The sequence below is a fragment of the Muntiacus reevesi genome, chromosome 7 (assembly GCF_963930625.1).
Source record: "Muntiacus reevesi chromosome 7, mMunRee1.1, whole genome shotgun sequence".
In the NCBI taxonomy this organism is placed as follows: Eukaryota; Metazoa; Chordata; class Mammalia; order Artiodactyla; family Cervidae; genus Muntiacus; species Muntiacus reevesi.
The window spans coordinates 34,888,718-34,959,473 of record NC_089255.1 but is presented as its reverse complement, the minus strand read 5'-3'; the positions used below and the strand labels follow the sequence as shown (position 1 = coordinate 34,959,473).

Here is a 70,756-nt window from a genome sequence, read left to right as displayed (position 1 = left end):
TTGAAGTTTAATTTATATAAAACAAAACATACAAAATTTAAAGTACAATTGTATGATTTTTGATTAATATATATACTCATATAACCTTCACCTTAATCAAAATATAGAACATTTCCATCACTCCAGAATCTTCCTTCTGCCCTTCTCCGTCTTTACCATCCAAAGAAAACACTGTTCTGATTTCTCAGACCATAAATCCACTTTGTTTTTTCGAGAAACTTCCTATAAGTGGAATCATAGAGTCTTGCTTACTTAGTATAACCCTTCTGAAATTCGCTCATGCTGAAGCATGTGTCAGGAGTTGTTCCTTTTATTGCTGAGTGGTATTCTGTTTTATGAATACATTACAATGTGTTTTCAGTTTCCTTGTCCATGGACATTCGAGTTGTTTCTAGTCTTTGGCTATTGTGAATTAAGCTGCTATGAATATTTGTAGACAAGCGTTTCAGTGAATTCAGATTTTAGTTTCTCTTGAGCAAATACTTAGGAGTCAAATAGAGTGTATATTTAACTTTATAGGAAACTACCGAATAGTTTTCTAAAGGCTGTAAAGTTTGGTATTACTATAAAAAAAGAGGAAACTGAGGCCCAACCAGATTTATCAATTGTCCCGGAATAGCTTGCCCAAGCATATGTGTTCTAGAGTTTCTCCCTTGGGGAATGAATTGAAGAAAAGGAACGCTGAGGCTGCGAGGAAACAGAATGCTAAACCCTGGGGATCCAGCCCAAAGCACAGTCTCTCTGCCCTGGTGGAGGGGCCGTGTGCAGTCAGGGGCAGTGCTGTCCAGGCTGGGCTCTGGGGGTCCAGTCTGGGGGGTGTCAGATGACACCTTCCTCACCGCGCTTCTCAGCCCCGCTGGCCTGCACTGCTTGGCCAGACTCCCCCGCCAGGAAGCAGCGGGCAGGCAGGGCAGTAAACTGCTATTTACACCAGCTCTCTCAGTTCTTGGGAAGCATGGGCTGGAATGCTTTGCCCAGGACAATTCTCTGTGGATCCTGTGGGTGGGACCCGGATCCCAGGAGGCCCCTTAGCTAGTGGCGGGAGCCTTTCAAACTTGGTTTGCCCCTGCCGCTGCCAACCCCAGCAGTCAGCACAGCATGCTCTGGACTCTTCATGTCTTTTTCTCTTTGTTCCACTAAGTGATTTTTCAGGAAGCAGCTCACATGGAGAAGTGAGATCACATTTACATTGTAACAATCAAACATCTCAGCTGAATTATCTTCTGGCTGGAAAGACACCAACTTGCAGATTCTAACAATAGAGTTGTCGACATTGAAACAGGAGTGGAGGAAATAGACTTTTTATTATAGTGAGAAAATAAGATTTTTAAATGTTGGCATTTGATACAGACAGCCATTTGAACCAGAAAAATACCATCCAACATACAATAGGTAATTGACTGACTAGAAAGCAAACACATTTTCATCAGTGAGATGGAGACTGCCATTTTTTAAACCTGAAGATACACTCTTAGGAGGCCTAATTTACCTGGCAACTTCCTACTTGTCCTTTTGCTCTAATATTTTGATTTACTTGAAAGGAAGAAACGGAGACACACAACAGATGTTCATGACGAAAAGAAATGAAAGCCAGGGATCTAGTCAACTAGCACGTTTCCTCAGATCCTGAAAGGATACCTCGGTTAAATACTGTAGACACTCAAGAAGAGGTGAGGACCATTAGTCACAATGGAGAGACAAGACTTGAGCGGAAGAAGTCAGTGAGCCATACAAGACCATCTGTATCATATAGTTATGTCACTAGTCATGAAAATTCACATTTTCCTTAGACCACCATCATCCCACCAAAGCTGAATTAAAAGTTCACTGAGATCTTTTACGTCTAAAAATTTAACTTCTTGAATAGATAATACATTAACAAGGCTAAAACATCAGAAGATATCTGAAGCATTTTCACAAAAGTCTCCCTTCTGTGGCTTCTCTTAGTCTTCAGTTCCCATCCATTCTCCTCCACTGTTATTAGTCTGAGTTTCTTTACATGCCAATAAGCATTCAGGAATAATCTCTCTTTTACACAGTGTAGCATGCTGTTCACACTGGTCTACATCTGACTTTTTCCTCTTAATATATAACTTGAGGATCTTTCTGTATCTGCTCACAGAGAGCTTCCTCATTAAAATTTTTTCCCCAAAATATGATAGTGTTGAGCCATAAATTGATTATCCAGTCCTCTTATCTATGAACATTTAGGTTGTTTCCAATACTTTTGCTATTACAAATAATAATGGAATGAATGCATAGTGACAGTATACATGTCACTGTATGCATAAATGATATCTTTCAGGTAGACTTCTAGAAATAGAATTGCTGGGTGGGAAGGTAAGTGCATTTTCAGTTTTGAGAGATACTGTCAAGCTGCTCTCTGCAGATGTTGTCCCATATTATCCTCCTAATTTTCCCCAGGCCCTTGCCTACAGAGTGTGTTATTGTAAGTTGAAAACCCTTAGTGAAATATGTTTTCAGTGTAGTTTTAATTTACACTTATTTTATGAATGAGGTTGAACATCTTTTCATATATTTAAGGCCCATTGTGTTTCTTTTCTCTGGGTGGTCTTTTATATTCTTTGCTCATTTTTTTTTTTTTTCTTTGCTCATTTTTATACTGGGTTATTAGTGGATTTTTCTTTTTGTTTTTATTTCTGAGTTCTTTATATAATAGGAAAATTAGCTTCTACTTATACAAGTTGCAAATATTTCCTCAAAGTTTACATTGTCTTTTGACTTTGTTTATAGTATTTTTGCCATGTGGGAATATTTTCTTTTTAATGTTGCTAAATAGATCAGTCTTTTTGGTATGTATGGCTGTTGGAATTTACTCATAGTTAAAAATATTTTCCCACTTTGAGAGAGGAACTTATTAAAACAGCTCAACATATTACATTTTTATGATTATTTACAACAAGACATTTACTGCATAAATTGATCTCCTCCCTTGCCACACATTAGTACATTAGATAAGCATGATATGAACAAAAGTGACTACTCTTTTTAAAAAATGTTTGTTTTTATTTATTTACTTACTTTATTTATTTGACTGTGCCACGTCTTGGTTGCAGCATGTGGGATCTAGTTCTCTGATTGGGGATTGAACCCCAGGCACCGTGCATTGGGAGCATGGAGCCTTAGTCACTGGACCACCAGGAAAGTCCTGTGACTACTCTTTTAAACAGAAAAATGTCCATATCCAGATATTTTTAGGCATTTAAATTTATTATATTCTAGTCATATATAGAACAGAAAACCTTAACTGTCACATTCAAAGCTAGATAGCAGGTAGCAGGTTCAAAACTAAAGACATGAAAGTGAAAGTGAAAGTCACTCAGTCGTGTCCGACTTTTTGTGACCCCATGGACTATACAGTCCATGGATTTCTCCAGGCCAGAATACTGGAATGGGTAGCCTTTCCCTTCTCCAGGGGATCTTCCCAACCCAGGGGTCAAACCCAGATGGATTCTTTACCAACTAGCTATCAGGGAAGCCCAAAGATCTCAATTGATTTTATTTTATTTCTTTTAACTTTTGATGTTTTATTTTTTTTCCCAATTATTTTTATTAGTTGGAGGCTAATTACTTTACAATATTGTAGTGGTGTTTGCCATACATTGACATGAATCAGCCATGGATTTACATGTGTTCCCCATCCTGAACCCCCCTCCCACCTCCCTCCCCATCCCATCCCTCTGGGTCCTCCCAGTGCACCAGCCCCGAGCACTTGTCTCATGCATCCAACCTGGACTGGTGATCTGTTTCACACTTGATAATATACATGTTTCGATGCTGTTCTCTGAGATCATCCCACCCTCACCTTTTCCCATAGAGTCCAAAAGTCTGTTCTATGCATCTATGTCTCTTTTTCTGTCTTGCATATAGGGTTATCATTACCATCTTTCTAAATTTCAAATATATGCGTTAGTATACTGTACTGGTGTTTTTCTTTCTGGCTTACTTCACTCTGTATAATGGGCTCCAGTTTCATCCACCTCATTAGAACTGATTCAAATGAATTCTTTCTAATGGCTGAGTAATATTCCATGGTGTATATGTACCACAGCTTGCTTATCCATTCGTCTGCTGATGGGCATCTAGGTTGCTTCCATGTCCTGGCTATTATAAAAAGTGCTGCAATGAACACTGGGGTGCACGTGTCTCTTTCAGATCTGGTTTCCTCAGAGTGTATGCCCAGCAGTGGGATTGCTGGGTCATATGGCAGTTTGTTTCCAGTGAAAAGATCTCAATTTAGAGTATAGTGCCCCCCTCAAAAAATTAAATTAAAGCACAAATAAGGAAATTCCCTTGAAGAAGGCAGTGGCACCCCACTCAAGTACTCTTGCCTGGAAAATCCCATGGACAGAAGAGCCTGGTGGGCTGCAGTCCATGGGGTCGCTAAGAGTCGGACACAACTGAGCGACTTCACTTTCACTTTTCACTTTCATGCATTGGAGAAGGAAACGGCACCCCACTCCAGTGTCTGGCCTGGAGAATCCCAGGGACAGGGGAGCCTGGTGGGCTGCTGTCTATGGGGTCGCACAGAGTCAGACACGACTGAAGCGGCGTAGCAGCAGCAGCAGCAAGGGAATTGGTCCAATGGTTAGGACTCTGCATTCTCATTGCTGAGGGCCCAAATTCAATCTCTGGTCAGGGAATTAAGATCACAAAAGCCACACAGCGTGGCAAGGAAAAAAAAAAACTAAAAAAAATTTAAATGGGTTACATTTTCACATCAAAGGGAGAATTTCCATGAAGGGGATTGATGCCTATAATATATATATAGGTATTAAACATTTCAGAACTGAATACTCAGGTAAGGCAGTCATAACAAACTCTGGATCCACGTTAATCCATCAAAAATCAATACATATTTAGCAGATGCCTGCTGTGCCATCGCACTGCTAGGCACTGTGGGGAATATAAAGAAGTTGAGGGGTCATTGTTCATGTTTACTCTTCAACATTTCACATTATTTTTCACATATTTATGTGATCATTTAGGTATTAAGGTATATTTCTAAGGTATTTAGCTGGCAAGTCATCCAGAAACTTTGGCCAAGAGAGAGCAAATATGAGTAACCATGAGATTTTTGTTACTAAAATTAAAAAAAGAAGACAGTTGACATTTCACTTCTTCACAAACTTGAAGGGCATGAGAATGAGACCAACTGCAGCCTCCCTTCAATTGATTTATCTTGCGCTTTCTCTGCAACTGTTTCCACAGTGCTCCACAGTGAAGAGAGGTAAAGTTTGGTCATCTTGCCACTCTACGCCTAACTCTTTCCATCTTAGGAATACAGTTTTATGATCATTGCCTTTGGTGCACTAGTATATTAATAGTATCCCTATAAAATGTAAAATGTAAATGTAAAATGGTTCTGCAGTCTTTTGTTATTTCTATTATTTTATGCCATGCATTTTAAGTGACATCTAATGTGTTTGGGGGACAGTGATAATACATAAAGGTTGTGAAGTCTGAAAATACATCTAGATTATTTTGCATGCATTTTTGCAGCCTTATGGAAGTAAGTACCATTTAGAAGATAGCAGAGATTGGGTACTTCCCTGGTGGTCCAGTGGCTAAGAGTCAGCCTTGTAATGCAGGGGACAAGGCTTGGATCTCCAGTTGGGGAACTAAGACCCCACATGCTGTGGAGGACCTAAGTCTGTGCACAGCAACTCTGAAGCCCACGTGCCGCAACTGAAGAGCCCATGAGCCATGACGAAGATCTCAGACGACGCAGCAAATATCCCATGTGCCGCAACTACGACCTGATACAGCCAGATAAATAAATTAAAAGATAGGGAGCTGTAGGCCTGACTTCAAGATCCTCTTTCATAGTGTAATATATTTCTAGGAAGGGCCTTCCCATCCTGGATCTGTATTTCCAGCTCCCCTTATGGGAGGGACCGTGTGCTGAATTTGCATTGGTGGAATATGAACAGAAGCTGTTGTATACCACTTTCAGGTCAGGTTTAAGAAATGTGGGTGCCATCTCCAAGTTCTCTCTTTGCTGATTGGCTGCAGAGAGTGACAAGGCCCTGGGAGGTGGCAGAGCCATGGGAGCGGAGGAATCCCCTGGATCTGAATCACCAAAGGGAAGACAGATACCCACTGAGCAGGAACAGTAACACCAGGTTGTTATATGAGGAAGAAATACACTTCTGTTGTCTTTAAATCTCTGAGATCTTGGGATTTATGTGTTATAGCAGGTAGTGTTACCTTAAGTTAAAAAAAAAAAACAACCTTTCATTATGTTTCATCTTTTTGTAATATAATTCCAGTATGGAATGTAGCTCACTCCTCTGTTTCAGCTATGTAAGCTTGGTCCCTCTGTCCTTATGGAGGTTATAATTTAGTGAACTGTTCTGTCTTTAGCCACGTTCTCATTTAGTGACCTGAATGAACAATAGAGCATCTAGAAAAAAACTTGCAGACAAAGCTGAAAGGGGTAGCATGATGTTCTTTGAGACACTCAAGATCCAGAATTTATCTGAATTGGTCAAAAGGAACAAGATGAAATTTAGGCATGCATTAAAATGATACACTTTCATAGACAGTGGTTTGAAACAATTGTAATGATTCAGACTTTATTATGAATTGGGATAGGCAGTGTTTGATTAGTAATGGAAGAAAAAAGGAATGTGTAAGGAAAAAGTCATTCTTATGCTCTGAGCGATGCAGTTTACTCTCCAGTTATCTGAATAAAAAATCTGAGGCAGAAGGTGTCAAATTGTCATCTATATACTTTAAGTGTATATGGCTCAGACAGAGAGAGCTCCCTTCACTTGGAAAACCTTGCTTACTTGAAAACAACAATAAAGCACACATCAGAAAGACTGGATTTAAAAGATTAAAATCTACAGTTTTAAAAATTCATTGTGGTGGTAGTTCAGTCTCTAAGTCATGTCCGACTCTGAGAGATGCGTCTGTCAGGCTCCTCTGTCCATGGGATTCTCCAGGCAAGAATACTGGAGTGGGTTGCTATTTCCTTCTCCAGGGGATATTCTTGATCTAGGAATCAAACCTAGGTCTCCTGCATTGCAGGCAGATTCTTTACCAAATGAGCTAACAGTCCATGGAATTCTCCAGGCCAGAATACTGGAGTGGGTAGCCTTTCCCTTCTCCAGGGGATCATCCCAACCCAGGAATCGAACCCAGGTCTCCCATATTGCAAGCAGATTCTTTACCAGCTGAGCCACAAGGGAAGCCCAAAAGTTCATTAGAACTCATGTTTACAGAAAAAAGGGGAACTCATTCTATGTCAGACTCTGTCTATCCAGGTGCTGACCTCAGCGGGGAAATAAGAGTTCTGTGTGAAATTACCATAACAATAATCACTCATCTTTATAGTACTCTAGAGCAGTTCTGTCTACTGGAAATGTAAAGTGAGTCACATATGTACTTTTAATTTTTTAGCAGCCACATTAAAAAGAAAAAAGAAGCAGGTGAAATTAATTTTAGTAATAGACATTCTTTAATGTCTCATGGTCATCTCAACAGATATTCCATATGCAAAGTTATTAATGAGATATTTTATTCTTTTTTCATACCAAGTATTCAAAATCCAGTGTATATGTTACACTAGCAGCCCATCTCAGTTCACCAGACACATTCCAAGTATTAGTAGCCCCACGTGGCTAGGGGTTGCTGCATGAGCACCGTTCGAAAGAGTTCATTGTCTCATTTAATCTTCATAGAAACCCTCTGCCAAAGGTATTATTATTCACATTTTACAGATTTAAAACTTTCACAGAAATTAAGTAATTACTCCAAGACACCCAGACATAATGGAAGAGTGAGGGTTGGAACCCACTTCCTGATGGGCAACGTATCTTGGGTTAAGTGGGCCAACATGGAGTCGGATGGACTGGCTTCAGATCCTGGCTCTGACATTTGCTCAGCTGTGTGACTTCAGGCACATTTTTTTCACTCTGACATTTCATTTCATTAGCTGAAACCTGGTGATAACAAGAACACTTACAGGCTATTGTGGGATTAAATAAGATGATGCCTGCAAAATGCTCAACGCAGCACCCGCCCATGGCAAGGGCTCCATGGAAGTTCATGGTTATCACCTTGAAAACAAGCCCAGTGCTCCTCTCTCCTTCCCACACTGCTTCCAGGAGCCTCAACTTCCATTCACCGAGGGTTGATTCTCAATGTGTGACTTCTACCAGGAACCAAGGTACTAGATGCTGGTTCTGACTCTACTACCAGTCTCATCCCAATACATCACAGCTGCTTTGCTGTCATTTTTGCTGTTGTCATCTTCCGACAGCACAGGGTGAGATGGCTTAATAAACCCAGCAATGTTGGAAGCCAGTCATACAGTCTCATTCTGAGACCCCTCCAAAAACCCCCTCATGACTGCAGGGATTGCAGGAGTACCTGTCACTTGAGTAGGGACTGTCCCATCCCTTCTTCATGCCATTTGCAATCTGCAAAGCTGAAGGCAGGAGGTAGAATATCCCCAAGCAGATGCTGGGGTGTTCACACAGTCTCCTCCCCGCTTGGCACTGGTATCCCCACTTATCTGCGGTGTTGTAAAATGACCCCTTCCCCCAGAGCCAGGTTTAACTGCCCACAAGCCAGTAACAGTGTTTTTTTACCACCCTGAACGAAATACCTTAATAAAATATGAGGTTGGAGTATTGAACTCACAAGTAGTAATACTGTGGTGCTCACACATGAAATGCATGCTGGTTAGTGGCTGCCCTCCAAAGTGTTTTCTTGGTCATCAACGGGAATGGCTTTACTGAACACAGGCTCTCAAAAGATTGACACATAATGAAGTGAATCATAGTTCATTCACCCATTCAACAGATATTCACTGAGCCCCTACCATGGACCAGGTGTTGTGCAGGGTGCTGGGGAAGCTATGGTGGGCAGAAAAGAATTGCTGCCTTCAATGACCTTATCTTTAGAGGGGGATGTAGACAGAAATCAAATATAGAGTAACCAACTGTAGTAAGAGCTACAGATGAGAGGGAGCAAACCACAGAGAGATCTGATCTGGTCTGCAGGTCAGAGGAGGCTGCCCTGAGAAAGTAAGGTCTGAGCTGAGGAGGCTTAGAGTAAGTGAGGGCCTGGAGGGATAGAGGAGGTGTCTTGGCAGAAGGGAAAGTGTAGCAAGGATTATGCTGGGGTCATCTCAGGTCTAGGATAACAGACTGGGTATCAAGACTCTCTATTAAACAAAGGTCCACTGTGTGTCCTACAGAAATAGCAAAGGGATTTTGGGATTCAAGGTTGGGCTCTGGAGTTTCCAAAATCAACTCTCCAAGGGAATTCCTGGCAGTTCAACAGCTGGACTCAGCACTTCCACTATAGAGGATCCCATTCGATCCCTGATCAGGGAACTAAGATCCCGCAAGCTGTTTATGGTGGCCACGCAAAAAAAAAAAAAAAAAAAAAAAAAATTCAACTCTCCTAAATAAGGAAGAGAAAAATGCTGTCCCAAACTTCTGAGAGAAGCAAGCTGGATGGGCAGGTAGGTAAGGGTTGGGGTACTTGGACACCATCCGGGGGCAGTGACTGGTGTCCTGCTCACAAGTCAGATCTTTCAGGTTTGTCCAGACTTGAGAAAACTGAACTTGGTAACAATGGAGGAACCATCTTCCCACCCTTGCATTGATGGCTGCAAGAGTTGAATGTTACGAGGGGCAGGGAGGTGGCTCTGGTCTCTTTTGTCAACAAGTGGCTGGAGCAATAAGGAAATAGCAGATACAGAATGTGGTAGGGGTGGCAAAGGCAAGGACAGCAAGGGCATCTTCCACTGAGTGTGAGGGAGTGGAGAGGGTGGATTGGGGTGCTGTGGTCTCAACCAGTGACTTCAATGTACTGGGGGCTTGTCACTAGAGACTACTGCATTTTTTAATGCCCATGTCTGGCCACCAGGTTGTCAGGTTGTGAGAATATAAAGCTCAAAAAACTGTCCAGATTTGGGACTTCCGTGGTGGCCCAGTGGTTGGGACTCCACAGTTCCACTGCAGAGTGACCAGGTTCAAGCCCTGATCTGGGAACTAAGATCCCACAAGCCATGCTTCATGGCCCGCCACCCTCCGCCCCTGCCGTCAAAAGAATGTCTAGACTTGGGAGCTGTGTCCCTCTTCTCCCCCCTTCTCTCTTCCTCTTCTCTTCCTTTCCCTTCCCTTCTCTTTTCTTCCTCCTCCTTCTTTTTCTTGGGGAAAAACCATGAGTTTTGGACACATCGAGTTGCAAGTGATTTTGTAACATCCAAATGATGTTAATTAGCGCCTGGACAGGTAACTAGTTTGCAACTTAGAGGGGGAGACCTGGGTTAGAGATCTGTGTGTGAGCTCATCGACATACATAGTACTTGAAACACTGGGCATGAATGCAAGATTGGGGGAGAAAGCAAGAGAGAAAGGGGTCCAGGAAAGACCTTGAAGAGCCTCAACATGCAACAGCTGAATGAAAATGAGTCCACAAGACAGGCAGAGCAGTAGGGTCAGACAGTGAGGAGAGACACACATAGAGGACGTTGTCCAGAAAGCTAAGGGAGGGTGTAGGAAAGAGAGTGTGTCTCCCCAGGGTTGAATGTTCCTAGGAAGTAAAAAATGGAGCCTGAAGATGACCACTGGATCTAGTGGGTCATAGGTCATTTTTGATCTTGGCGGAAGATGTTTCTATGGAGTGATAGGGGCTAGAGGTTGGAAGTAAATAGTAAGTTGGGAAATAGAGACAACAGATATAAACAACTCTTTCCAGAAGCTTGATTATTCTGTTAGAGCTTGCAAATGTGAACTTGAATCCTGTACATTAGGACTCACTAAAGCGAGTATCATATTTCAGTGGAAAGAGAGCCCTCCTTGGTCAATGGGAAATCCACATACTAACAGCACTAGTGCCCTCCTTAATGAATATGTGGAGCATGGATTCTGGTGGGATTGCTCCATATATCGTGGCATCAAGACAAATGTTTTCATTTGGGGTATGCACCTGTAAACCTCAACAGCATGATCTGTACATGCAGATGGTTTTGTAAACAATTACGGATGGGGGGAGGTGTTTTTAGCCCACTGATCTACTAGGAACAGGAAGTGACAGGAAAAGAGACTAATCACAGTGATGGATGTGTGCATCAGAATTCCTGACTCACAGCGTGCATCAGCACCGGGTCTTACCACCATGCCTATGACACTTCAAACAGCATCAAGGCCATCTTAAAGCCAAGGCGGGGGAGAGGGGGTCTGCTATGGAAACGCAGGCATGTGGCATTCATTCAACTCTGACGAATGTGAACTATGAGGGCAAGCGAGAATGTGGGACCAGATTTTTGGAAACTGAAACATTTACTAGAATGCACAGCTTTGATGCCTAAAGTCAAAGGCAGAAGATTATTTCAGTCATTTTGGATCACAATACTTCAGACATTTTGACTCATTTGAAGACACTGACAAGACTCACTTGGTTCAAAATCAGCATTTTTTTTTTTTTTTTTATCTGTGTACATATGCCTCAAAACTCCTAACTCTAAATTCTGATACCCAAAGGCTCTGATTTAGAGGCAGATACTTGTTTTTATATTTTATCCTTTTTACCTGGAAAGAAGCAGATCCTGGAAAGTTGAAATACATGTCAGGAAAAGAGAGAATGTTTGAAACTTTCAAATCGGTGTTCATTAAGGCAAGTATCTTGACAGCACATCATATTGACAGCAGACATACCATACAGTGAGAACACTGCTACTCACTTAAAAACGGCTTCGGGCACACTTGAAACGTACTTATTCATAGAGCTTGCATAAATTAAAGGGAAGGGTTTTCAAAAACAGTTATCTGACGGTGACAGTTATCTATGTTCAGACATCTGGTGCTTGTCTCTCAAGCCTGAGCTCCTCGTTGGGTTTAAGAAAGATGCCAACACTGCCAAAATATCTCTTTTGCGCCACAATTCACTTTAATAAATACTGCTGTCTCCAAGTCTTCGGAGGAGGAGAATGAGGCAGGTGGGTGGAGGACTGTGTGGGCAGTGTCAGAGGACCCCCGCGGTCTCCTTATAACCAGGGAGAGGAGACAACCTCTTGCCTGGGGTGATTTTAGAGTGCCTGGAAAGGACCCTCAGGAAGGTGGGTGGGAATAATGATGAATTACAACCATAAAACTCCCCCACTGTGTAAGTTGGGAATCCCTCTAACAGGAGCTAGAGATAAAATGTAGATGCATATGGCTCTACAGGAGATAATTCAGAGATTTTAACTCTCCCTCAGGTGGAAATGATGCTTCCAGAAAACCGGTTGATCCTGAAGGAAGGAGCGTGGGAGAAAGACCAGGCAAGAGGGCAAGGGCTGCTTCAGGGACTGAGGTGTGAAGGAAGGCTTTGGTTCAGAACTGGGTCTGACTGGTAAAGAATCAGTCTGCAGTATGGGAGACCTGGGTTCGACCCTTGGGTTGGGAAGAGCCCCTGGAGAAGGAAAAGGCTACCCGCTCTAGTATTCTGGCCTGGAGAATTCCATGGACTGTGTAGTACATGGGTGGGCAAAGAGTCGGACACGACTGAGGGAACTTCACTTCGGGTCTGACTGGGAGGAGGGCACGGAGAGAGAGAAAGTGTGAGAGATGGGAGTGGGTTCTTTGTACTCTTGGGAGCAGGATGGTGGGCTTGTCAGAGAGCGGGCATTTCAAAAAGATACCACCCTTTGGCTGCCTTCTCTGCAAGCCTCAGGCACTTGGTTCACAAGGATGCCTCCAGTGTCTTTTCATCCATCTTGACAACTGCCACGTTGGCACAGGACCTTAAAATTTGCTGCAAGACACGGTTTTCGGATATGTTCAGAAGAATCAATCCTGTCCATCACCTTCACTTTCTGAGAAAATCAAAGTGATAGTTGGTGGGTACCAAACCAGATTTAGGGGAAAGACCCTGCTGAATCTCTAACTGAATCTCTAACTGAATCTCTAGTTTAATAATATGGTTTTAGCATTTGCACATATATTCTTAAACAACATCTGGATCTTAAGAGTTTGTATGTGTCTGGGTATACACAAACTTACCACGATTAGCTTAAGACTTTTATTTAAAACAAAAACAAAAACAAAAACCCACTTTTTTGGTGTGTGAGAGACAATATAACCTAGTGTTTAAGGGAGTAGGTCCTGGAGCCAGATAGCCAGAGTTTAAATTCCAGTTCACCTGTTTGCTAGCTGTGTGACCCTGAGAAAATTACTAAACCTCTCTGTGCCTTACTTTCCTTATCTGTAAATTAGACATGACAATTATACCTGCTTCCTAGGGTTGTTATGAAGATGAAGTGAAATCACACTTGGTAAGTCAGGCCAATATCTAGCATGTAGTAGCACCCAATAAATGTCAGCCACTTCTGTTGGTGGTTTAAGGTTTTGTTTCCTATCCTGCCAGTTCCCTAAGCCACAGTTCAAGACGTTCCTCTGTACTTCTTCTGTACTTCTGCAAATCGGCAGCTGGTTATTTCAGGTTTTGTGTTGTTAGTGGCTGCTGTTGCTGAGGGCCTAGATTCTTTAATTCATTGGGGATTGCAAAATGGTGATATTCTATCACTTATTTTTTTATTTATTAATTAGGGTACTTTATCTTAAAAATGCTTCCCTTCATCTACTACTTGGTTGTTGTTTAGTTGCTAAGTTGTGTCTGACTTTTGCAACCCCATGGACTATACCCCATCTGGCTCCTCTGTCTACGGGATTTTCCAGGCAAGACTACTGGAGTGGGTTGCCATTTCCTTCTCCAGCGAGGCCCTTACTGCTTGGTTACCAAGTGGTAAAACTCAATAGAAAGGCAAAATAAATGCTTGATTCTTTTTAACTTACTAGTTTTTAAAGATAAGGGCTATCATTTTCTGAAGATGACTTTTAAAATAGCAGTACAAACTCAAATTTGGACATAGCTGATTGTTTCAATTGGTTACAATGATCTTTTCTGAAGTTACAGTTGTCCCATCTTTGGCTGTGGGAATCTTTCCAAGCTGGCTCCTGTTCCATCTTTGACTGTGGGAGTCTTTCTAAGTTGACTATCATGACAAGTCTTTGATCACTCCCTTGCTATCCAATAAAACATGATGTCCAGGCTGGTCTTTTATATCTCCTATTCCAGAACTGGAACCAACCGTTTCTCCAACAAACTCTATTTTGTTGTTGTTTTTATTTTTAGTAGAAAATGACGTTTCAAGACTACAGTCTGGGTACTATAGATATTTATTGCCCCTGGATGGGTCATTGTTCCTAGGCCTCTTCAGCAGATAGAGCTAGGTTGGATAGATCAAGTGATAGATCAATAGATAAATATAAACTATCTCATGAGTCCCTACTGATACTTCCCATTCAGACTCAGGACTAAAATATTTTCTGTTTGTTTGTTTTTATTTTGGCTGCAGCTTGCAGGGTCTCAGTTCCCTGACCAGGGATTGAATCTGGGCCAAGCAATGAAAGCCAAGAATCCTAACCACTAGGCAGCCAGAGAACTTCCCTGCTTTTTGTGTTTTTAATCTTAGGGAGTTTTATTAGTCATGTATACTTCAGTAAGAATTAGCTAGTGAAGGTGAAAGTCTCTCAGTCGTGTCCAACTCTTTGCAATCCTATGGACTAAACAGTCCATGGTATTCTCCAGGTCAGAATACCGGAGTGGATAGCCTTTCCCTTCTTCAAGGGATCTTCCCAACCCAGAGATTGAACCCAGGTCTCCCACACTGCAGGCAGATTCTTTACCAGCTGAGCCACAAGGGAAGACCAAAAATACTGGAGTGGGTAGCCTATCCCTTTGTCAGGGGATCTTCCCAACCCAAGAATCGAACTGGGGTCTCCTGCATTGCAGGCAGATTCTTTACCAACTGAGCTATCAGGGAAGCCCCAAGAATTAGCTAGACACTGAAAGATGAGAATAACTTCTCAAGCAAGCTTATGCAGAAAAGGAAAATTTAGTATAAGGATACACAGAGCTCAAAGACGCAAATGCAGCCAGGCCTTGGGAAGGTGGTGGAACCAGGGACAAGAAAGCTATCAGAGATCAGGGCAACCCTTCTCTATGGGAAGCTTCTTGCTTTTCTTTCATCTGATCTACTTTCTCCACTTCATCATCCACGTGCTTGGTAAAAGGTGTCCAAACACTTCCAGACAGTGAGCATTTTCCTGTGTTACAAACATGGGTATTGGGGGTGGAGACTGGGGATGGAAAAGGAAGGGCCATCCCCAGGCAAGAGGGAATCTCAGTCACATGGAGTCCATGTCATGAGGGGTATGAGAGCATAAAGGCTGTGGGCACAAGGGAAGGTGGCTGTAGCTTGTGAAAGAATGCAGGACTACTGGGTTTTCACTTAACCTTTTCTGTATCACATCTTTATCTTATTCTTCTGCTCCAAGAAGCCCAGTTCTCAAGGACACAGGGCAGGATAAAATTAGAATATCACATAATTAATAACCTACTTTATCCCACTTCACACACACAATAGTCTCAAAGTAACATTAATACTACCACTATCAATGTAATTACTGAGAACAGTTAAAACTGGGTTTTTACATATGTTCTCTGCATTGCCCCATTGTAATTGTTGTCTATAGCTACACTGGGGCTTCCCTGGTGGCTCAGTGGTAGAGAATCCACCTGCCAACACAGGAGACGTAGGTTTGATCCCCGGGTCAAGAAGATCCCCCTGAGAAGGAAATGGCTACCCACTCCAGTATTCTTGCCTGGGAAATCCCATGCACAGAGGAGCCTGGGGGCCTACAGTCTGTGAGGTCGCAAAGAGTCTGACACAACTTACCAGCTAAACAACATAGCTACATTATTCAAGTAGATGGCCTTCATGCCCTGTATTTTCTGTTTTACCTCTCACTCTGTTTTAGTTGGACATAACTGAAGCAACTTAGCATGCACACTACAGTCTTAGTTCTATGAGTAACCCTGCATTTAATGTTCACACCAGTCCTTATGTTGATGTTTTTCTAGTCATTTTGATTATCTTAATTGTGAATTAAAAAAAATTTTTTGTTGCACCATATAGCTTGTGAGATATTAGTTCCCTGACCAGGGATCAAAACCGCAACTTTGGCAATGAAAGTGTGGAGTCCTAACCACTGGACCACCAGGAAATTCTCATAACCAGTTTCCTTAACTGTGACTTTTTAAAAAAATTCTTTATTGAATTTGTTACAGTATTACTGCTGTTTTATGTTCTGGTTTTCTGACCATGAGGCATGTGGGATCCTAGCTCCCCAACCAGGGACCGAACCTTCACCCCCTGCTTTGGAAGATGAAGTCTCAACCACTGGACCACCAGGGAAGTCCCCAGTTGTGACGTTTTAAGAATATCCATCAAAATTATATTAGTAGCGTTCTCCAAAGAAACAAAACCAATAGAGTATTGTGCATGTGTGTGCATGTTTATGTGCGTGTATGTGTATTTATTATAAGGAATTAATCCAGGCAATTATGAAAGCTGAAAAGCCCTAAGATCTGCAGTTAGCAAGCTGGAGACCTAGGAGAGCTGATGGTATTAGTTCCAGTCCAAAGTCAGCAGGCTCATTTCTCAAGAAAAATCAATGTTTCTCTTCAAGTTTGAAGGTGGGAAAAAAACCAATGTCCCAGCTATTCCCAGGAGGGTCAGCCGTTTTTTCATTCAGACCTTCAACTGATTGGATGTGGCCCACCCACATTAGGGACCACAATCTGCTTTAATCAGTCTACTGATTTAACTGTTAATCTCAAGTCTGACCAAATATCTGTGGTCCATGTAAGTTGATATACAAAATTACCCATCACAGAAGCAGAGGACAGGAATACTTTTTGCTACCTCTAACATCAACAAGAAGTCATTCATTCTGCTGGCTCATTCACAAGGCCAGACCTAGTAATGGTGCCGGTATTATATGAAAGGCTGCAATTTTAAAGAGCATTACATGTATTATCCCATCTCCAAACAAACCACAACCCATGTATCCAGAAACTGAGGCTTTGAGAAGTAAAGCAATTTATCCAATGTCATAGAGGTAAGTAATGAAGTGGGGATTTGAATAAAGATCTCCTTGATTTCCAACACTTTGCTCTTAACCACTATTCTAGATATCCTGGAGAAAACACAGGCTTATGAGGATAGAAGGTGACGCTTTCTATCCTGTGGTACACAGTTCAACTAAGTGATAATTACATGTGCTCCAAGCCTCACAATCTCTTTATGTATACTTTGAAGGAAAAAAAACAGATTTAAAATAGTAGATAAGTGAGAAACAAATAAACCTCTTCATCACCAATTTTTTTTTTTAGCCATGCTGTGCAGCTTGTGGGACCTTAGTTTCCCTACCAAGGATTGAACCCAGGCCCTTGGCACTGAAAGTGCCAAGTCCTAACCGCTGGACCACCAGGGAGTTCCCCATGACCAATTTTTAGATTTGCTTACTGTAATGTAAAACTTCAGGAAGCTCATTTCTCCATTTCTAGAGTCCACAAATAGTGCTTTGTGGGTTATGAAAGCTAAGATACTTAGAATTAAAAGAGAAAAATAATTTGGGGACAAAATATACATATAAAACAGCACACATAAAATATATGTACAGTTCAAAGAGTAATAAAATAAACACTCATGGATCCATCTTTCTACGTGAATTGTTTCTACTAATTTCTACTACTTTTGGAAATTAGAAGAAATTAGAAGTAGATGGAAACATTTTGTACATGTGCTTATCTATGAAAGTGAAAGTGAAGTCGCTCAGTTGTGTCTGACTCTTTGCGACCCTATGAACTGTAGATCCCCAGGCTCCTCTGTCTATGGGATTTTTCAGGCAAGAATACTGGAGTGGGTTGCCATTTCCTTCTCCAGGGATTGAACTTGGGATTCACACATTGCAGGCACACTACCATCTGAGCCGCCAGGGAATCTATAGGAGACAGTCAAAAGTGCAAAGCTGATTTAAGAGCTGGTTTGAGCCTCTTAGAGTCTTGTCTTTTCCAAAATAGATTCAGAGGAACCCCAGATCTGTGAAAAAAGGGATTCTATAGTCAAATAAGTTTGGAAAAACAGTGCATATTCCATCTCCCCCTTCCACTCAAATCTGGAAGGGACATATTGACATATCAGGAATGTTTTAAATGTGCAGGAATCTTTTAAATTCTTGTAATTCTTTTAAAATCTTGTAAATTCTGAGAAACTTTGGATTTCCCCCAACATATTTGACCATCAAAAACTTTCACATGTCCTGTTTTAACCTGAGTGCAACTTATCTTCCTCTGGGGAAATGCCAGCACAGGCACCTGCTGATGACCAGGGCATAAATGGAAGCTTTCCTGACCAGTGACACTGATGGAGCACAGTCTGAATGATCAAACCTCTGGATTCCTGAGAAAAGTGGAGATTCAGGAGGTTGGGGGGAGTAGGGACAGTCAGAGGAGTCTCGTCAAGGAGGTGGGCAGAGGTGAGAGCCAACACAAAATTAGAAGTTTGCTTTGCTGGTCCAAGGCAATACCACCTTCAGCTGTGCAACTTGGGTGGTGGGTTCCAGGAGGAAACCATGAAAAATAAAGCATAAGGGCCTGTTACTTGGTTTGTGTTTTAACCAGTTGGAGTCTCTTAGTTCAGGCTACTGTAACAGAAAGCCACAGACTGGAGGCTTAAACAACAAACTTTCATTGCTCACAGTTCTTGAGGTCAGGAAGTCCATGTCCTGGCAGATTTGGTGACTGCTGAGGGCTCTTTTCCTTGCTTGCAGATGGCCACCTTCTCACTGTGTGGTCACATGAAGAGAGAGAAAACTCCAGTCTCCCCCTCTTCTTGGAAGGACACTAGTCACATCATAGGGGCTTCATCCTAATGAACTCATCTAAACCTAACTACCTCCCAAAGGCCCCACTTCCAAATACTATTACATTGGGGATTAGGGCTTCTACATATGAATTTTGAAGGGGCATAAATATTCAGTCCACAGAAGTTTCATTAACAATGACTGCCTGAATAACTATTGTACAAAATATTGTTGTCCTATTATGTTTAGGAATACAAGCTGCTAAGCAAAATGTGTCAAAGCATTGTGAAGCTGCCCCCAATCAGCATCTGAACATGGACCCTTTTCTTACACCGTCTACAAAAATTAACTCAAATTGGATTAAAGATCTAAATGTAAGACCTGAAACTATAAAATGACTTGGAAGAAAACATAGAGGAAACCTTCATGATATTGGAATGGGGAACGATTTCTTGAATATGGTATCAAAAGTACAGGCAACAAAAGCGAAAGCAAAAATAGACAAATGGGACTACACCAAACTTAAAAACTTCTGTGCAGCCAAGGATGCAATCAGGAGAGTAAAAGGCAACATACAAAATGTGAGAAAATATTTACAAAGCACATATCTGATTAGGGATTAATATCTAGAATATATAAATAATTCATACAACTCAGTAACAACAACAAAAACACCCACAAAAGACCCAGTTTTAAAATGAGGAAAGGACTTTAACAGATATTTCTCCAAAGAAGATGTAAAAATGACCAAGAAAACATAAAAAGGTACCCAACATCACTAATCATCAGAGAAAGCAAATAAAAATCACAATGAGATATCACCTCACACCCTTTAGGATGGTCACTATCAAAAAGAAAAGGCAAGCAAACAAACAGAAAATAGCAAGCGTTGGCAAGGACCTGGAGATATTAGAACATTTGCATACTATTGATGGGATTGTAAAATGGTGTAGCTGCACTAGGAAACAGTATGGAGTTTCCTCAAAAGAATAAAAATAGAACTACCACCTGATTCAGCAATCCCACTTCTAGGTGTATATCCAAAATAATTTAATATCATCTTGAAGAGCTATTTGCACACCCATATCCAGTGCAAATTTGCATGCATCAACAGATGCTGCTGCTGCTGCTCAGTCGCTTCAGTCGTGTCCCACTCTGTGAGATCCCATAGACAGCAGCCCACCAGGTTCCCCCGTCCCTGGGATTCTCCAGGCAAGAACACTGGAGTGGGGTGCCATTTCCTTCTCCAATGCAAGAAAGTGAAAAGTGAAAGTGAAGTCGCTCAGTCATGTCCAACTCTTCGCGACCCCATGGACTGCAGCCTACCAGGCTCCTCTGTCCATGGGATTTTCCAGGCAAGAGTACTGGAGTGGGTTGCCATTGCATTCTCCAGCATCAACAGATGAATGGATATATATACAATGGAATTCTATTCCATTTAAAAAAGAAGGAAGTCCTGTCATTTGCCAAAACACAGAAGAACCTTGAGGATATTATGTTATGTAAATAAGCCAAACACAAAACACAAATGCTACATGATTCTACTTATATGAGGTATCTAACATAGTCAGATTCATAGAAACAGAAAGTAGAATGGTGGTTATCAGGGGTTGGGGGGAGGGAAACTGGGAGTAGTTTAATGAGCAGATTTCAGTCATGCAAGATGAAAAGGCCGTAGAGATCACGGTACAGCAATGTGCACTTAGTTGACACTATCATATCGTACACCTAAAAATTAAGAGGGCAAGTTTATGTTACGTGTCTGTTACCACACGCCAACAAAACGCCTTGTCCAGTAACCTCCTCAGATTCTGCTTTGAGTGATGTTCCTCAAGCAGTACCTTCCAGTCAGAGCCTGGGAGACTTATTTTCCAAGTTCCTTCTAGAAAAGAAATATAAAACTGTCTTTTCCGGGTACTTCAAGAGCTAGAATGATGGAAGAGAAACCATCCTGACCTCAAGGAGTCAGGCAGGACAGTTCAGGGAGCTGTATTTGCAAGTGAGGACATGACAGCCCAGAGTAACCCTGGTGGGGTGGGGAGGAGGTGATGCCAGAGAAAGCTGCCCTGAGGAGGGGCGGAGCTGGGGCCAAGAGCCACTCTGCAGGCTGGTGTGCAGCCTGGAGACAGAGGAAGCCCACCAGGGCCACCGGAAAAGCCCCCATAGCAGCGGAAGGGCACCGGGAGCAACTCGGACTGTCAGAGAGGGAACCTTAGTTCTGGGAATGGCACTGCCAGAATGAATGGGACTCGGAATCCAACAAGGGCTACGTACTATTTCAAAAAGCCAACACTGGTCAATTGCTCGATATTTAATCCTCAAGAGGGTCAAAGTTAGTCACCATTTTTTTATTCCTTTGAGGCAGACTTTAAAGTTGAACTCATACTTTTTTAGGTTTTCAAGTTTTTAGGTCCTACTATAGAATATATATATATATATACTTTTATATATTTATATATTTCTACTTATATATATACTTTTTTCTGTAGCACACACACACATATATATATAATAATGTATATTGTTGTTTAGTCGCTAAGTTGTGTCCAACTCTTGCATCTCCAAGGACTGTTCCCTGACAGGCTCCTCTGAGATGTGATCCTCCAGGCAAGAACAGTGGAGTGGGTTGTCATTTCCTCCTCCAGGGGGATTGAACCAGTGTCTCCTGCTTGGCAGGTGGGTTCTTTATACCTGAGCCACCTGGGAAGCCCAATTTTATATATATATATATATATATGTGTGTGTGTGTGTGTGTGTGTGTGTGTGTGTGTATAATTTTAAAACTATGGAACTTTAGAAAACATAACTTAAATGCCTTGCAAAGTAAATTAGGAAAGAAGGGATATTTCACATATACCATATGCTTAGCCTGGCCTGTGTCCTTGACTTCATGACATAAGGCATCTCCCACGCTCTCCCTGCCCCCTCCCCGCGCCGCCCCCCCCCCCCCCCACCACCACAGTGATTACTGCTTACCTCACGAGGAAGCCATATCATGGGAAAGTCAAAACAATCCAAAGCATTCCCCGGAATAAATGCACCTTTACACTTCAGTCCTCACAATGTAGTCATTTTGGACGAATCAAGGAATCACACATTTGACATTTCCAGAAATTACTAGGCAAGTTGCTGTTTAATCCTGTATCTGAGGAGCCTTTGAAATCGAGTCACCCTAATGCTTGAGACCCTAACTCAGTTATGCTTCAAAAGAAAAAGTGTTCAGTTAGAGAGGGAAATGTGAAGAGTTACCAGTAAGTGCCAGGGCCCAGCATTTCGCACTCTTGAGGAACATACACCCCATTAAAAGAGAAAAAAAATTGCCCAGCTCTCTGGCATCCACTTGTTACTCAAGTAAGTATAAAATTAAGCAGATTTATGGGAATATTTATTATACTACTGTAAAAAACAAAACAAAACAAAATTACAGGTTCAAAGAAAATCACAGCTAAAAACCATTCAAACTAAAATCATTCATTTTATGTGATAAACGATGTTGTTGCTGCACTGAATTCTGTCCACCCGACTATGGTGCCAACTGCAAAGATGCAGGTTCTCTGAGTTCAGCTTGCTTGCTTTCATCAATTTCCACACCATTTTTTTGTACTATCATCACCACCTCTGTTGTAAATGCAAACTTGGAAGCTGAGATGACACAGAAGCACTGGATTATAAGGTAGTGCTTCAAACCATCAGGAATATTATATGATAATTTGCTTAGGTCACCATCAAAGAACATTCAAAATTATAAGACTCCCCAGAATACGTCTTTAGGTCATAGTCTGACAAAAATTTCCAAAGCCCAAACCTGAGGTAACTTTTCTGTGCCACAGGTCCCTTTGGTGGTCTGGTGAAGCTTCAGAATTGCACGTTGGATAAAAAAATCATAGGATTGCAAAGAAAACCAATTATATTGAAATTTAGCTATCAATATATTAAAAAATGAAATTATGGTATTAATACATGCTTCTTTACGAATATATTATTCACAGGATCTAGTGGCAGGTCTGATAACATAATTTCTAAGTAGTAATGAGTATAATTGATAGTTTGTGATATCTTCAATGATGGTAAAGTGATATTAAAAATATCTGTGATGTCTCTAAATGTCAAAGTCACCAATTTTATTAATATTTCATAAAAGTATGAATTTATAATATCTCATATATTTCAGAAGAGGTTAGAGAAAATAAAGATACAACTTTCCCCAAGATTACCAACTTCTTGAAATCTGTCCTCAGACCTCTAAGGGGTCCCAAGGACCCTAGACAAAAACCCTTGGTCTAAATCTTACCCAAATAAAATGGTTAAAATTATATACATGTATACAAGATTAAAGGCAAGCTTGGATGATTAAGGAGCTGCCCTGGCCCGGACCCAAACCCAGCACTCCTGGCCAGCAGATCACTGAGCCCTGTGGCAACACACCATGAAGAGCTGAACTCTCCTGGCATGAGAAGGCTCTTACTTCCATCTTCTCCTTTACCTTTTCTCTTCAAAGATTCACTGCAGGATGAGGTGTGTGGTATGTAGGCTCCTCCCTGGGAGGAGCGCTACATGTTACAGTGCACTTGTATGGATCCCAAGTCAGGAAGAAAGGCCCTAAAGAGATTCTGCTCATTTCTTATGAGGGAGGGGGTAAAACTTCAGGGACCTCCTGGTTGTTAGGCAACGGGTCATGAGGAAGTGGGGGCCAGAAGACCTCCAGAGCAAGAGACACCCAGTCCGTCACCTGATTGTCCTCTCTACCCACCCTCTGGCTGGGAAGGGCTGAAATGCCCTAGGATTGCTAGGCAACAGGATGGAATTCTCTGATGATGGTACCCAGAAATCTGTTACACCCTTGGTAGTCTGGCATGTGGTTTGTGTGTATGATGTGACTCATCCCTTCCCTGGAGGTCTAGAAAGGGGCAGAAAAAAATCAAATTTCTAAAAAACTCAAAGGGGAATTTGGGGTTCCAGCAAGGCTGACAATGAAGGCTAGGCTTCACCGTAGTATGTTGAAGGCACCCCTTCCCTCATCCCTTTGGGGTGTCCTTCTCCTTCCCACACTATTTTGACATCCTATCAAAATCAGCTCTCCATTCATGGTCAAGGTGCTAAAAGTGACTAGTAAACAAATCCATTGTAAGAATCCAAGTGATAAGACTTCCCAGCTGCTTCCAACAGTGTGGAGAACAAGCGCAGACTGAGAAACAAGCTCTCTGCATCAACCCCGGGTCAGCCTCTCAGTAACTGTGTGACAGCCCTCTCTGACCCTCAGCCTCCATTTCTGTAACATAAAGAGGCAAAATCCATCAGAGAGTCACCAGGAGCATCAGACCTGCCCATCTGAATCTAACCAGGAGGAGCCTATCTGAAAATCTAAATTGAGAGACATTCTGAGAACAACTGATTTGAATGCTCCAAAATGTCAACAGCGTGAAAGACCAAAAAGGCGGGGGGTGGGGTGGGGGAGTGGGAGACTGTTTTAGATGAAAGCATACTAAGAAGTCATGACATGACTAAATACAGGGTGTGAGCCTTGATTTAAGAAATAAAAAGTCAAAACACGTTATCCAGTCTAATGGGAAAATTTGAATACGGATTTAATACTGTTGTATAAATGTAAAATGACCCAGGTTTGACTGTAGTATGGAGTTACCTAGCAGAATGTCCTTTTCCTCAGGAGATACATGCTGAAATACTTTGAGAGTGAAGCATTACAATGTCTGTAATCCATCCTGAAATGGTTCAGGAAAACATACACAGAGAGATAAAATAAATGTGGCAAAATGTGAACTGATGAATCTAGGTCTATGGGAGTTAACTGTATTATTTTTACAGCTTTTATGTAGGTTTGTACATTTTCAAAATGAAGAAGAGGTGTACAGACAACTCTTCACACAGGGCCTGGCACAAGGAAGTAATTAATGAATTGTAATTGACCTTTGCACCTGCAAAGGGATGTTTCCATAAACCGAAAGAATGACCACAGAAAATGGAATGACAGGCTCTCGCGCTGGATGGTGGTGGGATTCGGAGTGCCGGGGCCTCCCCGCTGTGCCAGCCCCCAAGGGGTGAGGACAGTGTCCCTGATACAGGCGAGAGCTCCTTCTCTCACCTCTGGGAGGAGGATGTCCCAGCCAGCCCAACCCAGGCCATTGGCCATGTTCACAGCCTGGCCTTGAGACTTCTCCTCTAGACAGGATAAGAGATTAGACCTGGAAACAACACTCTTAATCCCAGGCTTGATGGTTGCGGCCCCCTAGATGTGGAGTGGATGATACTTTTGTGAGAGTGAAAAACGGGTGCTCTTCTCTGGGAGATCCAGCCTGCGTCCAGGCACCAGCCATGTAATTGCACACAGCAGCCCTTATTAATCCCTTCTATAAAACCCTGAATATTCATTGAAAGGACTGATGCTGAAGCTGAAGCTCCAACACTTCAGCCACCTGATGCAAAGAGCCTACTCGTTGGAAAAGACCCCGATGCTAGGAAAGATTGAGGGCAGGAGGAGAAGGCAGTGACAGAGGATGAGATGGTTTTCCTTCTGACAGTCAGTGGACAAAATGTCCACTGAGTCAGTGGACATTGAGAAAACTCCAGGAGATGGTAAAGGACAGGGAAGCCTGGCGTGCTGCAGTTCATGGAGTCGCAAAGAATCAGACACGACTAAACGACTGAATAATGACAATGTAATGTTAGCTTTCATTTATTGAATGCCAGGCATGTTCTGTGACTTATTTTGAAACCTCACAACAACTCTTCAGGACAGATATCATTTTGCTCATTTCACTTGTTGGGGAAACAGTTCAGAGGCTGGTTTGATTGACTTAGCTAGTGAGTGTCTGAGCAAGAGAGCAAGCATCTGAAGCCAGGACTGCCTGACTCCTGAGCTCTCACCCCATGAATGGCCACTCGCCAGCCTTCTGTTGGTACAGAGTTTTATGCCGTGTCAAACTCCTTTCCTGGTGTGGTCTGCAAGTCCCCATAACTCCACAAAGTAGAGAAGATGACAAGTGAGGAAAGTGAGCCTGAGAGAAGGACTTACTCCAGATCATCAGAGGCGTGTGGCCAAGTGTGGACTGGAATTCAGGAATCGGGTCACTCTGTGTCCTTAATACCCTAACTGTGCTCGTGCATGCTCCGTCATGTCTGACACTTTGCAACCCCATGGACTGTAGCTTGCCAGTCTCCTCTGTCCATGCAATTCCCTAGGCAAGAACACTGGAGTGGGTTGCCATTTCCAGCTCCAGGGGTACTCCAAGGGACTCCCTCCCTATTAACCCCTGGAGACTCCTACCCACCTCTTCTGGAAGCTTGGCTGGATTAGGAACAAATGAACAGGGCCCGCTTTCACCTCTGCTTTAGAGAAGCCATTCGACTGTTGAAAGTTCCTCCCTTTGGGGAATTCACATGGTCACACTTCAACTCCCAGGCTTCTCTCAGTTTTACTTTTCATGACATCTGTCTCTCATCTATTTTCCTGCCAATCCTGCTGGCACTACTTTCCGTCCTGCATCTCAGCAAGCCTAGGGCCTAATCCTGGGCTGCTTTCTCCGCCTCACAAGGCTCTGCCTTTGTTTCCTTAGTGGAATCTCTCTCCTTCCTTCTAGTCCTCTCCTTTTAAGAAGCAATATGCTAGCCACCAGGTAGATGTTCACTGTGATTCCTGATTTCTCTTCCTACAGAAGTTCTTCCTCCTCTTTTCTCCTTGCTGCTGTTTATCCATCCATCCATCCACACACCCATCCATCCATTCATCCCGCCATCCATCCAATTACTTATTCATTTAGCCCTTCATCCTTTCATTCAGAATGTGTACACACACACACCTATCCATTCATCCATCTATCCATTCATCCGTTTATTCATGTATTCATCCACCTATTCTGCTGACCTCCCACTTATTCAGCCTTTATTGAGCACCTACTACGTGCTACAAATACGAAGAGAAACAAAGTCTGGCTCTTGCCTTTGAGAAACTCCCAGGCTATAGGGCAGGGGCAGACAAGTAACACCATGGGTAGAAAGCTCTCCTAGAAGTATGTACTAGGGACCATGGAGCTTCAGAGGAGGAAGGGGCTAATTGGTCAGTAGTTGAGAAAAGCTTCAAGGACAGCCAGGTATCTGAGCTTTGACTCTGAGTCTTCTTTGCTCTATCCTTCCTCTGCGCCCATCGTTCCCCCTGTCCTCCATCCATTCATTCTGTTATCTGTGAGCTTGGGCTGAGGGCAGTCTCAGTGGACAAAAAGCAAAGACTCCTCCCCAGAAGTTTCACAAGGGCTGGGTTTTCCCTCCTGGCTTTCTTGCTTTAGTTAGGCCAGCCTTCTTTTTCATCTATCAGAAGAGCTCTCTTTTTATCACTGGACACTTGCACACACTTGCACTCAGGCAGCAGGAGTTACTCCCCACCTTCAGAGAATCAGCCTATCACTGCTGCTTTCCCGGCAGTTTCTGGGAAAAAGGTTCCTTATGGCTTTTCACTAGGCAGGTGGTGGGAGGGGGACGTTGTGTGTGTGTGTGTGTGTGTGTGTGTGTGTGTGTGTGTGTGTGTGTGTGTGTGTGTGTGTGTGTGTATGATGGAGGCATGTCTGCATTTCCAGGGATCAGTTGACCCCCACTTTGGCTTAACTCCTCATCCGGAAAGCTTTGCCCCGTCCCCCTCAACTAGCCAGACCAGCGTTCTTGGGCCTGCCTCCAGCGCACTCCTCCAGGCAGCCTGCGGACCTCGGCTTCACTGTGCTCGGGCCCAGCCTGAAACTCGACTCCCATGGACTCTTCTGCTCTGATGGTCCCTCTGACCACAGCGCTTGGACTCTTGGGACTCTGCTAGGGCTCTGGTGGGGGTTTCAGATGCAGCTCAGCTCTCCAGGACTGAGGACAGAGAACTGGTCCAGTGGAGGCTTCATGACTTCCTGCCCCCTAGGCTGCTGTGAGATGGATGGGTCCCTCCATCTGCAAATCGTCCCTGAGGTGGTGGCCCAGCAGATCTGGTGGCAGGCACTGCAGGGCCAGTGGAAGAAGTAACATAACAGGCACCTCTTTCCTAAGCTCCTCAAGCCCCTCATGTGTTTCTGTCTCCCAAGCCCAGCCCAAAGGCTGAGGGCGGCAAAGTTTTCCTGCTGGAGGGTTGAGGAGCAGAAGACCAGGCCCAAACTTGGTCCTCCTGATCTCCCCATAAGGGCACCATCAGGACTAACACTGTGATTCTCTTTGTTTCCATGGGGACTCCTCTGCAGAAGGGTCCGGGCCCAGGAAGTACAAACAGCTCGGTAGGGGAGTCTACAGAGTACCTGGTACTCCTGGGCATGCAGGTCCCTAGAAACTCTCTTTAGGGGAATTTTGCCTCCCTCTCAGGCTGTCCTGTGGCTTAAGTCCATCTGGATGAGCCTACTGGGAGAAAGTCTAGACTGTATGCCCTGGGGATCCGGGGTTCCATCACCCAGACTCAATCTCTGGGTGATTCTGCTCTCAGCTGAAAGGGTGAGCCTATAAGACATGGAAGCTAAGCAAATATAATCATCAATATCCACCCAATCAATGACAATGATGCAGAACAAAGATAACTAAAACTTGCAGTGAGTTGGATAAATTTCAGAGAAAACATCATGAAAATTACAGTACGGGCACTTGGGAACAGTGATAGCACACATCTTCCAACACCCAAACGAAGAGCAGGGGCAGTAGTCCTGCTATAAAGCCAAGGAATGACCACGGGGAATAGTTTAGTTCAAGATGCCCCAGACACCTAGAGGCTCTTACTAGGCCAGCAACTGTTTTCTATTTGTGAAAAAGGTCGTTATGTCAACAGAACCTATGGAGACCAGTGCCCATAGACTGGAGTAACCAGGTCTGTGCGGCAGCCGTGGAAGTGCCCGACTCACATCTCCTTTCAAGAGAACCTGCTGTGAGAAGAGGAATTGACTGATAGGTCCCAGCTGCTGCACCTTTCAATCAGCTATGATATTCATGTCCCCCCATTTCTGCTCAGTGGAGGGCTCTTCCAAAAAGCAGTCTTGGCCTGGGACTCCCCACTAGCTTTGCTGAGACTTTCTTAGAGGGGCACTGTAATCTGAGACTCTTCCCACCCAATTTTTCCTTCCTGCTCTCCTTTCTCAAGGGTCAGGAGACACTGTCTGACTATTTCTGCTCCTGTTCCTGTGCCCTTCCCCCTTCACAGCTGTTTTCTCCTATTAATCTCTTGCACATCTAATTCTGTCTTGGTATCTGCTTCTCAGAAGACCCAAACTGAAAGTCTATTATATTCACAGTCTGGATCTACTGGAAAGTAGATTCTCAGGGTGGACAATTCTGGAGAATTTTATAATAGCTGGAGAGGCCTGCAAACAGAATTCCTTGGGGAGTGTTGGAAGGAACTTTGGAGGAAAAGGGCTCAAAAATGAGAGAAAAAGAACACGATGCTTTGCAGCAAACGTAATGAGTTGGGGAACTTGCGATGCATGTTCATCTATGGAGGACCAAACACTTGATGGAGCTGGGTTTTCATCTCAGCCCCACCACCTCTTTGGGTAAGTCGTTTAGTCCTACTTTCTTCATATGTAAAATGAGAACACTTTTACTTACCTTGTAGGGTTGTTGTAAGAAGGGAGAGGATGATGAGTTAAAGTACTCCACTGAGCGGCTGGCACAGGTACTCTCAGTTCAGAGTAGCCATTGTGAATTCTTATTTCCCTTTAGGAAGAGAAAGGATGTCTTTCCTCTTGTTTGAGGCCAGGTAGGGACTGGTTCAATAAATAAATAAAAGCACTGGATTCACCCTGGGAGGGGGCGGGCCAGCAGGCTTGCTCTCCTTTTGGCCCCTGGGAAAGGTGAGGGCTCTGTATCCACCCAGGGGGAGGGTCAGTGGCTCCACTTGGACTTGGGTGTTTCCTGCAGAGGGTCTGTGTTATGGGTGGGACAGAGGTGGGAAGCAGAGGGGAAAGGACCTTAGAATTTAAGGTGACATGGTTTCTAGGCAGTAGCTTCAGATGGATGAAAGATGGATCAGAACTGGATCCTGGAGGTGAAGCCAGGACCCAGACCCAGAAGGCCAGGCCCCTTTGGGTTCCTCCTCTTTCCTTTGTTCATAACCCTCAGCTGAGAGAAGTTAAGCTGCCAGCCTCATGCTCCTGTGCCCAAGAGGACTCAGTGGTAGGGATGCAGTGAGTTTTAAAGGGGGCTTTGTCTTCAGAGTCACCAGGAAGTGGTGGAGGGCTTGGTTCCACGTGGGGATGAGGGTGGACCCAGTGAAAGGGGGAATCCTGAGTAGACACAGCCCAGGTGTCTAGTCCTGAGAATGCCCTCGGCCCAACCCTGACAACCCACAGCTCACCACATACCCCCAGCTCTGGCATGGGTCCCCAGTATAAGGCAAGCCCCACAAGGACTAGCCGCACCCATACAACTCTGCCACCTCCGTGGCAGCTTCTTTGAAGTCCATTTTTCTGAAAGGAAAGGTAGATCAGGGGCTGATTCTAGGGAGAAAAAGGACAGAAGGTGGCAGTTCATCTAAGCAGGCCCTCTTTTACCTCAAACCCTCCTCCCCACACCACAAGGTTTCTGGTTCTGGCTGTCAGGATGCTCTGTGGCCTGGCACCCTTCTCTACCTAGTAGAGAGTAGCCAATAAGCTAACCACATCAAGGATGGCATCTCATCCAGGGCAAGGACTGGCAAATGTCAGCTGGGCTGAATTGGGTTCTCTGCAAATGAAGGAATGAAAGAACTACAGAGGTAGAATGTGTGTGAATGCCCCTAAATCCACCCACATCCCCACCCCCAACCCTCCTTCATCTTCCTTAACCTTTCCATTCTCTCTTCTCTCTACACCCTCTCTCCCTTTGTCACTCTGCACACCCATGCCCCTAAAATTTGGGAGGTCCCTGGGAGGGACTTCACTCAGGATACTTAACTCTCTCTGTGCCAGGTTCTGCATCTGTAGAACAGGCTAAAACCTGTAGCATCTAGCTGTTGTGGGGTTGAAAGGAGATGAGGCAAACACTGCAGCTGGGCTCTATGCTGCAGGGCCTTGGGAGGGAGACTAAGGAGCTGCCTTGGATCTGGGACTGCAGTTCCCAGCCAAGGAGGAAGAGACTGGGGACAGAGTGGGGATGAGGGTGGGAGTAGGGGTGGGAGGTCCTGAAGGGCCGGAAGCTCAGAGATCTGACCGGGTGGCAGAGGAAGTGAAGGGCCAAAGGGCCCTGCCCAGAGGCAGCTCTGATCTCCAGTGCTGAGTGGACACAGTGTCCTGGGTTCTCCCTGTCCCCATAGGCCTCCGAGGGATCAGGTGTTCAATTAGCATTTCAGAGAACATCTATCGAACCAGGTGCTGGGTTGGGCCCTTTGACTCATTTTGTCTTCGTTACTCCTCACAGTGATCTATGTGTGAGATCTACGTAAGATAAGCATCATTATTCCCATGATACAGAGGAGCATATGCAGGGTCAGAGACAGGGTTGGACGGCTGGTGAGGAGCAGAGCTGGGACTCAATCAGTCTAGATGACTCCAAGCACAGTACTCTCTGTCCTGCATCAAGATGTCCACCTTGGTTCTGCCAGGCCATCTACCTCCTGCTGGTCCCTTGGGTTAGGTTCTGGAAATGTCACGTGAACAGGACAGATTCAGTCTCTCCTTCATGCAATTCACATTCTCGGTGGGAGAGACTGACAAGTAACTGGGCAGATATGGTGAGCGTGGTAGGTGCTATCTGAGGTAGAACCTCCAGGAGCTGAGGATCCCACACAGGGGATCAGTTAAGGCCTCCTGCTGAGTCATGGCAAAGAAACATGAGTGCCCAAAGAAGCCCCTTCCCCCAAATGTGGTTAGTCTACTTCTCCAAAGTCAGGCCAATAGCAAGGCCAGGTAAAAGTGACATCTGCAAGGAGGCCCTTCCCATCTCCCTCCCTCCCTCCCTCCCTCAGGCATCACCTCTCACCACAGCCCTAGGTCCCTGAAGTACCGCAGTTCCCATGGAGGATGTATGAACTAGGACTAGAGCCAGCTCTGACCATGAATCTCTCCTAGGGGCTCGACAGGCCCTGCCTCCTGTTCTCCATCCCCTGGTGGGTCTGGGGGTCTCTGGAGAGCAGAAGGTGAATGAGTCACACTGAGGCCCGTCTTCTACTACCCTGATCATACTCCTCCCACATTGCTCACAACTTCCTCTGAATCTAAGTCAGCAAAAGCTGGCCCCTCCACTCAACCTCCTTGCCTTCCTTATAAGTCTCAATGCCAGGAATAACCTCCCCCAGCTCATGCAATGATCCCTCTTTTCAACTGAGGGCCTCCTCAGTCAAGAAGTATGCCTGCCTAAGAGAAGGAATATCTTTACTTACCTTCAGGGAATAATCGTGTAGATGTGCTCTAGGCCTGGGGCCTTTCTTAATGGTGGCGCCCCAGAAGCTGAGTCAGTGATTGGTATGGCTTATAGGAAGCTCTCAAAGGTTCCGTGGTATGACGACGGCCCACTGCACAAGCTCTAGCGAGTGACAACTTTCTCTACTGCAAGCTCCCTCCCCTGTCCTGGGGAGAGGGACATCAGGGGGACTTGGTGGACACACAGGAGCTCAGAGGGAGAATCAGAGATACTGACCTTGTACACAAAATGGCTTTATTAAAAAATTCAGCTATTAGGAAAACAAAGCCTTCTCAGAGGTTCTATCAAAAAGTACAAATTTTAAATAAATGCATCAGAAAAGTGGCAGCCAGATACACCAGCCACAGTCACAACCCTGGGGGATGGGAGAAAGTGCCCAGAGTCCCAAGAAGAGGCTGGGCACAGGGGTCTTTGGATGCTGCAGAGCCAGGTACTGGAGCTACCAGGCAGGGGCCCTTTCAGTTTACCTTTCCTTGGAAAAAATGGAAAGAACCTGGCAAGTATAGGAAATTCTAAGTCTGAAGCAGAACGATACAGAAGTCATTTATAAGGCACAACTGACTCCAGCCCTAAGGCACATGAAGTGGATGAATGGGAGATCAGAGCCATATGGCCCCCAGTTCCAGTCATGCTCCTGGTTGGCACCACCTCTGGGTTTGGCTACAGGTTAAATTAAGGTTGATCACTTGATCAGTAAAATCCCTGCAGGCAGGGCCATGGAGCTGGTCTTGAGAAGAGATGTATTGCTTCACTAGAAAAACTGGTATCTTGCCCTGGCAGGGCAAGAAGGATCACACTGGCTCCCAAGAAACGCCCCTATGGAGAGCACCAGGTCACCCGTCCAACCTTGTCGTCTGAGCCACTGTGGGCACCCGTCCTGGACAAGAAACTTCCAAGGGCAGTCCTTTCCAGCTAGGCATTTAGACAAAGAGAAACGCTGGAGCCAAGGTTTCACTGTATGGCAACACAGACGCTGGCATTGTCAAAAGCAGTCCCCAACAACTGCTGGCCCACACCCATGGTCACTGGTGACAGGCCTCCCTGGTGACATTAGGCAGTGGGTAGGCGAAGAGGGAGAAGTCCAGGATGTACTTGGGCAGGACGTCCTGCAGCAGGGCGCGTGGGGCACTGCACAGGTGGTAGTGCAGGCTTTCGGGGCTGGCTGGCCTGTACCAGGCCTGGCGGGCTGGGAATCGGACATGGGGCGGTGCCCGCACCCACTCCAGCACCTGATTGGCATCTGCCTCCAGCCGCTCATAGGAGCCCACAAAGTCATAGCGCACCGCGCAAGGCTGGCACAGGTGGTACACGGGCATCCAATGCTCGTTCATGCGCTCGGGGTCCTCATCAGCCAGGTATCTCAGGAACTCAGGGAAGGTGACATCGTCCCCCGCAGGGCTGGGCCCGGCTCCAGCCCTGTACCTCCTCACGATCTCCACGCCGTAGCGCTGCTGGTACTCTGGGATCTGGCCGAACTTGTTGCGGTAAGCAGAAAGAAGGCGCTCCAAGGGGTCCCGCACAAACAGGAACTTGAAGTAGTGCTGGAGGCGGTAGCGAATCTCCTCAGGCCGCAGGTCGGCCAGGAACACCAGGTCGCTGCGGTGGTCCATCTTGAGGCGGACGTCCACGTTGTCCAGGACGCCCGCCAGCACCTTCAGAACCCGCTTCCAGTTGGAGCAGGCCACCTTCGGCACGTAGCAGTAGAGGAAGCGGTAGCGGTCACTCACGAGGATGTGGCGCAGCAGGGTGCGCCGCTGCCCCACCGGCAAGTCCCAGGGGTCCCGGGGCATGCCCGGTTGTCCGCACACTGCCCGCAAGGTGCGGTTCCGGACGTCCTGCCTCACCTGCAGGTCCGAGTCGCCCGCATCCAGGGACAGCCTCCCAGGCCTGGGGACCGTCCCGCGCCCGACCGCGTCCTCGCGGTTGGGAGGGTGCAGGGGAAGGGGCTTCATCTCGGCCAGGATGCCCCGCTCGATCATGAGCAGCAGCCCGCTGGAAGCCACGATCACCGCGAACATCAGCATGGACGGCAGCAGCAGGGGCGGCCCGCCCAGCCCAGCCCGGGCCCTGCCCAGGGGCGCCCGCCTCAGCGCCCGGCCCAGGGGCTCGGCGCCATTTGGGGCCGCCAGCGGGGTCAGCGGGCGGGGGAACATCGTGCTCCCGGGGCGGGGGCCTGCGTGGGCCCTGCTGATCCGAGGGCTCTCCGGGAGGCGGGCTCGGGCTGGGGGCGGGCCCGAGGGCTTGGACCCGCGGAGCCCGGAAGGGATCGGGGAGAGCAGCGCTGGCTGGAGGCCCCCGGCGCGCGCAGGGTGGCCCACTCCCGGGATGCGGCGCCGAAGCGGTCGGCGGGCAGCGGGCAGCGCGCGGGCGCGGCGAGGGACCTGGGCCGGATGTCCCGCCCGGCCGCTCTCCTCCCCCTGCCCCGCGGTGACACAGGCGCGGGGGCGGGCCCAGGCCAGGGGCGGGGAGAGGGGCGGGCCCCCCTGCAGTGAGCGGGCTGGGAGGGCGCGTGCGGACCCCTACCCTGGAAAGGGCGCCTGAGCCAGGGTCGCTCTGGTCCTCCAGCCTTCCGGCACAAAAGCTGCCGAGGCCCCAAAGGCAGAAAAGACCGAGGCTGCGGTTCCGTCTCCCGCTCAGAGCGTGCTCAGGAAGCTGGACGGGCAGAACCTGCACTCAATGCCCGGCCGCCACACCCTCTGACCCGGCCGAGCCCTTACTCCAACAGGTCTGGAGGGAAGGGGCCGCTGCACCCTTCTCCCCGCCGAGTCCCAAATTTCTGGAGGTCCCAGTGTGCTCCCCTATCTGCTGTGTCCTGGCTACTCCAATAAAAAGCAACTAGACTGTCAGGCAGTGACAATGGATCAGTTCTATGGTGACCCTTAAGATTTAAAACAGCACCTAGTCGTTACAGTGTTTATCCATTGGGTAATGCTTAGATGTCTTGAATTGGAATCTTCTCCCCTGACTTCCCTCCTCCAGGCCTGAAGAGCTGGGACACTCTCTGGTGAGGGGCCGGTGACAGTTGGTACCTCATGACTACTGGTGTGATCATCACACATTTGAAGGGTGAGGAGCTGGGGCCACTTAGTAGCAACTTCCTTGCCTGCAGCCAAACTGTGTGCTCAACCCCACCAGGCTAGCCATGTAGACTAGAGGCAGAGACAGGGAAAGACTTGGATGTCAGTGGACAGTTTTTACTGATCTGAACTGTATCCACACTTCACTCTTACAAGTGGGCAGCCAATGAGGCTCTGAAACCGAGTAGTGTCCACAGTTGCTGGGGCAGGTGTCATCAGTTTTGTGTTCATTATCTCTAGCTGTCACAGCCACACTGCGCATACCCACTGAGCAGCTCAAGAAACAAGACAGGCTCAGGGAAGCTGAGACTCTACATGATTGGTCTGATTCTAAAACCTAAATTCCCAATCACAGTCCTTCTGAGATTAATGGAGCACAAATGTGGAGGGAGAAAGCAGCTGACCCCAGAACACATTGTACTGAGGGGGCAATGGCAAAGAAGATGCCAGAGGCTCTGAGTTTAGTGGGTGATGAGAGGAATTCAGAGGATGAGGAGTCCTCAGGAATGGGAAGCCTAGAGGGCTTCAGCTCCTCAAAGCAAACTCCCTACTCCCAGTCTGAATGCTAGAGTGCATCTCAGGATGCACCACTCACTGATTTAGAAGTTAGCTATCAGGGTTCACTCCTCACTAAACTGCTCCTTGTTTCCAAGAGCACTGAAGGTAGATTTCTGGTAGTGGGAATATTTCTACTGAAATCTTTAACAAAAAAAAGAAAAGAAAACAATAAGTACATCTTTTATGGGCTTTCCATGTAGCTCACTGGTAAAGAATCCACTTGCCAATGCAGGAGACGCAGGTTCGACCCCTGGGTTGGGAAGATCCACTGGAGAAGGAAATGGCAACCCACTCCGGTAGCCTTGTCTAGGAAATCCCATGGACAGAGGAACCTGGCGGGCCACAGTCTATGTGATCGCAAAAGTCACGACTAAAGTGACTGAACATCTTTTATACCAGGAGAGGAAAAAACAACTTTGAGAAAGTTTTTGCTAAACGGGTCACATGTGTTCATTTCTCTGAGCAGTTTTCTGTTAGCAGTGACAGTGAGGCAGTCTGAATACAGGAATAGCCACTTACTCTAAAGGAGTCCCTAGACAAAATACTTGTCTCCACACCAGTTTCCTGTCTGTAAAATGATAGGATACGCCCATCTCACGGGACTCTTGTGGGTAGCATACTGTGGTCAGTGCTACAGTATGTCCACGGTGGTGTTCGTGTCACCAATAACCTCTATGGAAATGCACCTAACCAGACGTGCTTACAAAATGCAGGAGATGGCTGAGCAGCATTAACTGCCTCCTAGGAACACCCCCCAGCCTTAGAAGTTGTCCCACCTTGGACACAGTCAACACATGCTATGGGGCAAGGGCTGGATTGACTGAACCAATGGTCCAGGAGGTTTGAGTCCTTGCCTCACGATGTGGCCTTCAATTCCTCACGAGTGACAGCTGCAAGAGGCCAAGGCCCTCAAACAGTTTCTGCTGACCAGTTCTCCAGGGGCATGACCGAAGGTGATGAGGTAGTGTCTTCACCATGCAACCACTTGGAGGCGAGTTCCCAGGTCACCAGCCAGGTGAGAACTGGCGACCCATGGATTTCCCTCAGCCCAGGCAGCTGGCTCCAGCTACCACGATGTGAAGAAGTCAACTCCAAGCTGCCATTCCCTGTGTCCTCTCCTCCTGCTGCTCTCCACACCCCCTCCTTTCCTCTGCTCTTGGCTTACTGGCCTCAGTGAGCCCCTGCACTGCAATGGTTAAGAAGGAGCCCCCCAAATAAAGAGGAGTGAGCCGCTCTGTGTGAGCCCACACACAAAAAGATGACAGGACACGCAGAAAATGGTCCTTTTCTAAATCAATACAATTTCTCAAATTTATTTTTTTCTTAAAGAAGTACTTCTAATCTCTGTCAAAAGGGAGGTGAGGAAAGGTCCTCCCTCCCTTGTAAACACTGAAATACAGATCTGAGAAACCAGGGTCGACACACACAAAAAGTGCATTTTACAAAATATCAACTAAAATATATTTTACATGAATTATGCTTCCACTGAAATTCTACCAGCTGCATTTTCAGGTTCGAAAAAATATTTCCACATCTAAGAGATTTCAAAAGCATTTAAGTTCCGGGCAGTGGACCTCACCTCCCTGGAGGAGGCCTGATCTCCTCCTGTTGGGTGAGGCTGGGCTCCTTAGCAGCCCCGACTCTGCCACCCTCTCTTACTGCCCCACCCTCCTGGACTGATGTCTTCCTCCAAACAGCTTATTCAGTAAGAGGCGACCCAAGTTTCTTCCCTTGGGGTTTGAGATTGGGCTTCCCATGTGTGAATTTACCTCTGAATGGTCCAGGCCTCACCTGAGACCAGTGACTAAAACAGGAGGAGCCTTCTGCTCAGGGACAGGGCAGGGCTGGGGGATTGCTGGGCGTGCCCTCAGGGTTTGCCTCCACCTCCTGCCCAACTGTCCTCACCCAGTGCCACCTCCTCAGCCTGTGGGGTCCATGTCTGCCCCTCTCTAGGGGAGGAGGACCCAGTGCTGCCCTCCTTGGCTCCTGTCCCCAAGGTGGTGCCCTGCAGAATTGCTGAGCATGCGCCTAGCGCCAGGCCCAAGCCACGCACCCTCTCCCCGTCAGGCTCCTCTTTGGTACAAATAGGAAAGAACTAGGCTGCTCCAGCCCCCACAGAGTGCCCCAGGGCCAGGGCCTAGTCCTGGCAAGGACAGCAGGGGAGTGAGCCTCCTAATCTACTCTGGGGAGCAGCATGAGGTGAGAACAGGGCCCCTTGGCAACAGGAACAAACTAAAAATGCAGGTCCTTAGCTTCTAGAGTGACTGGCTGCAGCTCAGCAGGTCTGTGGACTGATACAGTGTTGATTCTCGCTGGGATGTAAATTAGTGCAATCTACAAAAGACTAGGGAAAGGGGTGTAGGGGGCAAGGGGAGCCACAGCACTCCTTTGGTTTGATTTCAGGTGGGTGTGGCTTGAAGAGTCATGTGTGAAGTTCTGCAAGAGGTTTCCTAGAACCTCCAAGTGTAAGGCAAGAGGAGAAGTCTTCAATAAATCAGGTAGCAATTTTCCTTGCCCCCTGCCCCCACCCCTGCCCAGCTCCCTTCTGCTCTCCCAGACATGACAAAGCCCGCGTTAATCAGTTAACTTCTGGGAAGCCAGACCTGCTGGGTGGCCTTCACCAGGAGGTGGACAGGAAGCTGACTCCCACGAGGGGGCCACACCCATGACTGTGAGGGCTGGTAACTTGTCCCAGCACCAAGGGCTACTGCAAGGGCAAAGGAGGAATGCCAGAGAAAGGCCCCAAGTCCAGGAAGAAAAAGTCAACGCTCTGGGAGCCAGGCGCTGGCTCTCCAGGCCTCAAAGGAATGGGCTCGGAGCTGTGCTAGAATCTGGGAGAGCCTGGTCCCAGGCTAATGGGGAGGCAGCGGGTCACAGTGGGTGAGGTAAAGCTGGCTCCCATGCCCCCTTGAAGGGCCCAGGGGAGGATAAAGAAGGGCATGGTTCCTGAAGGACCTTCCCCCAGTCCCTTCAGGGCCCATGCCCCTCAGGCTTGGACCAGCCTCAGGGAAGACTGCCTCTTTAGGAGCCTCTACCCATGGACCCCAGAGAGGCAAACTGGGCCAAGCTGAGGGTTCTGATGCTTTTCTTATACCCTGGCCTCCCCTTCCCTCCCATGGGGCCCAATCCCACAGGGGCCCCTGCCCTCCCCCACAAGAGAACCACAGGCCAGCCACCTCGAGCTCCTGTGGCCCCTTAACCAAGTGCTGTGCTTCAAGCAGTGCCCCCTGCCCTGAGCCCCATTTGCCTGTGGGCAGCCCCAGCATGGGTGTGAGGAGGCTACTGGGGGTTCTTGAGGATGCGGCCATGGCGGAAGTCATAAACATGGCGGCAAAGAAACACCAGCTCAGGGTCTGTGTCCTCGGGCACTGTGCGGTGTGGCGGGGTGGAGTAGTCCGCAGATGGGGGCACCAGTGCGGTCTTTCGGCTGGGGAGCCCCTCGCCCCGGCGCTTGGCCATGGCACAGAATCTGCAGTGACACACCATTCACAGCTGTCTTAGCAGGAAGACCAGTGCCTTCCCCACCCTGCCCAGAGAGCTGGACATCCCCTCCCGCCTCCACAAGGGCAGCTGCTGCCTCCATTTCTGTCCTGGGGCTTATGCCCTCTCGGCCAACCACCAGTCCATCTTCTTGGTCACTGGGGACCCACACCTTCCAAACCTCCCTACCAAACACCTGCCAATTCTCCTTGATTTCCTTCTGACAGCAGTATCGTAACCATCCCCACCCCTGAAACTCTGTCCCAATTCACTCTGCCTTAAAAGGGGAACAATTTTATTTCTTTTCCTATAAAAATCAGATGAAGGAAGCAGACTGGAAAAAAGTTCTAGGAGGTCAGGTCCAATGAGTCAAACCCCCTGGGGATCACAGGCAACCCATGAATAGTCTGGGGAGTCTGAGGGGAGAGGCAAGCCAGAGGCACAGGGCACCACCCACCTGCAGTACTCGGCAAAGGTCAGCACGTAGCACTTCTCTTCAATGCAGGCCACACTGTTCTGGTCTTGATGTCGCGATGCAAACACTTCATTCTGCAAAGGCTCAAGGGGAGACAGAAGGAGGTTGGCTACCAGGGTGGGAAGCACCTAACTCCAAGAGCAAGATGGACATGAACTCTGCTGGGACTCCTGACCCGAGATAGATTAACTCCAGCTAGCGCCCAGGAAGCCAAGGAGCTTCCCTGGAATTTCAGCCTGACTGTTCTCATCAAACAGCCCAGGGTATTCCTCCTAGGTACTGTCCTTCTCAGGAGTAGACAGGTGCCTGCTCCAGCCCCTGACTGACATCAGCCTCCTGACCCCAACCCCAGCCCAGAGGAGAAGAGAGAAACTGGTGCACATCCTCCCGGTTAGAGGAAAAAGGTCCCAGCAAGGGAAAAAACAGCAAAAGGGAGTCCAGTCTGGGGGTGGAGCAGCCACACCCAGATGGCATCACCTCTCCGAGTGCAGGGCTTGGGAGACACCCAGGTGTGTCAGGAGAGTCTTTCCTCCCCTCCCTCTCACACTGCAGACACGAAAGGTGTGCGCCCCCCCTTCCTGTCACCAGAATGTATATACTTGTTCTCATTCTGGCACCCCCTGCCTTGGGGGCTCCCTTCCTGCCCCCCAACCTTTCAGGACAAAAGACCCACTGAAACATGAACTGGGCAGTGTTAGGAAGAGAGGCTACAACTCAGGCCCTTCCCCAGGTTCTTTGGTGTCCAAGGTGACAAGTTCAGGGACCAGACCAGCCAGTCTGCTGCCCCATACCATGTTCTCCATGCCCCTACCTCCCCGCCGCCAGGCAGCTCACCTCGTGCATGCTGGGACTACGGCCACCCTGTAAGTGCTCTGGTCTGTAATACCACAAGAGGCTCATCATCAGCTCTCCTGAGGGAAACAGAAGCAATCAGGGCTTGAGCTGGCAACTCCAGAATGACTGAGATGGGCAGGCGGGCTGGCCACCTGCCCTGGAAGCTCATCCAACTTCAAAGCCTGGGCCAATCCTGTGAGCTCCGGCCACCCCATCCCCTACCTTGGGCCAAGTCTGGTAACTCAGTGGCCGAGAATGCTGTTAGGCATGGAGGAAGAAGGAGAAAAAGGCACTGACAGGTGAGGCAGGGTGATGGGTGCCCAGTCCTGATGGCCGGAAAGGTTAACGAGCTGATCCAAGCCAAGCCCAAGGCTGTCTGCAGCCCTGAGCAACAGACAGATGCTGGCTTAGAGGGAGGCAGATTCTGCTAAGAACGCGGGACACTAGTGCCCGGCTGAACTCTAGGCAGGGGGTACCTGATTCAGGGTTCTCCCAGAGGGCAGAGATCTTGGCCACATAAGGTGTGGACGTCTTTCGAGGGCCTGACTTGAGCAGGACAGTGTCCCGGACTCGGATCGTCTCTCCATGCCGCTCCACTGCCTGGTAGCTCTTTCGAATGGCTGGTTCCGGTTCATCCTGAGCAACAAACCAGTGACACAAACAAGGCTTGTGGGGCCACTCTCAGCATGGGGCGGGGGGAGTGACGTTGCTTCCCTCTGTGTCCTCAGAGCCGTCAAACCACTGAGGACGGTAGACTACGAAAGCGGTGAGCACTCTGCCCCGCTCCCTGAGCCTGACTTTCGGGGCAGAGTGGGAGAAAGGACGATAATGAGAGCAGAGCTGAGAGAGTGACTCGAAACTTCTGGGACTGTGTCTGAATGCCTCACCCCTGACAGCTGGCTTTCGCGCTCCAAGCCCCCAGCACTGGGCGGTCCTCAAGTTTCCTAATGGACAGTCTGAGTTTGACTCTTAAACCACCACGGTAAGTGGTGAAGCCTTGGGTAAATTACTTAATCTACTGCTAAGCCTGTCTTCTCATCTGTGAAATGAGGGTAGTTACAGGACCACAGGGCGCGGCGTACCTCACAGGGCAGTGGCGGGGATGAAAGCAGATAATGCATGCAAAAACTTCACTCAGTTCTGGCCCCTCAGAAGTGCTCAATACATTTTAGCCGGCATTCTTCTCATCATCCCAGACATTCCTGTGTCACTAATTTCCTATGCCTATCCCCATTTCCCCTGTACATACTTATCTAAAAAGTCTCCAGGGAAGTCCTCTACTTTACAATCCAGGATGAGAGGTGAAGGCTCATCAGAAGACCTCTCTGAGAGTCAGTGATGGAGATGGCAGCCACCAGCTGTGACTGACTGTGTGTTCCCGACTCCCCAGGGTACAGGGCACCGGATCAGGAGGGGCTGGGGGAGCAGGCTGGGCCAGCGTGATCACTTCCCCAGGGTAAAACTGAGCTGGAACCCCTTGTCACCTCTCAGAGTGACCAGAGACAGGGGTGCCTGGGACCCAGCTCGCTGCAGATCCTGTGTCCCTGCCACCACTCTCCCTTCTCCCCATTGGCTGGGAGCTGGTGCTCACCAAGACATAGACGGCCTTCTCGCAGGCAGCCCCGACGGGCACCCAGCCATTAGTGCGGCGGCGGCGGCGGCGGCGGGGGCGTGGGCGCTGGACACGAGGCTGCTTGGGGTGGCTGGGCCTGCGGGCGGCCTTGCTCCGCGCGGTGTGCCTACAGCTGGAGCCCGTGCGCAGACCTGACTTGGAGCCACTAGGAGGCTTGGCGCTCTGAGGGCACGCACGGGCTACTGTCTGGGGCTCCGAGGTGGGTGTCTGAAGATGGGGGACGGGCTCTGCTGCAGGTGGCACGCTGGGCACAGGGCACCCCAGGAGGGGGTGGGCAGGTGAGGCAGGGTGGCCAGCTGCCGGGAGAGGAAATTCCAGCTGGCCCAGGGATCTGCAGCCTTCTGGGAAAATGAGAGAGGGAATCAAGGCAGGTAAGGACAAGCAATGAATCCCCAGCACCTCTGCTTGCAAAGCCTAAAAGTGAAAGTTGCTCAGTTGTGTCTGACTCTGCGACCCCATGGACTATACAGTCCGTGGAATTCTCCAGGCTAGAATACTGAAGTGGATAGCCTTTCCCTTCTCCAGTGGATCTTCCCAACCCAGGGATTGAACCCAGGTCTCCCGCATTGCAGGCGTATTCTTTACCAACTGAATAATCAGGGAAGCCTGCTTCCATCTTAATTCTAAGTGTGAACCCAAAGGCCAATGTGGTGGCAAGTGGGGTCAGAGGCCCTTAAGGTAGATGATCAGTGACTGCCAGGGGTTTTCCTTGACCTTGGAGACTGGCCCATAGACATCTCCATCTCCTCTTCTAGCCTGAAAGAGTGGAATGGGAACAGCATCTCTACCTCTGACTTAATATTCCTTTTCTAAAGGCCTCCACAGTGCTTGGGAGCAGGGAATCTAAAGCTAGATAAGGATGTGAGTCCCTGATCTGCCACTCGCTAGCTGTGTGACCTCAGGCCTAAGTCACTTTACCTCTCAGTGCCTTGCCACAGAAGCAGTAGTTTCGAGTATCATGTAGTGTGTCCTAGGTATTTTTCTGTCAACTCATCTCATCCTTCCACAAGCCCATGAGGTGGGTACCACTACTCTCATTTTACAATTAAGGAAACTGAGACAGAGTGGTTATTGGTTTGTCACATGATCAATCATGTGGTTGGGAAGAACATTTCAGTCTGGCCTGAGTCTGTGCTCAATTAACATGCCATATGGCCTCCCATATATAAAGCACCAAGAACAAGCACCTGGCACATGGTGCTTACTGGTGTCCCAGGGCAAAGGGCTAAGGGTCTTGGGTCTCACAGGTTAGGTGACTAAACTTAGGGAGTGGTACAGAAGAGAAATAAAAGTCTAAGAAGCAGCCTGTTCCCATTTCTCCAGAGCTCCTACTCACGCCAGAACCTGAAACAACCAGTCTGGCCAGAGTCAAGCGGTCTATTAAGTTGTTTTATAGACCCCTTCGAGAAGGGCTGTGGAGGAGAAGGCAGAAAGCCCTGAGAAGGCATGGCCCCTCACTTCACCAGCAGCACGGCAGATGTGCTGGCCAGCATGGCTCTGGTCATGTCATTTCTACCCGGAAGGGAGCCTGGGGAGGCATGTGAGGAGGACACTCCTGCCACTTTGGGGGCAGAGAGATCACTTAGGGCTGTCTCATCAGCTGCAGCATGAGACTCTCAGGTGTCTGATCTTGCCGAGAAGGTACACACCAGAGCCACAGGCCCCAACAGCAGCATGTCTGTTCTCCAGGTGTGCCCACCTGGTCCACACCTAGCAAGGCGATGCTAAGTCTGAGCATTACTTCTCTTTCAAGGCCTCTAATGCCAGGATAAGACTATCCTAATACAGCTGGCCCCACCTACCAGGCCTGGTATCCACCATCCCTCCCATAGATACTGCAATTGGTTGGGAAGCAGATGGTCTGGGTTCCTGGGAAATAAGGAATTCTAGTTTTCCTCAAGGAAGGCAAAAGGGACATGGGAACAACCTGGCAAAAGTGCTAATTTCAACATCTAACTCGCTACTCAAAGTCTAAGAATGGGTATCCCAGTGGGGAGGCAGGAGAGACTGTCCTTGCCCTTTCTACCACCACAGTGCTGCCAACTGCCAAGTCAAGAAACGTCTATAGACAGCGGGGACACAGCAGGGCTGCTGAAAACTAAACACGGCCTCTTCCTGGGAATTTCCTAGGCCGATGACACAAAATCAGGGAAATCCGCCTTTCTCAAAACCCCTTGCCTTCTCACGCAGTTCTAGATGCCAAGGCACCCCACCCCAGTCCACAGCCCACCCTCCTGGGACACCACATCTCAGAGATGCCCTGGTATACCCCACCTCTAGTAGGCATACCTGCTGCAAAAGGCATTTTGTAGGGGCAGCCGCCACAGGCAGTGCCGATGTGGGTAAGAGACGTGGACAACATTTCACAGATGCTGTAGCCATTTGCTCCAGTATCCTCGTCGGAGCAATAGCGAGAACCCCACGGAGGGTGCTGGAAAGGGGTGCCTGCAGGCACTGAGCTTGGAGCCAAGAGAAGCCCCTCGTTAGGTGCAGCCACTGGGGACAGCTTGCCCTCGGGGAGCATGGGGCAGGAAGAGTAACCCCCACACTGCAGCCCGTCTTGGCTGCAGTACAGATAGAAGTTGCCCAACGCGGTGAGCTCAGGCCGACCACACAGGCCGTTGTAGTCAGCAGGGTTGCCAGGCATCGGGAGTGGGGAGAGCTGTGGCGTGGGGAACGAGGGCTGGTGCAGTTCCTGCTTGGGGGCAGGTGACTCCTCGCCGGGGCGCCCAGGCTCCGGCTTCAGGGCTGCCTGGCCCCCCATCAGCAGGGGCAGGTGTGGGCGCAGCCCCAAGGGGCTCTCCAGAGCCTCGCTCAGGGGCTGGTAAGGTGGCAGGCTGACGGGCCCACGGGCAGGGGCGGGTGGCCAAGGCTCCTCAGGGCATCCTTGCCAACCTGGGCCTGCAGCCTCCCCAGGGCCAGCCCCTTGTCGGGCCTTGGGATAGTTCTTGCCGTTGACCTTGGCCCACTTAGGCCTCAGGCCCTTGGGTGCTGGTGGCTCCACAGAGTGCCCATCTGCTTCAGGGTGGGCACGAGGCGGCCGCAGGGGGAGCTCCCGCTCCTGGCTCAGCTTCAGGAAGGCAGCTGCATTCAGGCTGGCCAGTCTCTTGGGAGTCGGATCACCATCTCTGCGGGCCCCTTCATCCGGTGCCAGCTCTGGAGACAGGTCCCGACTTCCTTCTCCGAGGTTCCCAAGCCGGGGCCGCTTCTTAGAGGAGGCCCAGCCTCCGGCGGCCCGGTCACGGTCCCGGCTACGGTGGGGGTCTCCTCCTCGGCTGCGACGGGTGCCCACCAGGCTGCCGGTCTCCTCCCGCTCCAGCAGCAGGTTATTGAGGGCCTCGGCGTTGAGGGAGGCCAGGCGCCGCTTGCGGGGCTGTGAGAGGCCAGTGTCCTCGCTGGATGGGGCCGGGCTAGGGGGCTTGGGCAGGTCGGGGGGCAGCTCATCGGCCTCATCTGCGCTCCGTGGACCAGCCACACTCTCCAGGCGGGTCAGCAGCACTTTGCAGGTCTTGGGCTTCCCAGGAACTAACGGGCGCTTCCGCAGCGGGTAGTTCTTGCGGCGCCCTGTAAGGTGCTCTGGGCTCTCAGGAGGACCTGGCTCCACACCCTCTGCCCGCTGTTCCACATTGCTGCCTTCCATTTGCAGGGGCTCCTGGCGGCCTGTGGGGCCCGAACTCAGCATGGGAAGAGACTTCCTCCGAGTGTGTGTCATGGAGTATCTCCAACCTGCAGGACAGAAGCAGGCAATGAGAGAAGCCTGCCCTGGTCTGCCTTCTCCCCCACTGAAGCCCTTCCAGCACCCGCTGCAGTAACTCTGGCCTACCCTCACTGTATTTCCAGCCTGGATTTTCTTAGGACCCCTCTTCCAGAGTGCAAAAGTCTAGTGGGGTCTGGCCACCAGCAGCTGTGCATGGACTGGCTACCCCACACTCCTCTGAACCAAGCACCTGGGGAGCCTACAGCGTGATGCAAATCCAGAGTCAGAAGACAGAAAAGGCTGGGGACAAAATTTGCAGCTGTTTCCACCTGTTTTTCTCCCACTGGATATTCATCACAGGACAGGAAGAGACTCTGAGGACACTGAGCCAGGATAGGGGCTTGGGTGGTGAGAGTTCATCTAGTCCTTCAAAGACATGATCAACCCCTCCCCCTTCTCAAGGCCTCTGAGATTGGCCAAGGAGGATAAGGAGATGGACAGTGAGAAGCTGAGATGAGGAACCTGCCTGCTGGGCTGTGGAGAAGGCCAAGTCCAGTCTATGAGGACACCTGCCTGGCAAGTACAGTGGATGGCCATAACCTGGGTATTGCTGCAAAGCCCCCTGAAGGGTGAAGGCCTGGCTGTGAGGAGCCTGGGAGGGGAGGTATCAGCCAGCCCCTGGAGCCAGCCCCACCTTAGTTTATATTCCAAACAGCCCAGTACCTGGGGGAGGGATGGCAGTAAGGTTGGGGCCAGCATTCCCAGGAAGGAGACTCACGGACCACACTCTAGACCTGTGGCACAGCCTTAAAAGTCCACCAGCCACCAAGAGCTGGGAAAACAAAGTACCAAAGAGAAGAATTGACTCAGGGGACAAAGCCGCTCAGCCATGTTAGTCCAGCCCTTTTTATCAGGACTCCCTCCAGGTAGGCAAGATGTCAGAAAGGGGCAGGATGGAGGAGAGAATCATAGGAAACATAAAGCCCCAGGACAATGCCCATGACCAGGCATCACCCCCTAAATGTGCACGGCAGACACCCCCACCTCCAACATACCTGGGGCCCCCTGAGTCTCCTCCTAAATGAAAAAGGCTGTGTGCAGGAAGCTGGCATGGCATAGGCAATGAAGAACTGAGGGGCGGGGTGGGGGGCTGCCTCCCCGGCCCTTCCCCGTGTGGAGGTCTGTTCAATCTCTACCTATACTCCAACAAAGCAAGGTGATGCCAAGTAAGGTGTCAGACTGGGCTCTGCCCTCACCAGCATTCTGCGACCCCCCTCCAGCTTTTCAGCTTAATTTCCCTACTGCTATTGTTATTCACTCTCACTCCACCAGAGGAGCTGGGAGCAGTCCCTGCAGGGCCAGGATTTAACCCTGAAAGTCCCAAACCTGAGGGCTCCCAGGGAGTCCAGAGCCCTTTCAGTAGTTCCTGTGGCCTTGGGCCAGTGTCTGGGATCACTGGATCTCTTCTTTCCAGAGATAAGCCAGACTAGCTAAGAAACAGTGCTTTGAAAACCAGGCTGAGGGCAGTGTGGGTTTCCCTCACCCCTGAGAAAGAACTTGGAAAACTGGAAAAGGGAGGCAGCATGCCAGGCATTGCTCTGGCCACGTGCGGGGACCTGCATACCCAGAGACCAAGCCCCAGGCAGGACACAGAGTCACAGAAGGCAAATCCATTCATTCTTGAAGCACAGACTGCAGTGCCCCTGAAAAATTCCAGGCATCTGCTAGGCTCCCTAAGACTCTTGCTTCTCATCAGGGGGACCACCCATCCCTGATTGCTCAGCACGCTTATTAGCAATGCCTCATTTCACCTTCAAAAGCATCCCAGGTGCTTACAACCCCAGGCCCTTCCCTCACTGGCAGGGCACCCCTGTGCCGGAGGTGAAGGAGCAAGAACAAGGAGAAAGACATTTGTATTTCCTGGGGAAGTCTGCACCCAGGCCTCCTCCACTCCCAAAAGGCCTGGAGAACAGTGAACAGACCACACAGCTGAGCAGGGGCCAAAGCCCCTCAACAGGCCCCAAGTTACCACAGCAATCAGCCTGGGAATGGCTGGTGGCCAAGGCTGAGGTCACCTGGCCTTTAAGGACATGGACACCAAGTGCAGAATAAGGAGGGGCAGATGGGAAAGGGAAAGCAGAGGGAGGTGTTTTCAAGTCTGGTCAGTGAAGAACTCTTAGCAGACTGAGGAAGGACTTGGTCTGTTCTCCACCCCTAGTTGGCTGGTAGACCGGCCACATGCATGGCCCAGGGATTCTGGGATACTTGGCCCCACTCAGTCTTTCCCTCTCAACATGAAAGATTAGGAGGGGAGCCTTCCACTTTGTGGAGCTGTCCCCAGAACCTGAGAACCTGTTTCCTGCAGAGGATTTCACTCTTGCATCTCCCTCTCAGCCCTCCAGTCCCTCAGGGACACTCACTGTCCCTGAGGCTAATGCTCCAGGGAAGCCTCTAAATCACAGGGTGCAAGTCACATTTCCAAATCAAGCACAAAGGCCTCCTGCAAGCCTCTCCTGAATCTGCCAAAATCTCGTCACCTGCAGAACTCCCAGCTCTCATGTGGTGCCTAAGGCAGCCATGGCACTCCCCCACACCCCCCAGGAGAGGCTGGGGTCTCTGTTGCCTACCGCACTCACTCCAGACTGAAGAGAGTGAGTCATGCTTTGAAGCCACATGGACATGTGAGAACTTCGGCAGCAGCTTTTCCCTGGGGTGGGGCTGGGTGGAGGGGGCGCCCAGCCTGCCAGGGCCCCTCTAACCTGCGGGGGGTGGGGGGGGGCAGTTCAATGGGAGAAGATCCCATTGAACCAGGAAAGCTTGGTTTCCCTTTTAGCCCTGCCAAGCCCCCTGCCGTCTGTCTCTCCCACTTACAGACTAGCTCTAAGAGGAACTTCCTACCACTGCCAACACACCACCAGGGTGCCTAGGTTCTCGGGCTACCTTCCTCTTCTTTGGGAAGCCCTGTCCTCCAGGGACAGGTGGTCTGGGCTCCCTTGGGAGAAGGTTCCTAGGAGAGACTCCCCAGGGCATATTACAGCTTGCTGAGACCATGTCAAGCAAGCTCTCACTGAAGAAAACCAGTCTGACAGCTGCCATGAAGCACGGTGGCTAGCTGGTGGTCCTCAGAGCCAAAGACCCATTGAATCACGAGGGAATCCAAAATCACAATTCTGCCTGGCTGGGTGAAGTCATCTCCACAGAAATAGAATAGGGGGAGTTTGCCCTCAAACTGTAGCAGCACCTTATACCCAGCTCCCACCACCACTAGGTCAGGTGGAGCACACCCCAAGGTACTGTGTGCAAGAGCAGGTCAAAGGCCTGGAGGAGATGGGCCATGGGCACCCGAGGGGCACGGAGGAGGAGGGTGGGGGCCTGAATGAGCAGACTCAGTCCGGCTCACTCCTGCAAGCAGAGGCTGCACTGGGGTGGAAAGTGGCCCTCAGCCCTGCCAGTGGGTCTCCCTAAATTACCTGGTTCTATACCACACCCCCACCTCACCCTTAGGGGTTCAGGACCCATGCCCCACCGCCACCCCGATGCTCTTCCTGAAACTTCTCTTACCACTGCACTTTAAATTCTGGCTTTTCAGTTTGGTTTATTCTTAATGGGACTGAGTACCTGGCGGGGGGGGGGGGGGTGCGGTGGTCCTTAGTTAGGCAAGAGCTGACCAGGTGGCCTCCTGGGTGAGGGTCAAGAAAGGCCCTGCTCCAAGCCACCTCCCTACAATTACACCTAAAGCCACACAGTTGGAACCGAGCTAAGCACTGCCCACCTCTGCAATCTCTTTTGGAATAATCCCCACCTCTCAAAGGAATAATACTTTTTCATGGACACTCAGTTTCTTGAAGCTTCTATCAGAGAAGAAAAGCAGCAAGAGCACAAAGGCAAGCTACTGTTCTTTTAAACTCAGTTGCTGTTACTTCATGGAAAAACAGAGAGGTGAAGCTGCTGAAATTCTTGTGATAAAGCCAGATAAAGATGAGGCTGGTATCTCTTGAAGCCCCCAGAGCTGGTACAATGTAAAAGCCAAAGGTCTAAGTCAGGCAGACCTGGACTTAAATGCCAAGTCTGCCCATCATGAATAACTTACTTAACTTTGTTGAACTTCAGATTCCTCATCCCAAAGAGACACATCAGAAGGAACCTTACTTAAGAGTGGTGGTGAGGAAAAAAAAAAAAAAAAAAGAGTGGTGGTGAGAATGATACTAGGCACCATGCAGGAGCCAAGCAGATAGGAACCGGGCAGGCCAACATCCCGGGGATCCCCCACTTTCGGATCCACAGACAGGGGAGGGCAGCCCAGCTGTGGCCCTCAAATCCCCACACTAGGAGTCCAGAGCCAGCGGGGGTGGTGAGAAATCTGAAAACGTAACCTGTACCTGAACCCCGCCCTTCAACTGTCCCACTGAAGACACCCGAGAGCCCACCCCAGGGAACCGGGCAATGCCACTGCTTTCCCGGGAGGGACCCAGTGTGAGGTGAACTGTGAGGGGCTCAGTTCACAACGCAGCGAGAGGGCAGGGGCAGACACTATCCCACAGACCCTGAACAGCTCCAGGCCTCCAAGAAACAAGACAGGCGAGATTTTCAGATGCTGAAGACCAGGGGGATGGGGTCAGAGAGCATGCACTGCCTGCTGCCATCATTTGCCGGTGGCTTCAGCACAGACACCCAGAGAGAGCAAGCCAGAAGTCTTGGCTCTGGCAGCTCAGAGTTCAAGCCCCAGGGTTCCGCCCCTGAGGAGAGAAGGCCTCCCTGGTGCCCATTCAGCCTCACTTGCTGTGGGTACACGATTCACTCTGCAGTCAGGCTGGGCTCCTACAAACACCTGGGTAGGAAGCACCAAGGCCGACCAAAGGGAACTGGCCTGACCCGTCTGGATGCGGCGGTTTTACAGGCTGCCCTGGGGCCTGGTGGCCATCTGAGGAGCGGGGTTCGCCTGCCCCGGAGGCAGCAAGCCTATCTCTGGTCTGTCAGACCACCTGCTCCTCACACTTCACGCTGGGGACTCCTAACAGCCCAGAGAGGTGGTACAGGGAAGGTCCACCCCTAGCCGAAACAGGGTCCAATGTGGCAACCAGTCTAGTCCCACAGCCCCAGCGTTGGCTACTCCTGTCCACTCTGACCCTCCCTGCAGGAGCGCCCAGACACAGAGGTGTCCAGAACCTCCACGAACTTCTGGCTCTGGACACAAAGTCAGATGTCATGCATGTGTGTGCTAAGTTGCTTCAGTCGTATCCGACTGGTAAAGAACCCGCCTGTCAATGCAGGATACATAAGAGATGATGGTTCAATCCATGGGTTGGAAAGATATCCCTGGAAGAGAGCATGGCAACCCATTCCAGTGTTCTTGCCTGGAGAATCCCATGGGCAGAGAAGCCTGGCAGGCTACAGTCCACAGGGTTGCAAAAGAGTCAGACATGACTGAGCGACTTAGCATGCACACACAGGAATACAGTAACAGTAGAATAGGTGGAATCTCCTCTTTCTCACTGGAAACAGTCAGTTCCTAGTCTTAGGGCAAGGCCCCTCCTGCAGGGAGAGGGCTGAGAGTAAAGGCAGACAAGACCTACCCCTTGGATCTAGAAGGCAGTCTATACACACAGCCCCCTGAGCTGGGACAGTGGGCAGAGAGCACTGTATTTTAGTCATGTCACAGTGCTCTGCTGTAAGAAACTCAAATCTGACAAATTAGAAGGTAATCACATGCAATACAAAACTAGTCTTTAGAGGCTTTCTTTTAAAGGCACTTGTCCTTGCCAAAGGCCTTGCCTTCCCCTAGTTTCTTTCAGGTGGCCTGCTCCAGTGTGCACTCAGGGCAGGTGTCAGTCTAGCTAAGTCAGAGCGCCCGCCACTCACCCCCAGGCACATGGCACCTCTTGTGACCTTTGCTCATTCGGCCAACATTTGCTGGCCCCTTGCCACAACTCAGCGAGGTGAGACCCACACAGGGCTGGAAGCCACTTTATGCTGCCACTAATCCCAAGTGGGCTTGATCAACGAACAGCTTGAACTTCTCGAACCTTGGCTTCCTTATCAACACAGCAGAGTTGTGAGCATCCGGTTAAATAAGAATGGTATACAGCAGGCGATCAGCACAAGCTCATTCTTGCCCCCACATGTCAAGTTATCAGGCTAAGAGCTGAAGAAAAATGCAGAACAGACTGAGAAACTGGAGCTTGAGCTGGTAGGAAGACAGAGGACAAGAGTGTGTGAGAGGGCGGTGGCAGGGTGCTCAGAGCCTGGTGGAGAGAGCTCAGCTTCAAGGCAGCTTCCCAGAGGGCACACCCGAGATGGGACTTCCGGCTTCTTCCTGAGGGTCTACTTCATGCCAGGTGTACCAAGTCCAATGGGAAATGGGTAGCACTCTGGAAAATTTGCTTCACAAACATTTGAAAGGACAGGAGACAAAGGCAACTTTCCCCAGACTGCCCACCGCTGACTCCATACATTATTATTCCGGGCTGAGGGACAGTGGGGCTCTGGGCTAAGTCTCCTGCAGACTCTCCCCCCTCAAGACTCCACAGTGCCCAGGCCAGAAGCAAATCTCCCCCTGGGGCAGGACCTATTTGTTCCTGGCAGTGAAAGTGCGGAAGAGATACAGCAGGAACAGGGCCACGGAGCCTCAAGGCTCAGCAACAGGCCCACCAGGAGGAAACCTCAAGGACTGATGCCCTGTCCTCCAAAAAACACAACAGCTCACCAGCCTGCTCCAGGTACTTGCCCAGGAATGGCAAAGGATATGTGGCTGGTTCAACCACCAGGACACTCCAGGAACCAATAACTTAGATGTCTAAGATGGCTTGCCAAGACCAGAGGTGCTATCTCGTGTCTTGAATGAAGAAACTGGCCAGCCAGGCCAACATGGGAGCTTTGCCCTCAGTGTTCCCAGCGAAGTGCTGACCTCCTGAATGAAACAGCCGTGGGGAACAAGACCCAAGACCAGGCCTTCCCAACCTTCTGCCAGCATGAACAGAACCACAGGCAGTCCCTATTAGAGTTACAGGCACCTAACCTGAATATCTCACTAATTAACTAAGTGTTTAGTGCCACTCCCATTATGCAAGCTCTGCCGGGACAGGTGGGGTCTGCCTTCCTCACCAGTAAATCTCATCCACAGGGCTTATTAAGAGCTTGTTGAACAAATGAAGATCTGGCTGCCCACCTGCTCCCCTTCATATAACATTTCTACCCTAGACTGATGGCACCCCTTGGAGACTAGGACAAGAAACTCTGACCTCAAAGCTCTCCCTCATCCCCAGAAGTCCATCATGCCTCTTCAGTGTAATCCACAGTTCAATGGGCTACTGTAGGAATTCTCTCATGTTACACAGCACAACCTTCTTCCACTACCATCCTTCTCTCTCCCAACCTGCCCAGCTATCTCGGGGGAATATTTCTTTCATTCCACATCTTACAGTCACCATCACTCTCATTCATCCTTGCCACTCCTCACCCCCTGGGGGCTGTTATCATCTCATCCTAACAAGGAGAAAACAGAGGCAGAGAGGTAAGAGAACTTGCCCGCACTCCCGCACCATTGAGGGCGGAGGCAGGGCAGCTGGTGTCAGTCCCCAAGTCCACGCCCTGAACCGCAACACATGATGGCTGCTGAGTCACAGGCCAACAAGCCTGCATGTGCAATTTTGCTTTTCTGAGCTGTTTTAATTATTGGTATTAACACATTATTAGTTTTTCTTGATTTTTCACCACAAAGGAATTGAAGATGTACTACGATTAAAAGGCATCTATGTACTGGCTAGGGAACATATACATCATTTTAGACTGTTTCTACAGAAGAGTCTGCTCAAAGTTCCCAATATGTTCTTAGATGCACTTCTAAAACAAACCCATTTTGTATCCTTGAAAGGGGTAGGGGCTGCAAAGACAGGTTTTCTTGATTTTGCAGTAAATCTAGGAAAAGAATCTAGAGTCCCCCCACACATCTAACCATGTCTTTTGAATCAGATGAAATCTCCAGCATGAACTGCAATGAAGACTGAAATCTGGTCATCACACTCCAATCAGCCATCTTAATATTCAAAGACATATTACCTGACCTCTTGGCTACTTCTTTGGGCTGAATAAATTCAAGTCTTTTCAATTTTCCCTGATCATATCTTACAGTCATTTCATCTATTTTACAATTTTTTCTACACTCTGTCCAAACTCTGTGAACCCCTCAAGGCAGAGAACAGCTCCGCCCCCAATACAGATAGGCTTGCCAAACCTGACTCCATCTTCCATTCTGACATACAAATCACAATATCCTGGCATCAAGCAGCACCCTAATACCTTTCCTGTGATATCTATAAAGACCCTCTAAAAACTGATAATTCAACTCTAGGACATTCCCTGGCAGTCCAGCAGTTAGGACGTGATGCTTTCACTGCCGGCCTGGGATTCAAATCCTGGATGGAGGACTAAGATCCTCCAAGTCACATGGCATGGCCAATAATAGTAATAATACACCTCTAAACCATCTGACCAGATGAAAACGTGATTAACAAACTGAATTTCCTCCAGACACTTTTAGACACGCAGCTGCAGTTGGAGAAGGGCTTAAGTGTGGGCCACCCCTCTCCTCTTCAGGCAGGAGCATCTAAGGAGGGTGAAGGCCTAAACAGGCACTAAAGATAGGAGGGAAATAAGGGTGGTCAGCACCACTCAGGTGAGACCTGGGGGTCACCAGAGGCAGCAACACACCAAAAAATGTAGACCCTGAGTTTCTGCCTGGCTTGATCCTGTTAACTAAGACAAGTTACTTGTCATTTTTTGTCCAGGTAACTTGGTTATTATGGTGACTCAGAAATAAGTTCCTGTTTCAAACCTCAGGGAGGCAGAGAGAAAAAGCCATTCTTTTACTCCTGATGTTTGTAGAGGATCTCAAGGGTAGTGTTATTTTTTTTATTATTATTTGGTGGGAGGCTGAGTCAGGTTAATAACCACCCAACTTTGCAGGTGCTTCTCACTGGGAAAAATGGAATCTGGATGAAAATCCTTCCCAGGACGTGACACAAAGTCCTGGACATGACTTAGCCCTGAGGCCTGCTCACCAAACCCACAATCCTCAGACCCTCAGCCTCGAGACCAAGTTGCCTAGGGCAGGAAAGCAATCCCTCCCTCGGAACCCCAGGGCCAGGCTAGTGCTCAGCCACTCTGCAAAGACAGCTCAGTGGAGTGAAGGGCACTGGTCTGGCCCTGAGCAGGCAGCCTGCAGCACCCCCGACTGCTGCTGCTCTTCCTCCCTTCTCCCTATTAGCTGGTTTACTGCTCATTAGCGGCAGAACCAGGAGGTGGGCAGGGGAAACATAAAGGAGCTGAAATTCAAACCAGTCTATTTTACTCCAGTTAGGTGCCTCCCATAAAACCGGGCAGGATTTCATCACCCAGGACCTCCCTGTCCCTTGTTCCTTGGAGGTCAAAGCAGCCTGAAGGTGAAGCACTGCAGAATCTCAGGACCCCAGGCCCAGGGAGCCTATGCTTCTAATCACTACAGGTTTTTTACTCCATCTTCTCAGGGGAAGCTGGCCCATCAAGGCTGGGGACCCGCAAGCAGACCACTGGGGCTGCCCTCCGTGTTCAAGCGCACTCTTCTTGTCCCTCCAAAGTCCCCAGCACAATGGCAAGTTCACAAAGGAAGTGAGTCCTGCCAGACTATGCTAGCAAATTCCCATAAATGCTTGGGCCAGGGTAGTACTGCTTATGTAAAATGCTTTCCCATTGAGAGATGCTGCTTTATTTACATTCCTCACAACCCATTCATAAAACGGAGGCCCTTTAATGTTGGGGCTGTTCGTATAATGCTCCATAAACCCAGCAGCTTCAACTGGCAGCCTTAGTTCGACACAGGCTGCCTCTCAACTTTTTCCCCTTAAGATTTTTTTTTTTCCTCTTTAATGACTCACCTTGCGACAGGGCGCTCAGGCCAGATGTTGCCGGAGCAAGGCCAAGAGGAGTAAGAACAGATAAAAATGAAAACACACAAGTCCTCCTGAGTGCTGGGACAGAGAGGTGGGGAGGAATGAAAATAAATAAATCGAAAATCCCCATAGAACACCAATGTGAACTACTCATGTTGAAGGCTGAATCCCTTCCAGGTTTACTGAAACTTCCTTTAAGGATGTCAAAATGCTGCTGAACTTAAGCCTCTACAAACCAGAGATGATGTGGAGGAATTGTTTTTTTTAACCCCAAAGGAAAAGATAGAAGAAGGCTCTTTCTGGTTTTAAATTTGCATTGTGGATGAATAAAAAGGCAGAAAATTTCTCTGCTTCTTCGTACAAGTGTTCCATGGGCTGCTGGATCTAATAGGGGCAAGATTTGCTGAGTGAAGAAACTCAGACAAACCTCAGAAAAGAGGAAGGGCTGTGTTTTAGGACACACAGAGAAAACAGCCTGAGCAGCTGAGAAGAGAGGCCAGGAGATTCATTTGGAGGTAGCCTGTCTCCTGCTACTGTAGAAGCAAGGAGGAGAGAACTAGTAGGGATTTTTTTTTTTTTTTTAATTGACGGGGGAGCGGTCTGCATTGCCATGGCAACTGTGAGGGGTGGCTTTCCCGCTTAGAAGGGAAATGCTGGTCCATTAATCATCAAACTGGGGCACAAAAGGGAGGTTTGGGGGAAAGGGGGTGGATGCAGAATTTATTTTTTCCACTGTTTAGACTCACATCAGTCACCAGTCCTTTCTCCCATCTCCCCATGGTCCAGGGATGGTAGTAAACAAAAATGGAAGTTCCGAGAGAGCTGAGATCATAAGCTGTCCTTTCTGATGGGTCCAGTGTGGGGTTGATCATGCCTCCCATGTCTGCGATGCCCCTATAAACATCTCCTCCAACACCAGTCCCCAAAGCCCCATTCACAGGCCAGACCAGGAATCTTTCTCTTCTGCTCTCAGAATGGTGTTTTCTCCCCTATTTACACCCAGGATTGAGAAGAGATAAAACATATGGATTCATTTAGCATGGACAACAAGGAAAATTGCATAAGAGCAGCAAAGCCGGGTGGGGAGAATGGCCTGGTGAGGTAGGAGGAAAACAGGATTACAGCCCTTTTCCAATTCATGTCTATATGGTGTCATGTGAGCAATCCACAGGACAGGCTCTTTGCGAGCTGGAAAATCAGAAGCAATCATTTGCTCCCCATGCTAAAGCACCCCAAACATGCCCTATGCATGTGCCTTAGGCAAAAAAGGTCGGAAACCACCAAGGACTCCATACTATCTGGAGTTCTGGGGAAACAGAAGGGAAGGTTTCCCCTCTGCTCCCACTCAACTAAGCGGTCAACTGCTTTTATTCATTCAATAAAAACGATGTGCACAGCACTGTATCACAAATCCTGGAATACTCACACACACACACAGGTTTAATATTCATACTATCCTTATCCTTAAGAAACTTCCAACGGACAAAAGCACTCAAGAGGACGCCATGTTATAAAACCCAGGGTCACAATCTTACAGGCAACTAACGCTGGCCTGGAGTGGCCTGAAATGAAGAATGAGTAGGGTTCAAGGCAAGAGAAGGAGGCGGCAAGGGACTCTTAACTGGGGACAACTGGGGGAATCATGAGGAGCAAAGATGCAGGGTGATAAACCTGCTCAGCACATCAGGGCTAGGGGAAAGCCTTAAGGGACACTGTCCAGGATGAGACTGCAGGAAACGGGGAGTCACTGTAAGTTTGTGGGTAGGGGAGTGACATAGGGGAAGGAGAGCTTTATGAAGAATGATCTAGCAGCTGTGTACAGAAATGGATCAGAAGGGCCAGTGCAAACAGGAGGGAAAGGAAGGCCATGACAACAACATAGGCCTGACATGGGAACAGCAGGGCAACAGAAAGGAAGAAAGACAGGGAGAGGAACTCTTCACTGGCTGAAGTCTACAGAGCAAACCCTTAACTACTTGATCTGACTTGCAGGAGTCTCCTGCCAGGTGAGAGCCAAAGAGGGAACCATTGTTTTGGTCATTCTCCTTTCTGTCCTGGTGGCCAGACCAGGTCACCCCCTTCTGATGCCCCCAAAAGAAATCACATGAACGCTAGGTAGCCCCGCAGAAGACACAAAGACCTTGAGATGCTTCATCATCCTCTGGATCTTAGACATACAATTAAATTCTCTCAGAAAAAAACTTTAAGTCTCCTGCATGAGGTAATACCTCCCTTTCTTTCCCACAAGCCTCAACTCCACCCAGGCTGGGGTCTAGACCCTCCTGGGGAGAGGGACAGAGGGTGGCCATGAATTAACTCCATGCTCAGACTAAGCAGGGGTGACAGGCTGCTTTCCCAAAGAGGGATTACACTCAACCATAGCTGGGAGCAGCTCATCATCAAAACCTTCCCGGGGCGGGACCCGGATTTTTAACAAAAGTCTACACTCTAAACACCCTGAGTCTGTTTTTGTGGTCCCAACTCTTCCACTAAGTATGGGATCACAGGACAGAACACAGGAGCTCTGAGTAGGTTTTTACAACTGGAAAAACGGCACCCAGCTTGGTCACTGGTGGGGTCAGAGGGGCTGACGGCTTAAGTCACTGGTTCCTAAATGTCCTCTAGTTGGTCAAGGGCAGTGGTGTTCCTCCAGAACACACAGTCTCTCTGGGGATCTTTTCTCTCTTTTTCAGAAGGCACGGGCGTGGAAAGGGTGGGAGGAAAGTCTCTCTGGGGATAGGAAACCTTTTTAACTTAATCATTAAATTCCTGCCTTTACTCAGCTTCTCCTTTCTCTCTGTGAGTACCTTTTTTAGCTAAAGAAAAGTGCTGAAGACGGTTGTCTAGGAGCACTTCTGGGAGGTATCTCCTTCCTAGTCCCCAGTCCAACTGGTCTTCTGCCCTCTTAAGACTAGGGACAACAGGAGACTGGGAGATGTCCCAGGTGGGATTAGCCTTTTGGGCAGACTCTTCTCGCTGAAACACCTCATTCCTGGTAGGCTCTAGAGCTTCTCACCGAACTGTCTCTTGGGCAAGTCCAGAAACCGGGTCGCCACTGGCCAAGCCCACTGCGTGCACACCCCCACCTCTGCCCCACTGGCTCGACCCCACTCTTTCCAGAACAGCAAGTCGATCCGAGACTGGAGTCGTGAGCCAGTGCCGCAGCTCCTCCAGGCGGTCGCCCCGGCCCCCGCAATCCCCGGGGCAGAGTCCGGCCCGGTCGCCCGCCCCTCGGGGTGGGTGGCTCGGACCCGCTCCCCTCCCCGACGCCACCACCTGCGCCCGCTCCGGCGCCGCCTTTGTCCGGCGCTTCGCCGCCAAGCGGGCCCCTCGGGCCCGACCTGACCCGGCCCCCGGCCCCGGAGAAGAGGCGGCGAGGCGGGCAGGGCAGGGCCAGGCCCGGCCGCGAGCACTGGGTCCCGCTGTCACTTGGAGGCGGTCTGACAACTTCGATCCCCCCGCCCCACCTCGGACTCGGCCGCCGCTTCGCTCGGTCCTCACCGGGCCTCCCGCGGCCCACACTCGCTCCTCGAACCGGTTCCTTTCCTTCTTCGGCGCCTCCCTTCCTCCCAGTCCGATCAGGTCGAGTCTATACTATCCCCCGCCCCGGCGTGGCCCCCATCCCCTGCCCCCCATCCAGCAATAACCGGTCAGCTCCCAGCGCGGGAGGGCGCCCCCCACCCTGTGCGGGAGATCCCGCGGCGCCGCCCCCGGCCGCGGCCCCTTGCCTCGGGGACCGCGATGGGGGGAGGGGGCACGGGGGGGCGGGGGCCTCGCCGCCCGCGCACTCGGAGGCGAGCCGGCTCTGCTGAGGCCAAGAAACGACCGGCGTCCTCCCGCCCTCAGCGGCCCGGGACGCCCGCGCCGCCGCCACCCGGCCAAGCTGCCACCCGGCGGCCGCCACCCACCCCGCCCCCGGCCTGCGAAGCGGGCGGCCCCCGGGGGCTGTCACCTCGAGGCGCTCCGCGCTCCCCGATGGCGGGACCGTGGCGCCGGACCCGGGGGAGAGAGGCGGCGCGAGCGAGCGGGCGGCCGCACCTGCTTCGCGTCGTCCGTCCGTCCGTCCCTTCCCGGGCTGGCGGGGGCGGCGGCGCGGCGCGCTCGGTGGGGCGCGCTGACGGGCGACCGGTCCTCTCCTTCACTCGTCTGCCTCCCTCGTTCGCTCCCGCCCGCCCGCTCGCCCCTTCCCCCCTCCTCGACCGAGGCCCCTAGCTCACCGGGACGGCGGCGCGGACGGCGCGGCTCTAGGCGCCCGCAGGCCCCGGCCGGGCTGGAATCCGGCGGCTGGAACCCCCCGGGGGCGCTCAATTCCCGGGCTCCACGCTGCTGCGTCAGCGCCTCCTCCTGGGGGCCGGGGCCGGGCGGGCGGAGCGGGGGCCGCAGCCGGGCGGGGCCGTCGGGGGGGCGGGCGCGCCTGGCCGGGGCGGGCGGACGGCGGGGGCCGGACGGGCGGGGCAGGCAGCCGGACGGGCGGGCGGCGGGGGCCGGGCTCCGGGATCCGCTACGCCGCTCGCGGTTCCCCCACAAACTCCCCGAGAGCTGAGCCTCCGCCGCCCTCCTTCCTGCTTCCTCGTCCCCAACCAATCAGCAGCGCGCCCCTCTGCCAGCTCCGCCAATCAGCCGCCCCGCCCTGCGCTGGCCCCGCCAGCCAATCCGGCCCTCGGCTCCCCCTCCCGGTCTCCAACCAATCAGAACCGTGGGTCGGTCGTCCCAACGCAGGGGGCAGCACGAGGCGGCCGGGGGAGGCGGTGCGGGGAGTGGTGGGGCCTGGGGGGAGGGGTACGGTGCCAAGGGTGGTGGAGGAAGGTGGTTTTCTTTGCCGGCCTCTTGGATTTTCTCATCTCCGGAACATGAGCCAGTATCCCATGGTGACCCGACTCTGGAGCCCCAATCCCCTAGCTGATACCCCCACCCCGAAATCTAATCTCACCCCCGCCCTGGCCGTCACCTCTCTACATCCCTCGTCCCCCTTCTCCTCTCCAACACCCTCTGGAGAAACCTGCGGGCCGAGGACCACCCCCACGCTCGCCAGCGGCTGCTGCCCCCAGGGCAAAGCTTCGGGAAGACCAGCTGAAAATCAAGCGAGGACAACCCCCCTTTCCTGCAGAAAGGGCCCCAGACTCCAACGAAAGGGCCCCGACTGCTGAGAAGCCCCTCCCGCCCTTGCCTCATCTTTCCGACTTCCCTGCCTGCCACGTCTCCTTTCCTTTCAAGCAAGGTCGGTCCTGGCTTGGTAACCCCTCACCCGCATCTCTTTTTCCTCTTTCTCCCCTTCACCTACCACCCCCCACTCCAGCTCCTAATTCACCCTCAGAAGCAGAGTGTGGAACCCTCATCCATTTGCAGCCGACAGCAGAGCCTGGTCTGTGAGTCCTTGACACCCACACACCCTCTTCCACCACCGCGAGGAACATCCGAGCTCTCCGGGGGAGGGAGGTGGGGGCGGGCAGCCTGACAGCCCAGGCTGGACTCCCTCCCTCGCGTCCCCAAGCGAGGATGGGACCAAGTGTGGACACTTACCTGGCTTCCCCTTCGTCACCGAATGCTGTGGCTCCGTCTCACACCCACAGACGTGCCTTTCCAAGCCCGAGCACGCTCCGCGGGGTCAGCGGGGTGGGTGGGCACAGCAGGCTGAGGTCACACGGAGGTGTGGGAGTCCCTGGGAGGTGCGGGAAGGGGCTGTGTCTTGGGCACCTTGTAGTGCCAGAGCCAGCAAAGGGCTTCACTTCAGCAAGCACTGGATGCGCACATAGTAGGTTCTTGAGAAATGCTGAGTCCACCCTAGAACAAAGCCTCATTCCCAATTCAGGCGGGGGAGGGGAGCTTTGGGAGGTAAAAGGAGGCGCAGCAAAAAGGGTAGTATCGAGTCACCAGAGGCTGGGAGTAGCCCAGGGAGAGACTGGGTGGAGGAACACCTCTGACAGAGAGAAGGACCCCAGTGCTGGGGCTCCTAGGCAAGAGGAGAAACCCAGCCTTGGGGTGTTTCTCCTCCTGCACCACACATTATGCCTAGCTTTCCTAGACATTGAGACTCAGCCCTCTATGAAGATCAGGGCAGCCAGCCCCTATGGCTGGGAAATAGAACTGTAAAGATGGTTCGTCGTCTGCTGTAGAGCTGTCAATGGGGCCCAGACTGTCTTTGCTGTGTTGGGGGACAAGTTTAAAGGAGAAGGCCACTGAATTCAGGGTGTGAATGGAAGCTGAAAGCCTTTAAGACAGTAGCACAACCTCTTCTCAAAGGGCCAGGTCCTTCTCAGACAACCGTCCCCTACTTCTCCTACCTCACACCCTTATGGAAAGCAATGTCTCTAAAGCTATAAAAGCAGAACATCACTATGGGATTTTCCCCCTCTCTGAGCCTCCCAGGACAAAGATTCCTAGCGGTCCCCCCATTACCATCAGGCCAGCCCTACCCCCACATCACAAAATACACCCTCCCCCTGTCACAGTCTGTCCCTTAGGATGACACCCCCCCACCCCTCATCAGAGCCCGATGGTAGAGGGTAACAGCAGAAGTGACCGCTGGAGCTAAGCCACGCCATTCTAGCAGCCTAGAGCCAAGGCTGAAGAGGGGAAGGGACCCCCGTCAGCAACTCACCGTATGGTGACCTTGGCTTCATGCCCACTAATGGGCAGAGATCGAGGCCAAGAGGTTCAGAAAAATGTACCTAGTCACAGGGAAGGAGACCCAAGTGGCACGAAGCCCGAGCTCGGCCTAAGAAGTAGTTGCAGGGTGAAGATGGAGGACTGGACTTTCCCCCAGCATCTAGGAATGAAGATCTAATGGCCCTGGGCTAGGGGAGTGGGGAAAGAGTTGCCTTTATTTGGGGCCCTGGTAGGAGGAATGAAAGGGACCACTGATTGGAGAGGAGGCAGAGTGGTCATGAGAGCCCATTCCAGCCTACCCAGCCTGCCCAGCCTGCCCAGCAGCTGGAGGAATTCTACTCTCAGAGCCTCCCCCATGTGGGTGGCTGTCTCCTTTGCCCCAGGAGGCTCTGAATGAGCTATGGTTTGGAGACAGGCTGGCAAAAGGCACTTGATGTTCCTCCTATGCCAGTCCCCCAATCTACCTCTGTTTCGCATCGCCTTTGTCAGTGCTGGTCAACAAGCCAGCCAAAAGGCCAGGGGCTGCACACCATGCCTCTTCCCTAAGGGAACTTTTGGTCTTCCTTTTCCTTCACCCCACTTCCAGGGACCTCTTCACCTAGGCTTCCTTCCTTTCCAGTCCCAGGTGTGGAAGGGCTCCACCTCTTCTTTTAAACCTTTACTGAATGAATGCTGCCCCCACCCCATTCCACCAAGGCTGTGCCTAGGCCAGGGGGACCCCTAACCTTTCCTCACCCTGGCACACCCAGCAGCCCAGGGGGTCCCCCACTGAAAAGGATTTGCTGCTTCATCTGGAGAGAGGACTGGATTCATCAGGTCTCTGGAGCCTGGAGCCTGGAGGCAGGGACTCTCCCTGCCCCTTCAGACCCATCACGAAGGGTTAACTGCCTCAGAACGGGAGAGCAGTGAGAGGGAGATGCGGAGAGGGAAAACATCCAGGGCTGAGAGAAAACACGCTGCACACCCCTCCCCCACCACGTACGACCAGACTGACAGCCGGGACAGACTGGCTGCTCCGTCATCTCTAGTCCAGCCGCCAGGCACCTCCCCCACTGCCCGCCGCAGTCCCTGCAGACCGCCTGCCCTCGGTTCCAACCACCTGGCACCGGGCAAGGCACCCCACCGGGGCAGCGCAGTCTTTGCAGTGGTGGCGGTAACCACTTTCCCCCTCCATTCCACGCCCTTGTCCCATCTTTCCTGAGTGTGGGGCAGCAGCTCCCTTGCATCCCCCGCCCAAGAACGCCTGAACTCTTAGGAGTCAGGATCACTAACTGAGCTACCTAGTCCTTCAGCCCCATTGGACAAACTGGAGGTCAAGGTGCCTTAGGGCAGGGATACCAGCACACCATTTAAAAGCGGCCGCAGCACTTGCCCCCCTCCCCCATCTTGGGGGGGTGTTGGGAAATAAAGGAAGCTGGACTTTTATAGTCCTTTTTATCTGACCCACTCCCTCTTAAAGGGATCGAAACCCCCTCCTTAAAGGGATCTCCAGAAATTATTTGCCCCCAGGCAAATCCACGTGCTGCCGTCTGTTTGGTCTTTACCTGCTGGGGCCCCTTCCCCTAGGGATAGGGGAGACAGCAGTGCTCTCCCTGTGACTCTGAGCTGGAGGGGCAAAGCCTCCCCCGCGCCGCCAGAGAGCCAGGTGTTGAGTGCCTAGCTAGGAAGAGGACCTCTGTCTCCTCTAATGGCACCCACTGCCACAGGATGAGGGGAAGGTCAAGGTGAGGCAGCGGCCCGTGTGGGCCAGTCTCTGCACAAGGAGCAAGGGCCGGGGGGTAGGGGGTGCTTCCTGCACCAGACCTTGGGGAACACGTCCATGGCGCGGTGTCCAAAACCCCCCCGTCCAGTGCTAGTCTCCAGATTGCTGGCCAGGGGAAGTCTTTGCAGGCTGCCCTCCCGCCCCCGAAAAAAGCTGTTTCTTCATTCTCCTTCCTTCTCACAACTCCCGACTCCCACCCTCTTTAGGGTCCCAGGCCTTCCCCTTGGGGTGCCCTCTCTGCCCCTTATCGAAATTGCCTCCACCAAAGCCCCAACAGTTGCAGATCAAACCCCATTTCAGGTTCTTTCCTGTTCTTGTCGCCGAGTCCCAAGGGTTCGTGTCACCCCCGTGCGCCCTCCAACCCCCCTCCCAGCCAAGGGGGTGGGGGATGGGCAGATCGCGGCTCTTCGGAGCCCAGCCGAGCGGCATCCTCTCCCCGCCCTGCTTACTCGGCACCTAGTCCCACCCGGCCCTTGGGGTTCGAGAAGGGTGGATGTGAAGGGGGGAGGGGGTTCCGAGGGCACTCCAGACCGAGAGGGAGAGTCGGAAGCAGGCTCCCACTGTAGCCACCCCTCTGCCCCTCCTCCCTTCGCCCGCGGAGGGTCTAGGCTGCCGCCTGAGGGCTTCCCGGGCTCCTAGGACCCGCCTAGGCCCCCACCCGTGCCACTCCCGGGAGGAGAGGCTCCCCCAAGGACCGGAGCTGCGAGCCCTCCCCCCCGCACCTCCCGCAGCTGCTGCAGCCTCCGGCTGAGGTCAGGCTCCACCTCCTTTCTCCGGAGGGAGAGCGCGAGGGTTGTTTGTTGTTGGGGTGTGAGAGGGAGAAGGTTCGAGATCACCTGGCCCAGTGGGCACCGGCTCCGGGAGCGGGAGAGGGAGCGGGGCTGGGTGGGCTGGGTTCTGCGGGCGCAGACTGCAGAGGGTCAGGGACTCACCTCACTCACCCCCACCCCGCCGGTTCTGCAAAAGCGGCCCCATCCGTCGTTCTAGTTCTTCCATCTAGCCACCCACTCGCCCTCGCCTCCCCCAGCCGTCCACCCCTTGAGGGATTCTCTAGGGGCCAGAATGCGCCCACCCAAAGGGCTAGCCCTTGGGTTACCACGAGGAACTAGACCGATTTTTTTTTTTTAATTTTTCTGCTCTCCAGAAGCTTCCAGTCGGGGGCTGAGATGTGTTCGCGGTAGAAGGACAAGTAGACAGAAAACAGCTTAACAAACAATTTCTTGACTGGAACACGCAGTGACTGCTGAGGAAGCCAAAGGAGGGGTGCCAAGGTCTCCCCTGGTGTGGAGCTGGGGTGAGGTGCTAGAACGTTCGAGAAGGGGCTAAGCCGTGAGCAACGTCTTTATGAAGGAGCAGGCATTCTCCACGCAGACCTGCCTTCTGTAGGGGCAAAGTTAAGGACGCCCCGGGCAGGGGTTCTGGCTTGAGCAAAGGCGCAGAGCTGTGAAGTAAGGGGTGAGTCGGAAGTTGAGGCCAGAGAAGCGGCAAAAGCCATGCGGGTTTGTAAGCCCTGCCAGTGGGCTTCCTCCCAAAGCATCGCGCACCGGAGGCTTTTAAAGGAAGGAAGGTCCTGGTCAGATCTGGGTATGCCAGAGGTCTGGGGTAGCAGAGCGGAGTGGGGGTGGGAGTGGGGGTGGTGGGATGTTGCCTCTCTGCCCCCCCCGCCCCCCAGCGCTGGCTTCTTAGAGGGGTGTTTCATCTCGGATCTCCCCGCTCCCTTCCAGAAGCACTGGGAGGAAAAGGTCTGCCCTTGGGGAAGAGTCCTCTCTCAACGCGGCTCCCACCGCCCAGCACGGGTTGGTCTGCTCTTGGGGAAGAGTCCTCTCTCAACGCGGCTCCCGCCGCCCAGCACGGGTTCTACCTTCGTTCCCCACTCCCGAAAGGGATGGGGAGTGTCCAATGCCTCCATCTCCTCCCTCACCCCTTCAAAGCAGTCCTGTCATTTCCTGGAGCAGCGGCAGGAGAGAAGCCGGCAAGCAGGGAGACTGGCTTGCTTTACACTCCTGCTTGCCACTAGGGACTGGAACTCTCAGGCAGTGGACATTGATGGTAAAAACCCTATTGAGCTGGTTTCATCCTCATCCCAATCCCAGGAGACAGGCATGATCTCTGGCACCATTTCACAGATTAGAAAATGGAGGCTTAGAGCAGTTAATGCCTGTCTCAGGTGGCACAGGTGAGACTTATACCCCAGTTTGCCAAACTTTCAGGTCAGGGTTGGATCCCCTGGCAGCAGACCACAGCACTGCTTTCTGTGAGTCTGGACAACCATGCTGGACTGTGTGCCCCTTTGGACCAAGACCATTGCTGGTTTTTGCCAGATAGAGTAGGACAGGGTGTGAGGTATCAGTGAAGCTTCATACTATCGCCCTGCACTTTCTAGCCAGCCTTTCCCCATGACATCTGGAATCAAACTTTACAGGGCTTTTCTTTGGAGTCTCCAGAAAAGTTTGTTCCTAGATCTCCCCAGGCTCTCTGCATCCGGAATCCTTATCCTCAGAGTCTCAAGCCTGACTTCCTGGGAGTATCTTCTAAAGCTCAGGTGAAGTTCTCCCAAAGCTTAAGAACACCTTACTCCTTAATATCCGGGACTCCCAGGGGACCCACATTGCCTCCTGCCATGCCTTCCTGACCATATGCCTCTTTGCCTGAGTCTCAGTGTTGATACTGTAAGCCCCTGTAAGGCAGGACTGTGGCTTTGACTTCCTCTTTATGGTATCCTGTGTGGCTTACACACCCATGGATTCAAAGAAGGGTGGCATTATAGGTCCCTCAGAACCTAGCTCCAGTACAGCCCTTCTCCTCTCCCCTTGAACAGATCCACTCAGGGGCCCCAATTTGGCAACCTTTGAGCAGATTTTAGCAGGCAGGAAAGTTCCTTTTGACAAGCCTTTTCTTTCTCACAAGCCTTTTAAAAAAGATTAAAATTAGGAATCAATGCTGAAATGTTTGGAGATTTCAAATAAAAATCCAGATTTACAGTTCCTCTTGGAAAATCAGAATATCTGGCTACCTTTGGCCCGTACTTCCACTTGCAACAATAGGCTGGTGCAAATGCCATCTTTACAGGGCAGGTGTGCTCCAGTGTGCCATGGTTCCACCTTGCCCTCTTCCAGCATTTCTGTGTGGCTGATTCTTGAAAGTCTTCAGGTTGTGATCCTTGCATTGTGACTACAGAGACATAGGTGGGTGTCATGGTCCAGGCCTTTGGAGTGTCTGCCTCCCTGGGCCCTGCTGGGAGAGCCTCATTACAAACTGAAAGCCTGTTTCTCATAATACCTTTATTGTTGTTTACTGAGCACATTCTAAGACCCATGGACCCAGGCTGCAGATGAAAAGATAATTTCAATGTGGTCCAGAGTGTGTGGACTCCTCTGGTGACTACTTTGGAGAACATGGTGTCAGTTCAGTTCAGCCGCTCAGTCGTGTCTGACTCTTTGCAACCCCATAAATCGCAGCATGCCAGGCCTCCCTGTCCATCACCAACTCCCGGAGCCTACTCAAACTCATGTCCATCGAGTCGGTGATGCCGTCCAGCCATCTCATCCTCTGTCGTCCCCTTCTCCTGCCCCCAATCCCTCCCAGCATCAGGGTCTTTTCAAATGAGTCAACTCTTTGCATCAGGTGGCCAAAGTATTGGAGTTTCAGCTTCAGCATCAGTCCTTCCAATGAACACCCAGGACTTATCTCCTTTAGGATGGACTGGTTGGATCTCCTTGCAGTCTAAGGGACTCAAAAGTCTTCTCCAACACCACAGTTCAAAAGCATCAATTCTTCTGCACTCAGCTTTCTTTATAGTCCAACTCTCACATCCATACATGACCGCTGGAAAAACCATAGCCTTGGCTAGACGGACCTTTGTTGGCAAAGTGATATCTCTGCTTTTTAATATGCTATCTAGGTTGGTCATAACTTTCTTTCCAAGGAGTAAGCGTCTTTTAATTTCATGGCTGCAATCACCATCTGCAGTGATTTTGGAGCCCAGAAAAATAAAGTCTGCCACTGTTTCCACTGTTTCCCCGTCTATTTCAAGAATACATCATGAGAACATGGTGTAATGCTTGGCAAATAGTAGATGCCTAATAATGTTTGATGAGTTAGATAGTAAATGGCAACTGAATAAATTAATGGAATGGTTCCAAGAAACATGAAATGTCTGTGACGATCTGGGTGTGGGTCACTTGGCACCTCAGCTTCCTCGGGGTCACTGCTATCAGATCCGAACACTCATCCACTCAGATGTCAAATGGAAGTATGTTAAGGGGACCCCACGTATGAGGAACCAGAAGACTGTGAACTGGAAATCCAGGGGTGTACCCACTGTGATTCCTTGAACTCAGACCTGCAGACTCCTGGGACCATGAGAAAACACAGATCTGGAATGGACCATGTCCTCCAAAGCCAGGAGACTTACTGAAGTCGTGGGTAGACACTCTGCATGCATTTCTTTCTTTAACCTTTTTTGTTAATATTCTCAAATTCACAAATGAATAAGGACACTGTGACCTGAAGAGTCTAAGGAACAGCTCAAGAGCACACAGACTTGGAGTGGTTCCAAACTTTTGCTTTTTTAAATATGGCACTTAAGCATAAAGGGTTAACAGAGGTCTCACCCTTTGTGGGTCTAAAACCTTTGCTCTTTCCACATTTCACATAGTGTAGCGATTAAAGTATACAGACTTTTTTAGCCAGACTCCTTGAGTTGGAGTCCTGGCTCTATCGCTTTTTAAAATATTTTAAGTGCTTAGAACAGTGCCTGATCATCAGTGAATCCCCTCAAAGCACTAGCAGTTATGAATCACTTCATCATTTCCCCATCCTGCCGTGCTAGCCATCTGCCCTGTTTCTGTATTGGTACTGGAATGCAGTCCTGCAACCCCTGTTGGCCCCCGCCCACCCCCAGCCTCAGCCCCCTCACCGGTCCCACATGGGGAGCCCCTACTCTCTGGTGCCCATGACTGTATTCTGTCCGCCCAACTGCAGCGTGTCCCACTCTGGCCTCAGGTGGCTGGGTGCCTCTCTGCTGCATCTGGGGGAGGAGCCAGCTGCTTTCCCCATGGCTTTCACACTTCACCCTCCCAACACCACAGCAGTCTCCATGATTACAGCCATCTTCCTCTGCGTTTGGAAAGATTGTCCGTGGCATTGCTGATCACATCCCCCAAGTCCCCTTCTCCTAGGCTCCTAGCCATAGCCATGGACCCCTCCCCTCCAGTCTTCTGAAACCTAGAGCAGAGGCAGAATCACTGGTGGCTAATTGCCACCTTCCTTTAACCTCAGTGAACACACGGGAGCCCAGGATCAGCTCCTCCCAGCAGAGCTACCTCCTGGAGAGGTCCCCAAACAAAAGTCTGGGCCACAAGGGCAGTGCTGACCAACCACAGCACCACTGATACTTGGCACCAGTGGACCTGGAGTATGATGGCAATTATATCGCGTCTGACTTGGACTGCCTCCCCTCCACCCAGCAAAGAAGAGTCCCTCTGAAACTGAAGAATCCAGCTGAGTACATGACCCAAGCTAGACTGAGCCAGACAGTAAATAGCGAGGCAGGTGAGAGACTCAGGCATGAGGTTTGACAAGCACTTCCCCTGATTTGGGAATATTATCCTAATTTTTAAACATTTTATGAGGGGATTGCAAAAATCATGATTGGTTATGTGGGCAACTCTTCTTTACTGAAATGCATATGGGGAAGTCACTTTCCTTTTCATTTGTTTCTCTCTGTTGGAGGGTGTTCTATAGTGACAGATAACATTTTCGGAGAGATTCCATGAGCTAAGTTCTTTATATACTCTCTTCCAATCTTCAGCCAGTCTTATGAAACGGGAAGGTATCATTCCCATTTTACTGATGAAGAAACTGAGGCAGAGAGGTTTGATAGCTTGCCCAGAGTCACATAGTTAATAAGTAGCAGAGTCAGGAGTCAAATCCCAGCCTTGTCACTTTTAATTGTTCCTTCATCTCTTGTTCCTCAAAGAGCTTTTCCAAACAATTCCTTATTCTTGTGTTTTCCAAATGTCTGTTAGCAGCTAGTTTGAATTTTACACATGAAACTGCTGTGCGCAACATTCATCTCACTATTAGACTGGGAGGCAAAATATTGTGAGTGTATTATCCTATCTCTTTATAAAAAGAATATTCCTTTTGCAAAGCCTTATGAAAAATACCCTTTCCTTGCCCTCTGCACTCATTTTGACACTGAAATAATGTAGTCTTTCAAGGACATCAGGTAACCAGCTTCCAACTACAGGCAAACCCAGCACTCTCTCAGTGTTTCAGGAACCTGCGAGTCATCATTGGCAACTCCCTCTCCCTCCTCAGCCACCATCCATATCTAATCCATCACCACAACCTGATTGTCATTTACCTCCACTCCTTGCACCTCCTCCCCACCCCAGCGACAGCAGCCATGGCATCTGCTCAGACCAACCCCATTCCCCCACCCAATCCCGCAGCCTGTTCTCCGCGCAGCAGCTGGAGGGATCTTTCCAAACGGATCACATCACCTCCTTCTCCTGCTTAAACCCTTCTATGGTTCCTGCTAGCTGTCAGGATAAAATCTGAATCTGGAACAGAAAAGTGAGGCTGCTCCAGCTGGGAAGCACTCTGATCCCT

General features: G+C 50.0%; 2 protein-coding genes across 4 annotated transcripts; both read right to left on the bottom strand.

Annotated features, from left to right (window-relative positions):
• Positions 1-32,310: 32,310 nt before the first annotated feature.
• On the bottom strand, positions 32,311-34,626 carry CHST14 (carbohydrate sulfotransferase 14). Its single transcript, XM_065940436.1, has one exon. The coding sequence runs from the start codon at positions 34,244-34,246 to the stop codon at positions 33,116-33,118; it is 1,131 nt and encodes a 376-aa protein (XP_065796508.1). The 5' UTR covers positions 34,247-34,626; the 3' UTR covers positions 32,311-33,115.
• Positions 34,627-37,009: 2,383 nt separating this feature from the next.
• BAHD1 (bromo adjacent homology domain containing 1) lies at positions 37,010-60,171 on the bottom strand. Of its 3 annotated transcripts, none has more exons than XM_065940432.1 (7): positions 59,988-60,171; positions 44,440-45,876; positions 42,109-42,491; positions 40,994-41,153; positions 40,518-40,594; positions 39,666-39,766; positions 37,010-39,197 (listed from the first exon to the last, which is right to left on the bottom strand). In XM_065940432.1, the coding sequence occupies exons 2-7, from the start codon at positions 45,860-45,862 to the stop codon at positions 39,008-39,010; spliced, it is 2,334 nt and encodes a 777-aa protein (XP_065796504.1). In that variant the 5' UTR covers positions 45,863-45,876; positions 59,988-60,171; the 3' UTR covers positions 37,010-39,007. The 3 variants fall into 3 exon arrangements, with proteins under 3 accessions (XP_065796504.1, XP_065796505.1, XP_065796506.1); XM_065940433.1 differs by having other exon boundaries at positions 42,109-42,488; XM_065940434.1 differs by having other exon boundaries at positions 39,666-39,757; positions 59,988-60,170.
• Between the last annotated feature and the right edge of the window lie 10,585 nt (positions 60,172-70,756).

Bases quoted from the DNA above. Each gene is read 5' to 3' on its own strand.
- CHST14 (XM_065940436.1), bottom strand. From the start codon at position 34,246: ATGTTCCCCCGCCCGCTGACCCCGCTGGCGGCCCCAAATGGCGCCGAG.
- BAHD1 (XM_065940432.1), bottom strand. From the start codon at position 45,862: ATGACACACACTCGGAGGAAGTCTCTTCCCATGCTGAGTTCGGGCCCC. The intron at 42,492-44,439 runs GTATGCCTACTA...TCATTTTCCCAG, and splicing joins CAAAATGCCTTTTGCAGCAG to AAGGCTGCAGATCCCTGGGC. The intron at 39,198-39,665 runs GTGGGTGGTGCC...GTGTCACTGCAG, and splicing joins ACCTTTGCCGAGTACTGCAG to ATTCTGTGCCATGGCCAAGC.